General features: G+C 38.7%; 1 protein-coding gene across 1 annotated transcript; it reads left to right on the top strand.

The window, feature by feature from the left end:
• Positions 1-22399: 22399 nt before the first annotated feature.
• On the top strand, positions 22400-54928 carry FEM1C (fem-1 homolog C). The gene is made up of 3 exons (XM_066274098.1): positions 22400-22730; positions 23544-24278; positions 46089-54928. Exons 2-3 carry the CDS (start codon positions 23735-23737, stop codon positions 47396-47398), a joined length of 1854 nt encoding a protein of 617 aa, XP_066130195.1. The 5' UTR covers positions 22400-22730; positions 23544-23734; the 3' UTR covers positions 47399-54928.
• The last annotated feature ends 17161 nt before the right edge of the window (positions 54929-72089 follow it).

Here is a 72089-nt window from a genome sequence, read left to right as displayed (position 1 = left end):
CCCTAGGCTCTTGGTTTCTCTCCTGGCTTTTGGCTCTACCCTCTGGGTGAGGGTCACTATTAGAATAATGCTACTGGGGATGACATCAGAGTAATGGCGGAGTAGGAAGCGATACCGATAAATCTCCCCCAAAACTCAACAAGATCTTCAACCAGAAACAGAAAAACCTATACTTGGAGCTTCCAGATTCTTCGCAATACACCCAAAGGTATGATTGAGTGAAAAATTGGCTAAATATATAACCAAACCCCGAAGGAAATAGGGAGTAAGAAATGCTCCGCCTTCCTCACTAACCTAAACAGGGCGGCTCTCTCTGGTAACTGTGAATATAGAAACTGAGGCGGGCAAAGGGGGTGAATAGATCCAGGCCGCCGCAGCAAAAACGGCCGAACCAGGCTGTGGCTCAGAGATCCAAGCCGAGGAAAATCTGATCCTGTGGCAACCCGGGCAATACAAGCTAACACTCGCGCCAAACCCAAACAAAGAAAGACAAGCGGAGCGGCCATTTTACCCGGTCTCCTGGTCGGTGCGCAGTTAGTGGAAGAGAGATTTCTTCCTAAGCCGCGGAAGTGGGTGCCCGTGTTGCCCCACGGAGAGGCAGGGTCAGAGGCCTTTCTGTGGGCTGAGGGCAGAGTCTCTGGGCAGCCCCAGCGCCCTGGGAAAGCCACGCACGGGAGGGAGTGAGAACTAATCCCAACGGTGGAGATTTTCCGTGCTGGAGGCTGTTTCACTCAGAGGGAACTGCGGCCGGCCTCATATCCTGGTTTGCGCGCGCAGATAAGGAGTGAGCGATTCCTCCGAGTGCCTCGGCAGTGCGCGCCCGTGTTATCGCACAGAGGGGCAGAGTCAGGGGCCTTTGTGTGGGCCAAAGCGGAATCTCGGGCCGCCCCAGCGCCTTGCAAAAGCCGCGCACGGGGACGGAGCGAGACTCAATTCCAACGCTGCAACTTTTCCCTGCGGTTGGGGGTTTCACTCAGAGCGTGAGACTGCTGGCCGGATATCCTGGTTGCAGACAGTGAGTGAGAGTTTCCTCCAAGCGCCCCGGAAGTGGGCGCCCGCTTGTGTTACCGGATAGAGTGGCAGAGCCAGAGGTCTTCGAGTGGGCGGAAAGCCCGCCTGATTATGCTAGCAGCTCTGACTGACTGAGCCTTACCCAGAGCCCTGTGCTGAGTGGAAATAGAGTGGGGAGTTGCCAGCAATTTGAGCCTCTTACTATCCAGGCAGAGGCAGCAGCAACCCCATACCTGGACTATCAGGCTACTAATTGAGGAAGGAAAGACTAGGAGAAAGGCTCCAGGAACACGGACTCTCTCACTGTCGGAGCCTATAAATGCTAATGAGACTCGACTCCCAACGAGAATAAAGCACAATACATGACATTGCCATAGAGACTTATCAACTGCACACCTCTACCTGAGCGTGCCAAAGGGGCAGAACCCGGGGTACAGAGTCACCGACCAGGAAGAGGGAGAGAAAAGAAAAAGCAAGAAGATAACCTCTCAAAATCAAGAATAATCTGCAGACTTTATAACCTATCCCATTTTATTATATTTGTTCGTTTGTTTCTCTTATCTTCATTCTTGAGACTTTTTTTTCCTCCTCCAATTTGGCCGATTAACTCTCTACCGGTCTTACTCTCTCCTCTCCTTGAACTACACTACCCATAAGTGTTACATCTCCCATTATCATTTCTCTTCTCTTCCTTTCTCTCTATGAGGGTTGCACTCCAAAACCCTTAACTCTCTCTCTCTCTCTCCTTTCTTTTTTCTTCTTTTAGTGGTTCCCTCTTTTTTTCTCTCTCTCTCTTTCTTTTCTCCCTCTATATTAGTTTCTTCCTTTCTCCTTTACATCTCCTCTCATTCAAACCTCAATAACAAACAAATTATCTTATCTGGGACTCAAACCTATGTTTGTGGCATTGTGGGGGGTTTTTACTTCACCTTTTTAACTCACTAGCAGTGCTCCCATCCCTGGCTCTCCATATTATCTAGTTCTTGTTCCACTAAATACAATAGTAAGTTTTTAATTTGTCCCCCCATTTTTCCATTTTCCTCTTATTCCTCTCATCATAACTCTTAGAAAACCAACACCTAAAAGCAAATCATTTTATTCTTGACCCAAATTTTTTCCTTATTTGCTTTTTGTGGGTCCATACACTCTATTTTTTTTCTTTTTTCTTTTTTTTTTTTTCCTTTTTTTTTTTTTTTTTTCTCTCTCTCTTTTTTGCCCCTTTATTACTTTTCCCCAATTCAGGCCCTCCATCACAGGCATTGTTTGTTATAACTCACAGTCCACCACAAGATTTTCTCAAGAAAGAGGGGAGAGGAGAGGAGAGGAAAAAAAGAGGGGGGGAATAATTTCCTTTTTTAAAAAATTTTTATTTTATTTTATTTTTCTTTATTTCATTATTAATTTTTTTTAAAAAAAAAAAACAACTCTTTTCGATTTGTTATTTTTTTATTTTTTTTTAACTTTTTATTCTTTATTAAATCTCATTAATACTATCAACAAAACCACCCTCAGATGCCATTAAGGAAGAGAAAATCGAATATCATGGATACAAAAGAAAGAGAGGTAACACAGCTAGATGAGGAAAAATCTATGGAGAAAAAATTTAATATATTGGAAACCTTGGAGCTAAATGACAGAGAATTCAAGATAGAAATCCTAAAAATCCTCCGAGATATACAAGAAAACACAGAAAGGCAATATAGGGAGCTCAGAAAACAACTCCATGAACACAAAGAATATATGTCCAAGGAAATTGAAACTATAAAAACAAATCAAACAGAGATGAAAAACTCAATTCACGAGCTGAAAAACGAAGTAACAAGCTTAGCTAATAGAACAGGTCAGATAGAAGAGAGGATTAGTGAAATAGAAGACAAGCAACTTGAGGCACAACAGAGAGAAGAAGAAAGAGACTCAAAAATTAAAAAAAATGAGATAGCCCTACAAGAATTATCTGACTCCATCAAAAAGAATAACATAAGAATAATAGGTATATCAGAGGGAGAAGAGAGAGAAAATGGAATGGAGAACATACTTAAACAAATAATTGATGAGAACTTCCCAAGCCTGTGGAAAGAACTAAAGCCTCAAGTTCAAGAAGCAAACAGAACTCCAAGTTTTCTTAACCCCAACAAACCTACTCCAAGGCATATCATAGTGAAATTGACACAAACCAACAGCAAAGAAAAAATTCTCAAGGCAGCCAGGGAAAAGAAGAATACAACATATAAAGGAAGGCCCATTAGATTATCATCAGATTTCTCAGCAGAAACTCTACAAGCTAGAAGAGAGTGGACCCCAATATTTAAAGTCCTGAAAGAGAGGAACTTTCAGCCACGAATACTATACCCATCAAAGCTATCCTTCAAATACGAAGGAGAAATAAAAACATTCACAGATACAGAAAAGATGAGGGAATTTATCATCAGAAAACCCCCACTCCAGGAATTACTAAAGGGGGTTCTCCAATCAGATACAAAGAACAAAAAAAAAACCAGAGCCACAAGTAAAAGCTCCAAGAAGAACACAATAAAACCAAATTTAAACTGTGACAACAACAAAAAGAAAGAGGGGGAGAAGACGGAGTTTAACAGTAGCAAAGGACGATGGAGTGCAAAAGTACTCACAAAATAGTTCGCTACAATGAACAGGGTAGGGACCCTTTTCATTACTCAAAGGTAACCACCATTGAAAAAACCACCACAGAAGCACATGAGATAAAAAAGATAGCAACAGAGGAAAGATGTATGGAATACAACCAAATAAAAACAAAAGATAGAAAAACGAAAGAGAAGGATCAAACAAAACACAAAACTAACAGAAAGCAAGATATAAAATGGCAATAGGGAACTCACAAGTATCAATAATTACACTAAATGTAAATGGATTAAACTCACCAATAAAAAGGCACAGAGTAGCAGAATGGATTAAAAAAGAAAATCCAACTATATGCTGCCTACAGGAAACTCATCTAAGTAACAAGGATAAAAACAAATTCAAAGTGAAAGGCTGGAAAACAATACTTCAAGCAAATAACATCCAAAAAAAAGCAGGTGTAGCAATACTCATATCGGATAATGCTGACTACAAGACAGAAAAAGTACTTAGAGACAAAAATGGCCATTTCATAATGGCTAAGGGGACACTGAATCAAGAAGACATAACAATTCTTAATATATATGCACCAAACCAAGGAGCACCAAAATATATAAGACAGCTACTTATTGATCTTAAAACAAAAACTGACAAAAATACAATCATACTTGGAGACCTCAATACACCGCTGACGGCTCTAGATCGGTCATCCAAACAGAGAATCAACAAAGACATAGTGGCCTTAAACAAAACACTAGAGCACCTGGATATGATAGACATCTACAGGACATTTCATCCCAAAGTGACTGAGTATACATTTTTCTCCAGTGTACATGGATCATTCTCAAGAATTGACCATATGTTGGGCCACAAAAACAATATCAGCAAATTCAGAAAAATTGAAGTTGTACCAAGCATATTTTCTGATCATAAAGCCTTGAAACTAGAATTCAACTGCAAAAAAGAGGAAAAAAATCCCACAAAAATATGGAAACTAAACAACATACTTTTAAAAAATGAATGGGTCAAAGAAGAAATAAGTGCAGAGATCAAAAGATATATACAGACTAATGAAAATGACAATACGACATATCAGAATCTATGGGATGCAGCAAAAGCAGTGATAAGAGGGAAGTTCATATCGCTTCAGGCATATATGAACAAACAAGAGAGAGCCCAAGTGAACCACTTAACTTCCCACCTTAAGGAACTAGAAAAAGAAGAACAAAGACAACCCAAAACCAGCCGAAGAAAGGAGATAATAAAAATCAGAGCAGAAATAAATGAATTAGAGAACAGAAAAACTATAGAAAAAATTAATAGAACAAGGAGCTGGTTCTTTGAAAAGATCAACAAAATTGACAAACCCTTGGCAAGACTTACCAAGGGAAAAAGAGAAAGAACTCATATAAACAAAATCCAAAATGAAAGAGGAGAAATCACCACGGACACCGTAGATATACAAAGAATTATTGTAGAATACTATGAAAAACTTTATGCCACTAAATTCAACAACCTAGAAGAAATGGATAAATTTCTAGAACAATACAACCTTCCTAGACTGAGTCAAGAAGAAGCAGAAAGCCTAAACAGACCTATCAGTAGAGAAGAAATAGAAAAAACCATTAAAAGCCTCCCCAAAAATAAAAGTCCAGGCCCTGACGGCTATACCAGCGAATTTTATCAAACATTCAAAGAAGACTTGGTTCCTATTCTACTCAAAGTCTTCCAAAAAATTGAAGAAGAAGCAATACTTCCAAACACATTTTATGAGGCCAACATAACCCTCATACCAAAACCAGGCAAGGATGGCACAAAAAAGAAAACTACAGACCAATATCTCTAATGAATACAGATGCTAAAATACTAAACAAAATACTAGCAAATCGAATACAACAACATATTAAAAAAATAATACATCATGATCAAGTGGGATTCATCCCAGAATCTCAAGGATGGTTCAACATACGTAAAACGGTTAATGTAATACACCATATCAACAAAACAAAGAACAAAAACCACATGATCTTATCAATAGACGCAGAAAAGGCTTTCGATAAAATACAACACAATTTTATGTTTAAGACTCTCAACAAAATGGGTATAGAAGGAAAATATCTCAACATGATAAAGGCCATATATGATAAACCATCAGCTAACATCATATTAAATGGCACTAAACTGAAGGCTTTCCCCCTTAAATCAGGAACAAGACAGGGTTGTCCACTCTCTCCACTCTTATTTAATGTGGTACTAGAGGTTCTAGCCAGAGCAATCAGACAAGACAAAGAAATAAAAGGCATCCATATCGGAAAAGAAGAAGTAAAGGTATCACTTTTTGCAGATGATATGATCCTATACATCGAAAACCCCAAAGAATCCACAAAAAGACTACTAGAAACAATAAGCCAATACAGTAAGGTCGCAGGATACAAAATTAACATACAGAAGTCAATAGCCTTTCTATATGCCAACAATGAAACAACTGAGAAGGAACTCAAAAGAATAATCCCCTTCACGATTGCAACAAAAAAAATAAAATACTTAGGAATAAACATAACAAAGAATGTAAAGGACTTATATAATGAAAACTATAAACCATTGTTAAGGGAAATCGAAAAAGATATAATGAGATGGAAGAATATACCTTGTTCTTGTCTAGGAAGAATAAATATAATCAAGATGGCTATATTACCCAAAGCAATATACAAATTTAATGCAATTCCCATCAAAATTCCAATGACATTTTTTAAAGAAATAGAGCAAAAAATCATCAGATTTATATGGAACTATAAAAAACCCCGAATAGCCAAAGCAATCCTAAAGAAAAAGAATGAAGCTGGGGGCATAACAATACCTGACTTCAAACTCTATTATAGGGCCACGACAATCAAAACAGCATGGTATTGGCAGAAAAATAGACACTCAGACCAATGGAACAGAATAGAAAGTCCAGAAATAAAACCACATATATATAGTCAAATAATTTTTGATAAAGGGGCCAACAACACACAATGGAGAAAAGAAAGCCTCTTCAATAAATGGTGCTGGGAAAACTGGAAAGCCACATGCAAAAGAATGAAACTGGACTACAGTCTCTCCCCCTGTACAAAAATTAACTCAAAATGGATCAAAGATCTAAACATAAGACCTGAAACAATTAAGTACATAGAAGAAGACATAGGTACTCAACTCATGGACCTGGGTTTTAAAGAGCATTTTATGAATTTGACTCCAATGGCAAGAGAAGTGAAGGCAAAAATTAATGAATGGGACTACATCAGACTAAGAAGTTTTTGCTCAGCAAGGGAAACTGATAACAAAATAAACAGAAAGCCAACTAAATGGGAAATGATATTTTCAAACAACAGCTCAGATAAGGGCCTAATATCCAAAATATACAAAGAACTCATAAAACTCAACAACAAACAAACAAACAATCCAATAAAAAAATGGGAAGAGGATATGAATAGACACTTCTCCCAGGAAGAAATACAAATGGCCAACAGATATATGAAAAGATGCTCATCTTCTTTAGCTATTAGAGAAATGCAAATCAAAACGGCAATGAGATACCACCTCACACCTGTTCGATTAGCTGTTATTAGCAAGTCAGGTAATAGCAAATGTTGGAGAGGCTGTGGAGAAAAAGGAACCCTCATACACTGTTGGTGGGAATGTAAAGTAGTACAACCATTATGGAAGAAAGTATGGTGGCTCCTCAAAAAACTGAAAATAGAACTACCTTATGACCCAGCAATCCCTCTACTGGGTATATATCCCCAAAACTCAGAAACATTGATACGTAAAGACACATGCAGCCCCATGTTTATTGCAGCATTGTTCACAGTGGCCAGGACATGGAAACAACCAAAAAGCCCATCAATAGATGACTGGATAAAGAAGATGTGGCACATATACACTATGGAATACTACTCAGCCATAAGAAATGATGACATCGGAACATTTATAGCAAAATGGTGGGATCTTGATAACATGATACGAAGCGAAATAAGTAAATCAGAAAAAAACAGGAACTGTATTATTCCATACGTAGGTGGGACATAATAGTGAAACTAAGAGACATTGATAAGAGTGTGGTGGTTACGGGGGGGAGGGGGGAATGGGAGAGGGATAGGGAGTGGGAGGGGAACAAAGAAAACAAGATAGAAGGTGACAGAGGACAATCTGACTTTGGGTGGTGGGTATGCAACATAATTGAACGACAAGATAACCTGGACTTGTTATCTTTGAATATATGTATCCTGATTTATTGATGTCACCCCATTAAAAAAATAAAATTAAAAAAAATAAAAAATAAATAAAAAAAAAAAAAGAAATAAAAAAAAAAAAAGAATAATGCTACTGTAGCAATTATTTGATTTTTTTTGTGTAGGCCACTTTTTAGGTATTTTGAGGAACTCATGACTGGTATATCAGAATCTGTAGATACACATCTTGTGATAAGCATAAGCCCAATGTTTATAAAGGTAATAAAATGGCACTCCAATTTTAAGGCACAATGATACTAACTGCCATATACCAGATTATGGGTCATTCCCCTGGCTCATACTTATAAGATGATGACTTCTGAATGAAAGAGGTATCTACTGGAAATGGTTATCTGGTAGATAATTATCTCAATAATACAATATGATGAAATTAAAGAACTGAGAAAAAAAGCTCACAATAAATGCTTTAAACAAGGTCCACTAATATTTCTTTAAACCAAGGTTGCTCTAGAATAGTCAAATCTCATCAAAAGGAAAATCCAACCAAATTGCATTTACATTTGGGTAGTCCCCAGTGATTTGCAATTGCAATCATTTGCATTTGGGTAGTCCCCAAAACCTAATCTCAAGCACAGTGACTAACGTATGGAAGACTCTTTGGGGGCAATTTTGGCAGTGGCATTTCAAGCACACAACCTTGGAGACCACTTTCATACAAGGCTGTCCTTAGTGGGACCCTTAGACAAAGTCATGAGACGGTTGATATGGGCAAACGACAGAGAAGAACTTTAAATGTTTAATGCTTTGCATAGACAGGGGCACATTAAGGACCACCTAGAAGAGGAAGCTTGGACCACAGTTATGAGTCTGGTTCGGATTTAGCGGGAATCTTTGGTATTTCTAAATAGAGGGAATGGGGTTAATGTTTTGGAATAGCAGGACAGAGATAGCACTGTCAATAGAGTAAAAATGGGACTAGTGGACAGAAGTGAGAAGAGGATGGGGGGGAAATTACAGTGATAATGTGGACCTTTTGTTCTTCACATTAAAACAACGGTTCAGGCCATCAGCACAGGATGTTCTCTGAGGGGTATTTTGAGTAGCAATCATAAATGTGTGCTAATATAGTTATCATTTCTTGTCCAGACTCTCCTGTAAGCAAGGATAAGTATTACAGTGTGTTATTGTTAGCATTACTACAGTGCATAGGGTTAAGCGAAAACTCCGTTTGTGGTGGGAGAATTATACAAATTTAGCCAGCACAGATAGAAGAAGAATTCTGGGTTCTAGCCTTAATATATAATTAATGGATACAATTTGTTGAGTGTCTCCTGTGTGTTGAACACTGTGCTATGTGCTTCACAAATGTTATCTCATTTAGTTCTCAAAGCAATCCTTTGGCAGTAGGGAAAGTGGGCCCATTTTATAGTTGGGGAAACTGGGACTTGGAGAGAGGTTGTTATTTGCCCAAGGACACAATTATAAGCGGTGGTTGCTTCTGAAGCACTCTGCAATAGTTCTCTCATAGCTTGTCCATTAAATTGAAATGACTTGCTTATGGGTCTTTTGCCTATACCAGACTATAAGGTCACCAGGAGAGGAACTCTTGTCTTATTTTGAACTTAGTGCAGGTAAATTAGGGGATATTTCGCCTGACCAGACGGAAGTGTAGTGGATAGAGCATCGGACTGGGACGCAGAGGACCCAGGTTCGAGACCCCAAGGTCGCCAGCTTGAGCGCAGGCTCACCTGGTTTGAACAAGGCTCACCAGCTTGAGCCCAAGGTCACTGGATCAAGCAAGGGGTCACTTGGTCTGCTGTAGCCCTCCAGTTAAGGCACATATGAGAAAATAATCAATGAACAACTAAGGTGCAACAATGAAGAATTGATGCTTCTCATTTCTCTCCCTTCCTGTCTGTCTGTCCCTATCTGTTCCTCTCTCTGTCACACAAAAAAAGAAAAGAAACTAGGGGATATTTCAAAATGAATATGAAGCAATAAATATTCCCTAATTTTTGTGAGCAGTAGAATCAAGTTGTCAGCCGCTAAAGACTATGCTCTTATCATCTGGCATAATGTACTAACTGCCTAAGCTTCACAGCTGTGAGAACATTATAAAAATGTGGCATGACAGTGCAGAGTTTTAGAATTAGAAGGCCTTCTGGAAATGACCTATGTCTTTTTCTTTAGAAGAATTCATTCTCAAAATTCTTCATTCATGAGAAAATTCTTATTGATGATGAGAAACTGGACTCCATGACAACAAATAGAAAACTGCTGCAGAAATTCTTTCCTCCTCTAATTTCCTCTCCACCCCCACCCCCAGCCCCACCCTACTTCTCAGAGCACACAGATATGGAACAGATAATTACTGCATGTTTTCTGTGTTCCTGGTACTACTGCTTGGCACTAGGTAACAGAAAAGGATGGGGCACAGGTCTATGGGAGCTCACAGATTAGCAGACAGCAACCAAGGCCTGACAATAGTGAGGAGCAAGGACCTATGGGAACAAATATCAACCCAAGTTAGTCTTCAGGGTTTGAGAATGTGTGAAGGATATTTAAGCGGAGGCCTAAGGCAGCGTGGTCAAGTGAGCATTAGCTGGAAAAGGATTGTGTGTTAGGCCAGAAGCTAAGTGATGAGCAAGAGTGTGACACAGAGACAGAAGAGACAGAACCATAATACCAAGATGGCAGATGAGAGGGCAGGGGGAGAATGGTAGGAATGAGGACGTAGAGCAGGTTCAGGCCGGGTCCTGGAGGACCTTAAAACCACACTACAATTTGTAGACATGTACATAAGAGCAGTGAGAAGCCACTCAATTTAGAGGGGTAGCATGCCATGGTATGTATGCTTTTCTGTCTGGGTTGCTGAGTGGAAAAATAGTTGGAGGTGGCAAGAGCAATTGTTAGGAGGTGAATGCTTCAATCTAGGAGGGTTAATGGGACAGTCTTTACACTATTCTTCCCCCTGGCAACACCACCACTGCATCCACCACCAAGTTCTTTCTCTGCCAGGTGAAACGACTCTGCCTCCATCGTGAGTCTGGAGACTCCAAGAGAGCAGAGTTCTGTGGCTGCTGGGGCTGGTCCCTGCCTACCTCTGCAGTGTCTCTCATCTACTATATTAACATAAAACATATGCATGTTTTGACTTTCTTTCACTTTCACAAGTGCACTGAGTTATTTTATTTTTATTTTTTTGCCTCACACCTATATTTACTTCCACCTGGACCACTCCCTCTCCCTGCTCTAATCATTTCCACTAGTTAACTACTTCTCTAGCTTTCTTATTAACTGTCATTTCTTCGGAGCAGCCTACCCTGACCCCTAAGAAAGGTCAGGTCCCCTCTCATGCTCCTAAAAACATCCCGTGTTTCTCCTGACTAGGGCTCTTCTCAGTTTGTATATATTGTTTATTTGTTACTATTTTTCAGAAATCTTTTAGTAGCAAATAAATAAAACCCTACTCAAATTGACGGAGGCAAAAACTGAGAGAAGTAGAAGGAGAGACGCACTGGCTCGCACAGCTGAGCAGCCGGGGCAGGATTAGCATGTTGTCTAACTCCAGGGAGCACCGTGGTACTGGCTGGGGGCATCTGCCCAAGGTCCAGCTAGACACCTGACATAGAAATAGACTCAGACTCAGAGAGCAGTTATGTTATTATAGATAAAAGACCCAGGTTGATGGTTTAAGACAAACAAACAAAAACAACCTGAATATTGCTTATTCCGAGGGCAGACAAGTCAGAAATTTAACAGGTCGGGCTGGTCTGGGCAGAGAAAATACGGGATTCTTGTGCCAGAACCTACTGGCTCGATGCACTGAGTTAGAGTTTGGGTGTGTGCTGTGTTTTGTTTGTTTTACTGCTGTTGTTGTAATTGTTGTTGTTGTTGTTTGAAGGGTAATAGAACACAGAAATATTGCTTTTCTGCTCACTGATCCAGAAGTCAGAGCCAGAGATCTAAGTAAAGACTTGTTCTCGGGAAAGCCAGTCAGCTGCGGAGCCAGTGACTTAGCCGTGTTCGGCATCATGCCAGCTTGCTCTCGGTAAAAGCAGAAGGTGGCTTTTTCTTGGCACCCTTTGGCCTAGCAGAAGCCACAAATGGCCCTGCCCGATTTGTTCAGGTTTGAATTCAACTGGAGGACAGTTGTATAACATCAAGTTGAAATTATTTTACATGGCTTCCTACAATGCTCCATGATCTGACGCCTTCAAAACTTTGTTTTTATTTCTCACCACTTCTTGTTGCAGATTGTTTCTCAGCCTTATGGAGCTTTCAATTATTTTTAATGCTTACTTTATTGATTTTAGAGAGAGGAAGGGAGAGAGCAAGAGAGACAGGAACATCAATCTGTTCCTGTATGTGCCCTGACCAGGGTCTGAACCAGCAACCTCTGCATTTCGGAATGATGCTCTAACCAACTGAGCTACCCGGCTAGGACTGGAACTTTTCATTCTTTAGCTGCCAGGCACTCTCCTGCCTCCCAGTCTTCCCACCTGGCTAGAACTTTCTTCATATTCCCTCTTCATCTGTGCAGACTTCGGCATAATCATCACTGACTCCAGAGCCCCCCTCCCCCCCCCCCCCCCCACTGCCCAGCCCAGATGAGCTGCTTCAGATACTTGAGGAGGACACATTCAACATGACCTTGCTCATGCACACTGTATTCCCAAGCCTCATCACAGTGCATAGCACAGAGTCACGAAAAAATATGTGTGGAAAGAATGAATGATTGAATGAATCAGTAAATGAATGGATGGATGAAATATGCCTGTCCTCCACAAATGACCAATCAGAGGTTTACTTTGAACCAGAGCTGGGAAGGTGAGGGTTTTTTTGTTTTGTTTTGTTTTGTTTTTTGGTGTTCTTGGACTGGTTGTCCTAGACTGAGGAATTGAAACCTATCCAGAAGGCATGGAAAACACTTAGGTAAGATAATAAACAAATATGTATACTGATATAGCGAAAATAAAATAAGTCACGGTAAATGGATTATGCTGAGCCTAAATAGGATTGTACTGAGCACAGCAGTACTCGGCTTCAAGGATACACCTGCCAGTCTGTGCCTGAGGATTTGGTCTACCCTTCTCAAGGGGAGAACCTTGCTCTTGTAACACAAATCTGCCACCAGTGTAAGTCTTCAGAAGGTTCCTCGGGGCACTCCACAAGGGCACTATCACAAAATTCACACTTATGGGCCTTATCCCCTTCTGACTGGTAATCCTAAATCAAGATTGGATTGCAAATATGGTGGGCTACTCTGGCCATGTAGGGCAGGGACAGAGGCTGAGATTAGCATGAGACCTACCTACTAGCATGGGACAAGCTTTAAAGGACTAACGTAGTTGCAGAGAATAATTCCAGTTGAAGAGCCAGACAAGGTCCACTACTATGAAGAAATAGAGCAGCCTCAGTCACGTCTGAGGCTACAACTGGCAAATGTGTTTCCAGTCAGAAGTATTTGGAGGTTGAAGGTGTGTCCATGGTGGCTCCAGCAGGAAAGGTCAATGTGACAGGATCCTCACCACTATGGTTGAATGCAGAGCTAGAGTAGACATAGGGCATATTGGAGCTGCCAGTTTGTGACAGGAAGAAAAAGACAGAAACAAAATAAAAAGATTTTAAAAAACAGAAGAAGCCAGAAACAAGTGCAGTTAGGGTCAGGGAAAGTGACTCTGCTGGGGCACTGGCCTTTTCAGAGGGGGGCCGGCAGCAAAACACACTGGGGCTATGTAGAAATGACCGAAAGAAGGAGTGGGAGGCACACAATCAGTGGACACAGTCACTAGACGCTCAGGAAGTCAGAGGATAGGAAATGGGTGAAGCTGAGTAACTGTGCAGAATTCCTCAGAGGACAAAGAGGATTTCACCGGGAGGACAATGACATGAGGTTCCTAGGACTGTGAGCACCAGGAGGCCTTGAAGAAGCTCTGGAATGCGGGGCAGTCACTTGGCAGGGATAGAATCATCAATGATGATTCATCCCTGTGCATGAAGAAGAGGGCCTCCAAGATGCGTGTCCAAGGTGGTGGCTGGGAGCTTTGTGTGGGGATATAAAGGTGGGTGTGAGAGCAGGCAGCTTTATAGAGAGCCTAGAGCTGAGACAGGGTGTGAAAACACAGAAGGAGTAAAGGTTGTGAGAGTAAAATTTATTTCCTGGGCTCTGTAAAAAGTAAGGCACCAGAAGATCATTTGGGTGTTTAGAGCCTGGTGAATAGATTCTTCTGAGTGGTGTCAGGCATTGTCCCCAGGGCTGAAGATGGGGTAGGAGTGCTCTAGACCCAGGTTGGGGTGGCAGTATGAGACTTAGATGGACCACTGGATTAGAAGCATTCTGACTCCTAATAAAGTTTGGCTCCTAAGACTTTGGGTTGGGTCTCATGTGTTTGTAACTGACAAGAGCCTGCCCCATCTCACATTAGTCTGGGTGGTGTAGGAGAACTCAGCATCACAGTTCTTCACTTGGAGTGTGAATCATCAGGCTGTCAACCAGGTTGGTAAATCCCCAGTAGGCAAACCTCACACTTCAGTAGGATAATCAATCAGCAGTCTTGAGTTTTCTGCCCAAAGTATCCTACTAGGCAGACACTAACATAACTAGAGGAAATATGGCTGGGATCCACACCCATGATGTCACCTTCTCTTAGAAAGTTGGAGGACAAGGACCTATAAGACTGCAGTTCTCATGGGCATAAGAATTATGTCTAAAATTTATTAAAAATGCAGATTCGTGTTTCACATTAAAACTAGTAAATCTTAATTTCTGAGAGCATGTCCCAGAAATTTTCATTTTAAACAAGTTTCCGCCTGACCTGTGGTGGCGCAGTGGATAAAGCGTTGACCTGGAAATGCTGAGGTTGCCAGTTCGAAACCCTGGGCTTGCCTGGTCAAGGCACATATGGGAGTTGATGCTTCCTGCTCCTCCCCCTTCTCTCTCTCTGTCTCTCTCTCTCTCTCTCTTCTCTCTCTCTCTCTCCCTCTCTCTCTCCTTTCTAAAATTAAAAAAACAAACAAACAAGTTTCCTAGGTGGTGGTTCTGTTTGATATCTGTGGACCATATTTGAAGAAACATTAATAAGAGACCCACCCATTAATAAGAGACTCTACTTGCTACAGCAAGTAGAGATGGATTTTTCATTTTATGGGAATTGGATAAAAACTGTCCTGATTTGGCTTATTCATGAATGGCCTAGATCCTTGATTTGGAAGAGATGTTGTCATCAGACTGTGCACTATTTGATTAAAAATTATATAAGATAGATAGATGTTGAGGCTGGATAATTTTTGGACTCATCAAGCTGACTGTAGCTGAGGCCAAGCAGTTACTGGTAAGGTTGGAGCTATTCCTTGGCGACTAGATGGATACCCACACAAGCATGGTCAGCCACTCAGGGTGATAGAGGCCTGGTCAGGAAGAACAACTGAGACCAAAACTGTAGCCAAGGTCATCAACACATACGGGTCATCATTACCAGCTGTTCTTGATATTCTGTCAGGAGTGTACTGCAGATAGTGGTCTCATATCTAAAGTGACTCTGGTTTCTTTCATCTGTCCCACACCTAAGAGGCTATTTTTTTAAAAGGTTTTATTTATTCATTTTAGAGAGGAGAGAGAGAGAAGGGGGGTGGAACAAGAAACATCAACTTCAATATGTGCCCTGACCAGGCAAATCCAAGGTTTTGAACCAGTGACCTCAGCGTTCCAGGTCAACACTTTAATCACTGCGCCACCGTGGGCCAGGCCATAACAGGCTCTTTTAAGCTATAAAAATTTCCTCAGAACAGATTCTCTGCTCTGAACTACAAAGTATATCCACATGTCTTCAAGAAACTTGGGCTTCTATTGTGGAATTGCTATACAAAATTGGGTGGGCTGGATTGGGATATGAGGAAAGAGGCTACCAATGAGTGGAAGCTGATCCTTAAGACTATTCAGAATCTTCCTCATCCATTGTTCCTGCAGAGCTAGAGTCAGGGCCCTGAAAATTTCAGGAAATGAGATAACAACGGAAAGAAGCAGATACTTTCGTGACAAAAAATTTCTAGCTTGTGATAATGTGATAACTAAAATGATAGAACCATACCACTTTACACAGTGGGAGATTGTGTCAAGGGAAAATGATCAGAATTTGATGACCAGGTGGCTGCCTCCTCATCTTGTATTATTCAGGAAAATAAAGAGAGGCTACACCAAAGTACCCAATGGGAATCTGGAAATCTCCCTGCTAAAAGAATTCTGCCCTGCATACTTCTACAAGTTTAAGATTCATTTGAGCTCACAAGTTTACTTTTTTTTAATGCTAGTACTCCAAGGATATATTCTTAATTTAAGTAGATTACTTTCACTGGGTCACATTTATTCCAAAACCTCTTAAGAGAGCAGATGCCCTGAGAAAATGTGAATTCTGGTTGAGCTGCAGAAATGGGAGGTGGTGAATTATGATGCAATTTGAGGTAAGAGAGTGGGAAGTTGTGTATCTTCAGAAGGTCACCTCGGGTACAACCCTGTACCTGGGGGGTAAGTGGAGAAAGGGGGAGAGGACAGCTCCTATATTCTCTCAGCCCTGGCTTTCTCCATAGGGCTCCCTCCCTTTCCCCCCAGCCGGTTAGCTGGGCCCTACTCCCACTCAGCCTTTAAGATGCAGTTTAAGCATCATTTCCTTCCCAGATTTATCCAAGGAGAGTTTGAGACTCCATCCTTGGAGCACTAACAGTTGTTTATATACACATTTCACTCTGATCTGTTTATAGTTACATTTCTCTCTCAGACCATAAATTCCTTATAAGAGGGATCATATTCATTTAGTACCTAATATAGTACTCAGCAGGATTCAATAGCTATTGACATGATGAATAAAATTATAACAATTAAAATATTTCACCTGGGCTGAACAAATTATCAGTGTTAATTAAAGATTCCTTACATAAGAAAAGCATTTTTTGCCTGACCAGGCAGTGGTGCAGTGGATAGAGCATTGGACTGGGATGCAGAGGACCCAGGTCTGAAACCCTGAGGTCATTGGCTTGACCATGAACTCATCTGGCTTGAGCATGGGCTTACCAGCTTGAGGATAGGGTCACTGGCTTGAGTGTGGGATCGCTGACCTGAGCGTGGGATCATAGACATGACCCCTTGGTCACTGGCTTGAGCCCAAAGGTCGCTGGCTTGAGCCCAAGGTCGCTGGCTTGAGCAAAGAGTCACTTGTTCTGCTGTAGCCCCCCAGGCAAGGCACATATGAGAAAGCAGTCAATGAACAACTAAGAAGCCGCAATGAGAATTGATGCTTCGTATCTCTCTCTCTTCCTGTCTGTCTGTCACTCTGACTCTCTCTCTCTGTTTCTGTAAAGAAAAAAAAAAAAGAAAAAGAAAAGAAAAAAAAAGAAAAAGAAAAAGAAAAGAAGAAAAAGAAAAGATAAAAGAAAGAAAAGCATTTTTAGATTTTTAGTAGTGTGGGGAGCACACACATTGCTTTGCTATTTTTATTTAACTTTTATATTCATTTTAAAGTATGTTCCTTTCATACTTTTAAAAGCTAAGCCATTGTTCAGTTATTTTACTAAAACCAAAAGATATTTTTTTCATTCATCCTGGCCTTTCCCCAATTTAGACCAACTTACAAAGTTTACCGAAACCGTGAAAGCTGTTTCATTGAGGTTTCTGGTTTAAACAGACTAACAAGAACTAAACATTTGAAAATCCCAGAAGGAACACTGTGGAAGGAATACTTTACTAATTATATGAGATTATACGGACCAAAAAAATCACAAGAGTGGCTGGGCAAATTTGAAAAAATTGATGCATCATTTTACACATACTGCTAGATTAGCAAGAATTTAAAAAATATCCAGTAGAGGCAAGGTTCAGTGACTTTAACAGTCTTTTACCTCTAGTATAGCAAATCGGCATCTGCAGGAAAACAGTATGACGATATGTATGAGAAACCAGAAAGATGTTCCACAATCCAACTCTTGGAAATTTATCCCAAAGCAAAACATAAAAAGAAGAAAATAACTTACACACTTGAAATTGTTCATTATTCTAGTAATAAGGGTGCCTCTTCTCTGCTAGTCCAATTCCTCCCCACCACCTTTTCAGGTATGGTGTAGTGTCCCCTCTTGGGCTTACAAGTCCTCTCTAGGGACCTTGCTGGCAGGTACCCTCCCAGCTACTTGTGAAGCCTTGGGTGTCAGGTAAGGCAGATGAATCAGAGCTGTGGACGCAGTGACACAGGGCTCTCCCTCAAGGGTAAATGGGCTATTATGCCTTGGCTCCTTGCCATGGTTCTTCTGTTTGTCTGCCAACCCTGGGCATTGACTAGAATGGGCCATTCAGAAGCTCCATCTGCTCCCTTTCCCCTTTCCCAGTCCTCTAGTTCTCACCTGGACCATCAGTAGACTCCTTATAGAGTCCACTGTTCTTCCTGTTACACCCCAAAAGTATTCTGAGGCTTTCTGGAAGTCTGTAATTGCTGATTAAACCCGAGTCCAAAGCTTTAGTGACCAAATCAATGCAAATAAAACCAACCATGCCAAACAAAAAACTTTTCCTTCCCATTCATAAAGGGTAGGGGGGCAGTGGGTGTTTAGAAAAACAATGTAACATCTTTCAGTAAAAAAGAGAAAGGAATTTTTGTTGTTTATTTAAGGAAACAAAACAACTGAAAAGGTTAGAAAAACAAATATTGCCAGAATCTTTAGAAATGGAAACAACCTCCAACAGGGGGTTGATGAGTAAGTCAGTGGTATTTAAACTTTTTTGCTCATATACATTAAATACTCTACCCTCTTACATTATTTCTAGGTTAACATCTAACATTTTTCACTAGTGTAAGTAGGTTCAAAGGATGCAATTTTCTGCATACTGTAAACCTTGACATTTTAAAATAGAATAGTCTCTCTTTTAAATGAATCCAATGAAATTTAAATATCATAGCAATTATGCCTTCTACCACCCATTTAAAAACTATATGAACAAACTTTCTTACCTACAGTATATTTTACATAACTTATTTTTCTCTTTACACTTATAATTCCATTCCATGTCCCCACCCCTCAGGAGTATATCTTAATTTATTGTATATTTACGTTTGAATGTGTTTTATTGATCACCCTATTATATTTCTCTGCAATAAAACAATATATACATTTGAATTAAAAATTTAAATTTCCTATGATTGAAATACTGTAAGTGCTGAAATATTTTCTTCTACATTAAGACATCATTAGTAATAATCAAGTATTCAAAATGATACAAAATATTTTACAAACTCTTATAACTATTAATTGTAATTGTTTACAATTAATGCATGCATTTATTGTTAAATACTACTTCTTAAAAGAATGAAATAGTTTAGCATTAATGTTTTCTCAATTTTGACAAATTCTTTTTTTTCTTCTCTTCCAAGTGAGAGGAGGGGAGATAGAGAGACAGACTCTTGCATGCGCCCTGACCTCCACTCGGCAACCCACATCTGGGGCACTGCTCTGCCCATTTGGGACCATGGCTTGCAACCGAGCTATATTTTTAGCACCTGAGGCAGAGACTCCATGAAGTCATCCTCAGCACTCAGGGCCAATGCACTCAAACGAATCAGCAATGGCTGCAGGAGAAGGGAGAGAAAGAGAGAAAATGAGGAGAGGGAAGGGTGGAGAAGCAGATGGTTGCTTCTCCTGTATGCCCTGACCGGGAATTGAACCTGGGACATACACATGCTGGCAGATGCTCTCCCACTGAGCCAACTGCCCAGGGCCTAATTTTTATAAATTTAAAGAAAATGTCTTCACATTAATATGTAGATGGGGCTGTAAGAAGCTTTGTCATATCACTGTCATTTAATTCTTTGAACTCCTTCCAATTTATAAACTCATTGATTTTAAGATTATACTTTGTTGAAAGCAATTACGTGCAAATTATCTGGCTTGTTAAAGTATTTGTTACCTAGTCATTATAATATGCACTTTGTCAGTACAATCCAGTGTTTTATATTGATAAAGAACTGATATGAGATGTCTGAGGTTGTTACAACCTATATCAGTGCACCATTTAAAGATTCTCAATGAGTGAGAGTTTTACCCTTTCTTTTTTGCAATTTGGCAAATATACGGCTATTGTGAAGGAGTTGTAAAATGAAACAGGAAGACACCTTAACTGCATTCCTTTACCAGCAAATCAGTTTTAGAAAATATTATACACTGGTGCAAGTCGAAGATTCAGAAACTGGTAACCTTCCTGGGGATGCCCATTTCAGTTTGAAGACCACTGACATAAATGAGGTCAGCTCAGATTAGGCCTCGGCTGGGACACTGTACACTGATGTCTATACCTTGGAGGTATAGAACTGTGACTGGTACACTAGGGATAAAACAGCCAGTCATCTTGGTTGTTTCATTTTTATAGATGGCTGCTCTCCACCTTTATATTCTGTTCTATAGTTTCCTGTCAGTGGTAGTTTCCTTCAATTTTGGAGTACTTATGTTGAGCCTATATACTGGTTACCTAAGGGAAATATTATGCTCCACTTAAAAATGATTATGTCAACCCAGGGTCAGGCACCAATTCAATGACAACAAGAATCCTCAATTTGGGGTGTGATGAAGAAGAAAACTTTATTCAGTGAAAACTTCTGTGAAAACAGCACAGATGTAGAACAGCTCTGGGGCCACACCCTTCTCTAGCTAGACAGCTCTGCTCCCCTCCACTCTATTTTACACTGCAGAGGCAAGACATCCACAGTATTTCAACTCTGCCAGTGCTCACAGGAAAGAGAGCCAGAGGGAATCTGACCTTTTTAATTAATTAATTAATTTATTTTTTACAGAGACAGAGAATGAGTCAGAGAGAGGGACAGACAGGGACGGAGAGAGATGAGAAGCATCAATCATTAGTTTTTCATTGCGCATTGCAATACCTTAGTTGTTCATTGATTGCTTTCTCATATGTGCCTTGACCACAGGTCTTCAGCAGACTGAGTAACCCCAGCGACCTTGGGTTCAAGCTGGTGAGTTTTTCCTCAAACCAGATGAGCCCGCACTCAAGCTGGTGACCTCGGGGTCTTGAACCCGGGTCTTCTGCATCCCAGTCCGACACTCTATCCACTGCGCCACCGCCTGATCAGGTGATCTGACCTTTTTAAATAGGTTCCTACCCCTGGTCCCTTTTTGGTTTGTTGTCATGCAAATAAAGACTCCAAATCCTTGCAGTTTGGCCCCAAAGGCACTGTTCTGATTGGTCAGAATAGAGTAGCTCTGATTGGTTGGGGTTTCACTGCTTTGATTGGATGAGGAAAGCCTGTAGAAATAGGATTCTAGGAACTCCCTTCTATGGTAGCTCAGATGGCAGAAATACAGTGCAGCTAGGGCAGTTCATAACCATGGAGGTATGGGCACAGCCCTGGCATATCCGTGAAGTTTGCATGCGAGGCCCCTGCCCAGAAATGGCAGCTAAGCTCTGTTTTATAAAATTTGAACCCTTCTTAAGTAGTTGTCTTTTTTCCCCCGCAGGGTTCACAATTACTACCATTAAAAAAGAGAAATCTTTCAAGTATATAAGGGATATAAGCAAAATACATAGTTGTGTGAAAATTATGATTTCAATTATGCAAAACTACATAAACTTCTGGGCAACATTGTAAGTAAATATGAAAAACTGAAGTAACTTTTTTTGGGGGGGGTAAGATGTCCTTAATGTTGCTTGACTTTATGATTAACTTTATGATGTTGGGGGTCAGATAAACCATCATATCTCATATTCTCTTTTTCCAAATCATACTAAGAAACTGTGTGAGTTTAAGTTCCCGAAAATAAAGTGTTCAAGAGATGAAAGATCCTTGTTTCAAAAACTAGTATCTCATCATGATTCATTATGGGTGTTAATACCCAAATATATTTAAACTCTTCTTCAATCTGGTTTAATACATCCCATGTCTTAACATAATGAATTCCAGAAGTTTATTTCCTGATGTATATTATTCTCCTTCATGTTAACTTTTTACCTTTCTTTGACTTCCTGGTTGTTCCAGAGTTCAAAAACTCGACCTTGCTGACTAGTACTGCTCTTAAATTTTACCATTCCTCATAGCCTTTATATTTTTTAAAGAATTAGTCATGTTTGACAGTCTCCAAAAGTAATCCGTTTCTTAAATTTGTTTGTGTTTTTCTAGTTTTGTTTTCCAGATCTAAACTATGAGCTCGGTATAGTCCAGGGTCCACCAAAGGAAGGAGCAAAGAGGCTGGTCCGAGAGCTTATGTGCGAAGGTAATAACGTTTACAGCCCGCGGTTCACAGCAGTGAGACCAAACGGTTTCCGGAAGCAAGCCTCCGAAAACAAGACTCGAAAAGCCCACAGCTCCGCGAAGCCTCTCCACCGACTCCCGGCTGCCGCGACACTGCGTGGCCCGACCCCCTCCTGGCACTCAGTTCCCGGCGCGCCGCACGCAGGCGCGTTCTTCGCGGGGCCCGTGGCCCCGCCCCTCCCCGCTGCCCCGCCCCGGCCGGCCGCCCCGCCCCACCCCGCCCCTAGGCGGTTGCTCGTGGCGGCCGCCGCCCTCCCTCGGCCCAATGGCGCGGCTGCCGCGTCAGTGATGTGAAGCGGTGCCGAGGATCTTCGGGCCCCAGGTCCGCAGCCCATTACACCACCCTCCGCGGCAGTGGCTGCAACTGCGGCAGCCCGCGCAGACTTGGAGGGCGGGAGGCAGCTCGGCGTGGCGGGGCGGGGCGAGCGGCGCGGCGGGACTCATTCCTGTGGGGCGCGGAGCATGGAGGGACTGTGCGGCCGCGGGCGGAGCGGGGCGACCCGGGAGGCGGCGGCGAGGACAACGGTTTCCATTTGAAGGGGGCGGCCGGAGCCCGAGCGACCGGCGGCGGCTGGAAGGACTAGCCCACGGGCAGGTAGTGGCGGAGGCGGCGGCGTGCCCGGGCCGCGGCCTGAGGCGCCCGCGGGGAGGCCTGGGCGGGAAGGGGAAGGAGGGCGCCCCGGGCCGCTGGAGGTGGCAGCTGGAGGGCCACAGGCTCGTCTGCTCGCCGGGACGGGGTGGTGGTCGATGAGGACCTTGGGGAGGGGCTGCCCGTTTCTTAAGAAGGTGGAGGTGAAGGTTCTGTAGGGGCGGCTGAGGTCTGGGCACCTTCGGATCCCTTGGGGGCCGGGGGATCAAAATGGGGCGGGCGAAGTTAGCTAAAAGGCAGCCGGATTTCCTGAGAGCCTCGAATAGTTTGCAAGACAAGAACCGTTCCGATGACCATTTGGCGTTAGCTGGCCCGGTTTGTTGTGTCTGACTTTTTTGTTCTCCCACGAAACCCATTCTGGCCACGGTGAGGCCTTCCAGCCTCGCGCCCTTGGTCCGCTCCCTTCTGCCGCCGGGAGCGAGAGCAGCAGTTCCGACCCCGCGGCTGCTCTCTTTCGGTTGCACCCTCCCCGGCCGTGTGCACAACGAAACTAGAGCTAAGCTTGGGAGGCTGGGCGAGAAAACTGGTTGCCTGTACTGCTTATATTTACAGTATGTAGAAGAGAGACCACCTCTCACCGAAACATTTGGGTCTGTGTGTATTTCTTTGTATTCTCCTTTTTTCACCTTTTTTTTTGGGGGGGGTGAGGGCGGAGGTTCCCTTCCTACAGGAGTAGAAATTGAGAAAACCAAAATAATGTTTTTGTCTTTACCCGTGGGAAATTCACAATCACTACTATTTTTTTCCCCCTTTCTCTAGTTTGGTGCCCTGGTTGTCAGATGTTGGAAGGCAACAGGACCAAACAATCTACGTGGTTTTATCTCCGTCCTGGAGTGTAGTGATTAACAGTGAACTTTGGTTCTTGTAACTCTCGCCTGGGTGGATAAGAGAGTTTAGCCGAAGTTTTGCTTTAAAGGATAAATAAAGCAGAGCCTCTCAACTGGACATAAATGGATCTAAAGACAGCAGTATTTAACGCAGCTCGAGATGGCAAACTCCGGCTTCTCACCAAGTTGTTGGCAAGCAAATCCAAAGAGGAGATTTCCTCCTTGATCTCTGAAAAAACAAATGGGGCCACGCCACTCTTGATGGCAGCCAGGTATGGGCACCTTGACATGGTGGAATTCCTTCTAGAGCAGTGCAGTGCCTCCATAGAAATCGGGGGCTCGGTCAATTTTGATGGTGAAACCATTGAGGGGGCTCCCCCTTTGTGGGCCGCTTCTGCAGCAGGACATCTGAAGGTGGTTCAGTCTTTGTTAAATCATGGAGCGTCTGTCAACAACACGACTTTAACCAATTCGACTCCTCTTAGAGCTGCCTGTTTTGATGGGCATTTGGAAATCGTCAAGTACCTTGTAGAACACAAAGCCGATTTGGAAGTGTCAAACCGACATGGGCATACCTGCTTGATGATTTCATGTTACAAAGGACACAAAGAAATTGCTCAGTATTTACTTGAAAAGGGGGCAGACGTTAATAGAAAAAGTGTTAAAGGTGAGTTCCGCTTCTTCATTTTAATTTTTTAATTGTTTACCATTTGTTTGCTGGAAGTTTGATACATAATTATAAGCAGTGGTGTTGAGTAAGCCAACACTGACAGAATTGTTTTGATTAGGCATCCCTTCCAGCATAACCTTGTTGATTGTTTCTCTAGTGTTTGATAACATTGAACAAGTGTGATGAAAAGATCTCCATCAGTGTCAAGCAGCATTTTCTGTCTCTTATTTGGAGTAACTTTTAATTGCTGGGAAATGGGATCTTCAGAGTTACAGAGTGCATGTTAGTGCAGTTGGATCTGAGCCCTTAGCTTGTATTTAATTTTCTTGAGAATATACTTCAATGTAATATATTTTTCTTACCTTTCATTATTTTAGAACACCCTTGGAGTGGAAAGTACTATATTTATAATGAGTCATTTTCTTGTTTTTCTTAGGTAGGCATCTCTTTTGTTACTGTCAGGGAAGGCTAGGCCAGACTAACCTGGAAAGATTAATATTGATGGAAAAGGAGAAAAATCTGTTCCCTTATTCCCTACCTATTGTGTGACCAATAGAAAATTTTTTATATGGAACATGTTTTAAATATAGCAAGAAAGAAAACAGATTTTTAAAAACTACTAACAATACTGAGAGCAAAACACGGATTAGGTTAAACAAATGTGGATTTGTTGGCTAGCAACAGTGTAAACAACCTTTGTCCAGAAGAGCTCACTCAGGTTTACAATTGTGTGTAATTTCCAGCGATTGTAATAACCTTAAAACAGCATATGATAGTTTATAATTTCTAAAAATTCTTTAAAAATAACTGTTTTGATACTGTGATTTTGATACTTGAAAACCTATTTTTATTTATACAGCAGCAAAATATTTCACTGCCTAATTTGAAAATATTAAAAGTAGCAAACATACATGATAAGAAAATATTCAGATGGTGCAGATTAATCTATACAGTGTTTATAAAGAAAAGTAAGCCTTATCACCCCTGATTTTTAGACCTCCAACCCATAGGCAACCACTGTTTATAGTTTTCTAGTGTGTGTCCTAGAGATAATCTATGCAAATACAAGCATACTTCTCTGTATCAATCTCATTAGTTGATACATACTGTTTTTTTTTTATCTTACTTTATCTTGGATGTCATTCAACTCCCAACACACAGAGCTACCTCAGCCTGTTTCAGGGCTACACAGTACTTCATTGTACATAATTTATCTGGTCTCTATTGATGGACAGTTTGGTCACAATCAATACAAACAATGCTGCTGTGAGTATTCTTGAACAAAAGTGTGTCTTTGCACACTTGTGTGAGAATAGCTATATTAGAAATACTGTAGGCGGAATTGCATTTATCGTTGTTATAGTGTCTGGTTGTCTTTCAGAGATGCCAAACCACATAGTTATGGGGCATGTAGTTACTGGATATGTTTATTAAAGTTAGTATTTTTTTAAAAACAGTTTGTTATAGAAATGACACAGGCGCATTGTGATTTTTCTGAAATATTTTCCCAGAGGAAATATAAAAATATCACAAAATCCAAACACTTAGAGATAGTTCTTCCAAAGATGTTTCTGAATTTTGCATATAGATATATATGTGTGCAATTTTATGTGCTCTCCTGTAACCTGTTTTTAGCTTAATAAATGTTGTCTTTAATGGCATTAATTATGGCTCTTTAATTTCAATAGCTGCATACTCTTCTAATGGAGTTTTATGTTGCTTCTGGCTTTTCATGATAAAAATGTTTCTGTAAGCATTTTTTCTTATAAATGTTTTTCAACTGTTCCTGATTATCTTCGAGATAGGTTGTTGGGTCCAAGAACAGCATTACATTTTTTTTTCTTTTAAATAATCATTGTTTTAAACAACACTTGTTTTAAGAGAAGAAATTACTGCTTAAGTGAACATGTTAATACTAGAAATACTTTGAAATCCTAACTAAAACGGAAAGAGTTAAATAGCATGGCAGCTTGTTTAGGCTTGTTGGATTTTTTATTTCTTTGTTTTGGTCTTATTTATCAGCTTAATGATGGACAGATTGTTGATAAATTCATATATTTAAGTCAAATTAAGGTATATTTTAAACTCTTTTTGTCATTGGAGAGATTAGTACTAGTACTATTTCCCTTGTATTTCTCAAAGCTGCTTTATATACATACTCCTGGAAATAAAGTATTTGAACTATACTGTAAATAGCTCATTATTTTGTGAGCATTTTCCCTAATAAACTGAACAGTAATTAACTTGATTACCTTTGCTACTTTAGAAGAATATTTCTTTTTAGTTATTATCATATAGCTGTGTTTGTGAGGATGTGTATACTCCCTCTTTTGGTCATTGGTTTACTTATTCTAGAGTCATTCCTCAATGTCAATATGAAATATTTATCTTTTAAAAATATACATAGCCTCAATTTTATGTACATATGTATATATATACACATATATGTGTATTTTATAGATATCTATAATATGTATCACTTTGTGTGAGATATTCTTACCTTTTCATTGTTGATGCATTTTAATTTCAACAATGACTTTTAATGATTGTAGGGGCAGATTACAGTACATTATACCCTCTCTCACTCTGATCCTGAATCTTCCCTTCTTTGATAATCACTCTCATTGATTCTTCAGATTTTTTTATGGGTTAGGGTAATAAAGCAGCAGGAACCAATTGAAACCAAGGCAGGAACACTGGAGAAGGATCTGATAGAGCAGCAAGAAGAATTTTTTCCCACATTTTATCCCCATCCAAAAAATGGAAAAGACTGAGAAGACTAGGGATAAAATGGAATGTCAGCTGTTGGAAACGATTCTGAAGAAAGAAAATGCCAATAGATTATGCTTGTTCTGCTTTATATAAAATGTATGTGACTTCTATATTCCATTACTTTTTAGCAGGCAGTTGGCGTTTGAATATATTATTTAATCTCTATACATTTCTTTTTAACAGGCTGTTGGCAATGCTCTCTCAATTAGTGAATGACTTCCACCTTAGGTTAAAACATGTTCAGAATGCTGTTAGACTTAGGATATACAAAGATGAGTAAGGCATGATATCCAGTCCTTGATTCTCTGCCCTTGAGGTGCTCATCGTGTGATCGTAGAGACAGGGTCATAAGCAGATACTTAAACCACAATATGGTATGTGCGACAGTAGTGCTTTCTTCTATTAGATAGTTGGAAATACTTTATCCCTGAACAAATTATTACCTGAGGGGACAGTGCATTTCTCTTTTTCCCATTCAAAAAGGGGAGAAAAACTTTGAGATATTTAGAGAAATACTTCTCCAGTTTAACACTTGATTTTTCAGACAGGAGAATTGGTTGCTATTTAAAACTATAGACCCTAGATCAGAAGAGATTACACAAGCCAATCTTAGAGATATCACATATTGATCTCAGCACTTTATAGCACTTTATAGTCATCTTTGACTGTCTTTTGTTCTTTATTATTTTTTAAAACTTAGAATAGGACTTTGAAGATCTTTGGTCAAGTTACTTAAGCCCTTCAATTCTGCTTTTTTACCAAAATTTAGCTGGTAATTTAGCAGATGGAAGTGATTGAGCACTGTAGACTAATGGGACAGCTATGAGGTTGGATTGGGTAGGCTGGACTTAGAGGACATACTGTCCTCTTGCATGGGTCAGTCATTTTAGATAACCCAGGATAATTACATAAATTGGCAATAAGATAATTCCTGTGCATTTTCTGTAGGCACAGCATTGTGTTGGTCATTGTGGAGGCTCTGAGAAGATACAGGACATCATGTTCATTGCTAAAGGGATGGTGTAAATCTGTTGTATTTATAAAAGTATACTGAATAGAAAGGCTTCATGAAAACGTTGAACTGGGCCTTGAAAGGACTGTTGGGGTTAAATTAAGATATGCAAAAGGGATTTGATATAGTTTTGTTTCTTTTTTTAAAAAGATTTTATTGATTTTACAGAGAGAGGAGGGGAGGGAACAAGAAGTATCAATTCATAGTTGCTTTACTTCAGTTGTTCATTGATTGCTTGTCCTATGTGCCTTGACTCGGCAAGGCCAGGGTTTTGAATTGGCAACCTCAGTGTTCCAGGTTGATGCTCTATCCACTGCGTCACCACAGACCAGGAATGATATAGTTTTTAACACTTAGGAAAGGCATGAGGAAAGACACACTGAGAAATGTACTTGGAAGGTCCAGGAATTGGAAAGTAGTTGTAATATTTGGACCAAAGCTCAGGGCTAAATTATAAAGGACACTGACTTCTAGGTAAACGGGTTTGATTTCATTCTTCATGCAGTGGTAAGCTAGTGAAAGTTTTCAGCAGAGGAATAAGTAGGTTTTGGGGGTTTTTTTGTTTGTTTTTTTATGCTGAAGTGGGAAGCAGGGAGGCAGAGAGACAGACTCCCATATGCGCCTGACCGGGATCCATCCAGCATGCCCACTGAGGGTGATGCTCTGTCTATTTGGTTTAGCGCCGAGGTGAGGCCATGGAGTCATCCTCAGTGCCCGGGCCAACTTTGCTCCAATGGAGCCTTGGCTGCAGGAGCAGAAGAGAGAGACAGAGAGGAAGGAGAGGGGGAAGGGTAGAGAAGCAGATGGGATGGGTGCTTCTCCTGTGTGCCCATGCTGGGAATCGAACCTGGGACTTGCACACGCCAGGCTGATGCTCTACCACTGAGCCAACCGGCCGGGGCTAAGTAGGGTTTTTTTTAGAGAAACTTGTCTACCTACATTCCAATGGGCTCTTTGAGGCTAGAGACCTGGTACAGGGGGTCCTCCGGTTACAATACGGTTCTGTTCCTACAACAGTGAGGTAACCCGAATTTAAGTCGAAACACATCATAGCCTAAGACACTTACCTATCCTACAGTTGTAAAAATCATAATCTAGATCATAAAAATACAACTAAGCTACACTGTGCTCAACCAAACTAGTTCGCCCATGTAATCCTTAAGTACGATGCTAATGGCCTAAGCCAAAACACTCATCCCTCAAGTTTTTAAAGTTTTATGGGCGTATGCGTCTTAAACTCGAAATGTCATATATTAAGACCGTCGTAATCTGAGGACCCCCTTTGTATCTATACATTAGAAGGAGTATCTGCCTCTTGGTGGGTATTTGGGAAATGGGCTTATTGAATGAATGTCTTGGATTTAAGAGGGGTTAAGATTATAAGCTCCTTGATAGCAAGGAGCTATCAACCAATCCTTTCAATACATAAATAAATACTAATGTGAAAAATCGACAATACTTGTGAAAAATGAGTGGTGCAGGTAGAACTCTGTAGGGGTTTAGAAAAGGGAGAAATCCATATAGATCATGTTAAGTATAGCTAGTATGTAAGGTTTTGAGAGAGCTTGTTCAACCAGTTTATTTGCCTTTTTATTATGGGAATTTTCTAACATAGACTACATCGAACCATTATGTGTTTATCACCTTGCTTCAACAATTATCTCTTTGTGAAAGTTTAAAAAAATCTCCCCTTCTTTTGTTGTGGAGTGATTTAAAGCAGATCCCAGGCATTACATTATTTCTCTTATAGTACAGGCATTTTAGGGTATAAATGTATTTTAGTCAAGCAAATGTAAAAAAGAAAGAAAGAAAGAAATTACATACATATTACTGTTAAGACAGGAATTTTAAAGAAGAAAATCTACCCTATAAATTAAGAACTGTTAGTATTAAAATAATGGACAAAGATAATGTTGTTGTCATATAGATTATTTATTTTCATGTACCACAGGACTATCTGAGTGTTGGAAGATGAGGTTTTCTTTTCCTTCTTGACTTCTCACTGTTGGTTACCTCAACACATCTACTTGCAGAGAGTAAAGGGAGGGACTTAAAATTTAATCTATTGGGTATCATATTTGTATTTATTTTGATTTAATAATGTTTAAATAACTGACTAGTTGAATTCATTAACATTTTGATTCCAGATTGTCAGGTTGCTCCTGCAAGCTGTTCCATGTTCATTTATACCTCTTATATCTCCTCTCATACTTTTCTGTATCCTCAGGGGACTTGGTATCCTAGTTGGAGAAGCTAAGCTGTAGGTCAGGGGTCCCCAAACTACGGCCCGCAGGCTGCATGCGGCCACCTGAGGCCATTTATCTGGCCCCCACCGCACTTCTGGAAGGGGCACCTCTTTCATTCGTGGTCAGTGAGAGGAGCATAGTTCCCATTGAAATACTGGTCAGTTTGTTGATTTAAATTTACTTGTTCTTTATTTTAAATATTGTATTTGTTCCCGTTTTATTTTTTTACTTTAAAATAAGATATGTGCAGTGTGCATAAGGATTTGTTCATAGTTTTTTTTATAGTCTGGCCCTCCAACAGTCTGAGGGACAGTGAACTGGCCCCCTGTGTAAAAAGTTTGGGGACCCCTGCTGTAGGTGATGTATAAATTGAGTTCAGTTGGGAAGTAAAGTACTCCTCTAGCCCTGGAGATTGTATTTTGAAATTCTTACAGAATTGAAGTTGAAGTTGCTGTTTCTTTTTTGTTGCTGTTTTGTTTTGTTTTTTTTTACAGACAGAGAGGATAGATAGATAGGGACAGACAGGAACAGAGAGAGATGAGAAGCATCCATCATTAGTTTTTCCTTGCGACACCTTAGTTGTTCATTGATTGCTTTCTCATATGTGCCTTGACAGTGGGGCTACAGCAGACTGAGTAACCCCGTGCTCAAGCCAGCGAGCTGGGGTCCAAGCTGGTGAGCTTTGCTCAAACCAGATGAGCCCGCGCTCAAGCTGGCGACCTCAGGGTCTCTAACCTGGGTCCTCCACATCCCATTCCGAAGCTCTGTCCACTGCACCACCTCCTGGTCAGGTTGAAGTTGCTGTTTCAAGAGCAGTAGGCAGCACCACAAATTTAAGGCAGCGATTTAGTTTTACTTAATGACCTGTGAGTACATGTGGTTTTCTCACTGAGTTCATCTGTATCAGTTTTACTTAGATTGATTAATTAAATTTGTTTGTTTAAAACACTATTGAGGAAATCCTTGGCATTCTAGGGAGTTATGCTAATGAGACATCAGAAACTATGTGATGGGAGATCGAAGTGGAAGTGATGGGGAGAGATCTAAGTAAAGAAGTCACAAAGATACAAATCTGACTAAAATATCTCTTTTTTTCTTCATCCTTTGAGAAGAGCTACAGTTGAATAGAGTAAACTAAAGAGGAAATTTTAGTGAAGTCTGAATTGTAAGGTTGAAGTTTTCATCAACTTTACATTGTGTAATTTTCATCAAATTATGCTATTGTTGTTTTAATTCCAATTCCTTAACTCTGGTGCTCTTAGCCTTGAAAATTCTACTTGAATGTCACCCATTTCAAAGGCAATTTTTTTATCAGTCTTGAGTCATAGAATGTATATATCTTACTTCTATGGATGTAGAGTTTTTTTTTTAGCATTTAACTTTGTCATGAGCTTCGTGACCTGAATTATTAAATTTTGTATGCTCCTGGCTCAGTGCCCTTATACATAAAATTAATGAAGAGAGGGCACATGGTAATCTTAGCACAATTAGTCTTTGATTCTATTTTTGATTCCTTTTCCCACCCAAACTGCAGTCCTTGAGTATCTTAGAATATACATGGGGAAAGGAAACATTCTGAGCATTCTAGTGTTCCTTTGATATCCTAACCTGTTTCTCTCTACACCTCCGCCTCCTTTTACATATACCAGTTAATTATTCCAGGAGTAAAATACTTGGCATCAGCATTGTTATGCAGTTGAGCTGCTTGCCCTTTCTGTATCTTTACAAATGGACCTCTTATGGACTCAGCTTAGTCCTAGTTACAAAGTTGAAAAAGAATGATGCCAAGCATAGTAGGCTAAAGAGGTCCTGTTGTCACAAATTTGGGCATTTCTAAGCAAATCCGTTACAGTAAAAGACCCTTTGGTTGCTGCTTCTATCAGTCAAAACTTACACTTTTACCAAAAACAGAAGAACTTTGATTTTAAAACAGCTTTCAGAAACCATTCACTGATTTAAAGTGTACAGTCAGTAGTTTTTATTATGTTCACAGAATTGTGCCACCAAACACCACAATCAACTTTTCATCACCACCTACAGCCCCACAAAAAAACTCCATATCCACTAATAATTATTCTCGTTGCCCCTCCTCCCTCAACCCCATGTGGACTCGTTTTAGACAACCTGTATCTTTCTGTGTCTATCAATTTGTTTGTCCCGGACATTTCATATACAGTAAATGGAATCACAATATGGATCTTTTGTGACTTGCTTCTTTCACTTAGCGTAATATTTTCAAGGCTCATTCATTTTGAAGCACATCAGTACTTTATTTTTTATATTGTTGAGTAATAGCCATACCACATTTATTCATTCATCAGGTGATGGACATTTGGGTTGTTTCTACTTTTATTTTGGCTATTAGGAATAATGCTGCTATGAATATTTGTGTAGAAGTTCTGAGGATGTATGTTTTCATTAGCATTAGGTCGGGGTGGAATTTCTGGGTCACATGGTAACTCTGTTTAACCTTCTGAAGAACTGCCAAACTGTTTTCCAGAGCAGCTACACCATTTTACATTCCTATTAGCAATGTAGGAGGGCTCTACTTTTTCCATACCCTTACCAACATTCTGTTATTACCTTTCTTTTTACGATAGCCATCTCAGTGAGTGTGAAGATGAATCTAATTGGGTTTTTTATTTTTATTTCTTCAGTAGCTAATGATGCTGAGAACCCTTTCATGTGCTTATTGACCATTTGTATATCTTTGAGGAAGTACATACCTTGCACTTTTAAAAATTGGGCTATTTATTTTTTTATTAAGTTGTAAGTAATTTATATATTCTGAATACAAGTCTTTTAATCAGATGTATGACTTGCAAATATTTTCTCACATTTTATGGATTGTTTTTCACTCTTGACGGTGGTGTTTACAGCAATTTGGATTATATTTCACAGACTAATTTTTAAAAATCCAACTGTGGATCGCAGGCTTAGAATTGACTTAAACAAGAAAGTTGTTAAGAATAGACTTCAGGATTCACTGATACCATTGACTACATAAGAACTTTTCTGTGGATCAGATGTGTAGTTTAAAATATACCCTCTTCCTGCTATGGCATATAAACATTTAAATTTAGAGTAAAGAGGAATAGTGAAATTTTGTTTCTGTATGGTGTAAAACATATCCGTATCACTTGATATAGCTATTAGACATGTTAGCTATATGGCAAATACCTATATATTAAATCCTCACCTAATGTCATTAATAGCGACTTTAAACAAAAAGACATGAAATGAAACCAGTTTTACTATAGGCTAATTGTTATAAACAAGAATTAAGTTCCTATAGCATTTCATCAATGTAATAATTAAAGGAATCTGCATGAAATGATGTTATTCAAGGAACTGCGGTATAGTAAACAAAAAAATAAGATTTCTCCTTTATTTCCTTGCTGCTCAAAATTATAAAGGTCAGCAACATATCTTCATTTTACTGTGATCTTCTGGTGATTTTGTATACTAAAGTTTGAGAAGCACAACTTTATTTGACTTACACTAAAAAAAAAATCTCAAACAAAGTTTGAACTATGTGAAGACTTTATAGTCAGTGGAATCTGTTGAATTGATATTGCTAGAAAAAGTAATTTAAATTATAAAAAACATTTTGTATTTGTTAACTATTTTAATACACTTATGAGAACATTTTTGTTTCATTAAAAAGATAATTCTGTTTACTGTTTGGGAATGGTTTAGAAACTGACTTAATTCTGGTCCTGCTGAGTTTTAAGTAATCTTAACCAAATTGAGAAATTTATAAATGCTCTGTTGAAGTTCTTAATGATTTAAGTGGTTGATTGGTAACATTCACTTATAAAGAATAATTTATTGTATATTCAAACCTGAACCATCTGATTTGGAGCCAGGAAACTCTTGCAGCTCAAAATAGTTTTTACTCAAAACACTAATATGTTTCAAATTGCTTATTTTAAAAAAATCTTGACCCCATTGTTGTGCACCTGAACTATCACAGTTGAGCATGAATTCCTATCTTTTATGTGTCTGGTATTAAAAGATTACAGAGCTCTTTGAAATTACAGCAACTAAAATTGGTACCTCAGGTCTTCTTAATGAATACTACCATGCTTTAAACACATGAGCACTTTCCATAATTTCCTTCCCTTAATAGCCATCCCAGAAGCATTCCAATGAATATGGCTACTTTTTATTCCTCTAAATTTTCTTAGCTTGCTAGCTTGCTTTCTCTTTTCTTTTCCCTCCCTCCCTCCCTCCCTCCCTCCCTCCCTCCCTCCCTCCCTCCCTCCCTTCCTTCCTTCCTTCCTTCCTTCCTTCCTTCCTTCCTTCCTTCCTTCCTCTCTTTCTTTTTTCCCTCCCTCCCTCCCTCTCTCTCTCTCTCTCTCTCTCTTTTCTTTCACAGGCAGAGAGAGAGACAGACAGGAAGGGAGAGAGATGAGAAGCATCAATTCTTTGTTGCAGCACCTTAGTTGTTCATTGATTACTTTCTCATATGAGCATTGACCAGGGGGGGCTACAGCAGAACAAGTGACCCCTTGCTCAAGCCAGTGACCTTTGGCTCAAACTGCTGAACCTTGCTCAAACCATATGAGCCCGCACACAAGCCGACGACCTCTTGGTTTCAAACCTGGGTCCTCTGCATCCCAGCTTGACACTTAATCCACTGCACCACCGCCTGGTCAGGCTCCTCACACTATAGTAAGTTATATAGTTGAAAATTAATTTATTTGTGTCATACCATTTTAACTTCTGTAACAACACTTGAAATAACAGGGTACTATTATCTTGAGTTGTTAGAATTGTACATTTAAAAGATAGTTCTTTTGAGAAATGATAAATATTTTCCATTATGAATTCAGTTTCAGAAATTTAATTTTTCTTCAGATTAACTTTTTCTTAATCAAGTATTGATAATTACATAATTTAGTACTTTTCATTTTTTTTTAGCTAAAGATAAATTAATTTTAATTTTGTTGCTCAGCATCCTTAATTTTATCTAAAATACCTGATAGTAGTTATTTTTTAACTTTGTGTTCTATTTTCATTGTCTTTTTCACTCTGAGGATACAAAAATAAGACATTAAGAGGTGGAGATAACAAAATTTTTGAAAGTGCAATTGTATTATGGAAACATTTTTAAGGAGCATGTAAACCAGAAAAAGTACCTGAATTGAATTTTCAAAAGTGCTTGGTAGATAAATATATATTTTTTTTTAGTGAGAGAGAGAGATGGGGGGGGGGGGACAGACAGGAAGGGAGAGAGGTAAGAAGCATCAACTTGTTATTGCAGCACTTTATTTGTTCATTGATTGCTTTCTCATATGTGCCTTGATGGGGGGGGGGGGGGCAACTCTCCTTGAGCCAGCAACCTTGGGCTTCAAGCCAGCAACCCCATGCTCAAGCTGGTGACCTTGGGATTTCAAACCTGAGTCCTCAGCATCCCAGGTCGATGTTCTATCCACTGTCCCACTGCCTGGTCAAGAAACTTGGTATATATTATTATGCACCAAAAGCTTAAATCAGTGAAGTTGCCTAGCAAAAATAAAATATTATTTTATTGGTCTTTGACATGTAATTTAGCATAGGCTAGTCACAACATAGTAAATCAGTTTTTAAGTTCATCTTGTCATATTTTTCACAAGAAGTTGCATTTGATGCAGCATATCTAACACTCTTGAATGTAACAACTGATAGAGCAAAAAATATAGCCTATCTTGTTGTATTGCATTTCATTTTATTACACTTTGTAGATACTGTGTTTTCTACAAATTGAAGGTTTGTGGCAAACCTGCATCAACCAAGTCTATTGGCACTATTTTTCCAACAGCATTTGCTCACTTTTGTGTTTCTGTGTCACATTTTGATAATTCTCTCAATATTTCAAACTTTTTCATTATTATGCTGATCTATGATCAGTGAGTTTTGATGTTACTATTATAATTGTTTTGGAGTGTCACAAACCATGCCTGTGTGATAATGAGTTTAATAAATGTGTGTGTTCTGACTACACCAACTGGCTGTTCCACCATTTCTTTCCTTCTTTTCGAGCCTCCCTGTTCCCTGAGATAAAGCATTACTGAAATTAGGGCAGGTATTAACCCTATAATGGCCTCTAAATGTTCAGTTGAAAGGATAGCCACGTGTCTCTCAATTTAAATCAAAAGCTAGAAATTATCAAGCTTACTGAGGAAGGTATGTCAAAAGCTGAGATAGGCCAAAAGCTAGACTGTGCCAAACAGTTAGCCAAGTTGTGAATGCAAAAGAAAAGTTCCTGAAGGAAATTAAAAAGTTTTACTCCAGTGAACAGGAATAATAATAAAGCAAGCAGCCATAATTGCCAATATGGAGAAGACTTTAGTGGTCTGGATAGATCAAACCAGCCACAATGTTCCTTTAGCCAAAGCTTAATCCAGAGCAAGGCCTTAACTCTCTTTAACTGAAGAGAGAGAGGGGTGAGGAAGCTGCAGAAGAAAAGTTTGAAGCTAACATCAGTTGGTTCATAAGGAAAGAAACTGTCTCCATAACATGAAATACAAGGTGAAGCAGCAAGTGCTGATGTAAAAGCTGCAAGTTATTCTAATTAGAGGACCTAGTTAAGATGATAAAAGTCGCCACACTAAACATCAGATTTTCACTGTAGACGAAACAGCCTTATATTGGAAGAAGATGCTATCTAGGACTTGCATAGCTAGAGAGAAGTCATCACCTGTTGTCTTATTTTAAGAAATTGCCCGGGTCATCCCAGCCTTCAGCCATCACCCTGATTAGTCAGCAGCCATCAGCATTGAGACAAGACCCTCTGCCAGCAAAAAGATTACAACTTGCTGAAGGCTCAGGTGATGATTAGCATTATTTAGCAAGAATGTATTTTTTTAATTTTTTTTTTATTATTATTTATTTATTTATTTATTTCAGAGACAGAGAGAGAGTCAGAGAGAGGGATAGATAGGGACAGACAGACAGGAACGGAAAGAGCTGAGAAGCATCAATCATTAGTTTTTCGTTGCAACACCTTAGTTGTTCATTGATTGCTTTCTCATATGTGCCTTGATTGCGGGCCCCCAGCAGACTGAACAACCCCCTGCTCGCGACCTTAGGTCCAAGTTGGTGAGCCTTTTGCTCACACCAGGCAAGCCCGCGCTCAAGCTGGCAACCTCGGGGTCTCGAACCCGGGTCCTTCTGCATCCCAGTCCGACACTCTATCCACTGCGCCACCACCTGGTCAGGCAAGAATGTAGTTTTAAATTAAGGTTTGTACATTGTTTTTATAGACATAATGCTAACGCACACTTAATAGATTACAGTGTAGTAAAAACATTACTTTTATATGCACTGGGAACCAAAAAAAAATTGTGTGACTCACTTTATTGTGGTATTCAGTTTATTGCAGTGGTCTGGAACCAAACCTGCAATATCTATGAAGTGTAACTGTTTACAGTAAATATAACTGACGGTTGGTTATCATTTTTAAAAGTACTCATGTGTAGAAAGTCAGATTAACCCCAGAAACTGTTCAGAACATAGTCGTGTCATAAAAAAAATAAAGTTTATGAACAAACTTGGAAAAGTACTGTGTATAACTAGGTATAAAAATAATATAAATTAAAATTCAAAGACAGGTTCCAGTACTAGAAAGGATACTGTAAAAGTAGAACTTTTGAAATATTTTATAATTCCTTTGAATGTGAATTAAAGATGTATGTTAAGCTATCACACATTTGTGATTCTGTTTTAAGGTAGCATTAATTTTTTGGGTATTGACATAATTTATATATAATATCCTTTTTAGTATACAGTTCTGTAACTTCTGACAATTATATACTGTAATTTAATTATCACTACAGTAAAGATAGAACAAAAGGTTCCTTCATAACCCTTTGTAGTCAACCCCTCTTTCAACACACACACCCTCACAATCACTGGTCTGTTATACTTAAGGTTTTTTAAGGCACTAATTCTAATAGTGAAAATTCTGATACCATGCAGATGTCCATTAACAGGGAGGTGTTGATGTATATTATGGTAAGTCTCCTTACTTGAACTTTTACCATAAAGACATTAAAGAATGATTAAGAAGTTTATGCAGACAGTGTAGTAACATAACATGACAAAATGACCAAGATGTAGATAAAAAAACAGGCAACAGTTGTATATGTACTGATTACAACTTTATCAAAACATACTATGTAAAAGAGACTGGGCGACATGACACAAAAATTATAGTTACTTGAAAATTGGGTTTTGTTTTTTTTTTTTCTAAATGAGAGGAGGGGAGATAAATACACTCCTACATGCGCACTGACCAGGATCCACCTAGCACCCCCTGTTGGGGGCCCACACACCAACTTCTCCAACCAATCTAGTCACTGGCTGGCAGAGGGGAAGAGGGTGAAAAGGGGGAGAAGGAAAGGGAGAGAGCAAATGGTTGTTGCTTCTCATGTGTGCTGACCGGTGATGGAACCTGGGATGTCTGCACGCTGGCCGGCCTCTATCCACCATGCCAACCAGCCAGGTCTTTTCTCCCCCCCCCCCCCCCCCCCCCCCCCCCGGCTCTATTTTCTCAACTTTTAAGTAATGCTCTGGGCTATAATTGAGAATATTTTTGTAGGGCAGGGCATGAAAGTTGTGGTTGGATAAGCTTAAGTTGTTACAGTACTAACAAGATTCCCTCAATTAAGAAGATCCCCTTCAAAGATTTTACTTTTCTTATGTATCTTTAGAGGTTGTTTGAATCACTTTTGTGATATCAAGTATTAAAATTTTAGTAATTTACCTCAGCTTTAACAGTGTGCTAACTGCTGTCTGGGATATAAAGGAAATATAGGATCTATATACTTTAGGAATATTGACAGTTTAGGTAAGAAAAGCTATTTCTGAAGCAGTATTATTATACTGTTGTAAGCTTTACATGGTATTATAATAGTAGATGCAATATGAATACCTACAAGGATGAGTGATAAATTTATTTACCAGGCATTCTCAAGATAGCAAATTGATATTGTATCACTAAGAAGGCCTCTTTGAGCAGCTGAAATCCCTGATGAAACTTGGACAAGTAGTTAAAAAGGTAAAGAAGAAAGTGTGTTACAGGAAAATTAAGAACAGAGGCTTGGAGATGGAAGTGAGCAGACTGTGCCTAGTGCTGGGAGAGACACTTAGGCTGGAGTGTCGTGAAGCATAAGTGGAGTATCTGCTATATGGCAGGTACTGATAATAATAATGTATTTTGGATTATGGTAGATGTTGGCTAACTGTGGCCCAGGGGTCAAATGCTCACTCCCTGTTTTTTGGATTGCCTAAGAGCTAAGAAATGTTATTTATTTATTTATTTTAAGTGAGAGGAGGTGATATAGAGAGACAGAGTCCTGCATACACCCTGACCGGAATCCACCCAGCAACTCCATCTGGGCCCATCTGAGGCCAATGCTCAAATCAACTGAGCTTTCCTCAGTGCCTGAGGCTGACACTCAAACCAACCAATACAGTGGCTGTGAGAGGGGGAAAAGAGAGAGGAGGAATAGGAGGGGAAGAGAAGCAGATGGTTGCTTCTCATGTAGGCCCTGACCAGTATAGAACCTGGGATGTCTGCACGCTGGGCCGACACTCTATTCACTATGCCAGCTGGCCAGTGCAGAAATGGTTTTTCTATTTTTTAATTAAAAAAAAATAATATTTCATGATGTGAAAATGATAGGAAAATGACATTTTGGTGTACATAAAGTTTCGTTAGAAAACAGCCATGTCCATTAATTTAACATAGAGTAGTTCCCCTCTTTTTCAGTTTCACTTTCCACGGTTTCAGTTATCCAAGGTCAATCATGGTCTGACAATATTAAGTGGAAAATTGCAAAAGAAACAATTCATAAATTTTAAATCACACACTGTTCTGAGCAGTGGGACAAAATCTCTTGCTGTCTCACCCTGAATATGAGTCATTCCTTTGTCCAGTGTGTCCCTATTGGATACACTACTCACCTGTTAGTCACTTAGTAGACCTTGACAAGCATATTAACTGTTGCTATATCACAATGCTTGTGTTCAAGTGACCTCAATTTTACTTAAATGGCCCCAAAGTGCAAGGGTAGGTTAAACTTTATCATAGTTGTATATATATGTATAGGAACAAACAGTATATGTATATAGGGTTTGATACTATCCTTGGTTTTAGAAATTTAAGGTCTTTGAATGTATGCCCCGGGATAATAATGACTACTGTATTGCCTGTGGATCCTTTTTGCTGTATGACAGTTGACATTATGGCCTGCAAAGCCTAAAATACTACCTAGCCCTTTACAGAAAACGTTTGCCAACTCCTGGGCTTGGTTCACACTGCACCATTAGTACTAAAGGAGATTAAGAAAAGTGAGGCTGGAGAAGAAGGGTAGGGAAATATTTCTCAGTCTTTGCTATCTCTTTCCCATAGTGTATCTTATGTGTATTCCCACTAGCCATGATTAAGCTTTACTTCACATACCTTGACTTCTAAAACTATAGATTTCTTCCTCATTGCCCTCTCACCCCCACAAAGATGGTGCTTTGAGAATCAATGCTGTAGAATTTCAAAAGCCATCTTAAAGATTTTCAGCTTTTTCCTTAGAGGAAGCATGAACACTTTTGAGTTGGAAAGTAATGTCATTGGTGAAAGTTTTATTATGATGTTTGGCTTATGTTAGGTATAACTTATTCATTGGAGTCCAGTATGACTAGCATTTAAAAATGACCAGTACTCAGAAATGAGTAGTAATCTAAAATGACAATTGGAGAACATGGATTTATATTTTACTTCTGTCTCTGTTTTCTATTTGTAGAGTAAGTTTATCTTCTCTACTTTGCATAATTATTAATATAAGATTACAAAGGGGCAGTAGTTAAATAAAATGTAGGAAAATAAAAAATGCTGTGCTAGTATACTGATAACTTCTTCATTAATTTCTGCTTTTTATCATTTGCTTTTACTTCCTCTGGTTTTAATTTACTGTTTTTCCCTATAACTTTCTGAGATAGAAACTTAGGTAGTTTTTTAAAGAGCCTTTCTTTTCTAATGTACATTTAAGCACAGTTTTAGCCATATTCCACAAGACTTATTACTTAATGTTTTTGTTATTCAGTGAAAAGTATTTTCTATTTTCCATTGGGATTTCTTCTTTGACCTGTGGGTTAAATAGAAGCATATTTTAAAATTTCATATATATGGGGGTTTTTCTAGTTTTTTGGTTTTTATTCTAACTTCCACTGTTAAAATATACTTGGTGATTTCAGTCTCTTGATATTTGTGAGAGATTCACTTTATGGTTCAGAATATATTTTCAATATTTATATATACTCTCTGTATCTTTGGGACAAAATGGTATTTTAGAGGTATTGATTTCAGGATTCATTTATATATGTCAGTTAAATCAAGTTGTGTTCAGAACTTCTATATCCTTACTGGTTTTGGTCTTTTATACTGAGAAAGGTGTGTTCAAATGTACTATGATTGTGAGTTTGTCTGATTTTCCTTGTAGTTCTGATGATTTTTGCTCTTCTGTACTTCAAGCCTATGTTTTTAGATGAAAACAAATTTAGAAGTTTATCTGTATGTTGTTTTTATCATAAAATATTTTATCTCTAATCACGCATTTAAAAAAATGTATTGATTTTAGTGAGAGAGAAGTAGAGAGAGAGAAAGAGAGAGAGAGAGAGAGAGAGAGAGAGAGAAACGGTCTGTTCCTGAATGTGCCCTGACCAGGGATCAAACCCACAAACTTCACCTTTTGGGATGATGCTGTAACCAACCAAGCTATCCAGCCAGGGCTCTGATCATGCATTTTATTTTAAAATCTACTTAGATAATTTAATGTCAGCTTTCTTATGGTTAGTTTTTGCATAGGATATACACATATTTGGATTTTAATCTAGCTACTTTGTTTCTGCTGGTAATAAATAGCTTAGTTTTTCCTCTTGCTTTTCTTTCTCACTTTAAATGGTCCTTTATTTCACATTTATTCTTGATGTGGGTATAGAATTCTAAATTGGCAATTATTCTTCTTTATTGCTTTTAAGATACCATTCTATTGATTCTTGGCTTCTCTTTTTCCCAATGAAAACTTTTCTGTCTGTTACTCTGTTGCAGGTCTTTTCCACATGTTCTCTGATTTTAAGAATTTTCTCTTTGTCTTTAGCTTTCAGCAGTTTCACTGTAGTGTGCCTCAAAAGTAATTTTTGGAATTTATCTTTCTTGGTGTTTTTAAAACTTACTGAATTTATAGTTTAATCTTTGATCAGCTTCAGAAAATTCTGACCTTATCTCTTTAGGTAATGCTTTGAACCAATTTTCTTTCACTAGGAATTCTGGTTTTAAGTATATTAACCCTCTGAGCACATTCCCTTTTTCTCTTGCGGTCTCCTGCTTTGCCTTCCCTTCACCTCCATTCTGCTTTTATTTTTTTAGTTCACTAGTTCAGCTGTATGTGGTCTACTTTTAAAGCCATCCACTGAGTTTTTCCAGCTCTAGAATGTATATTTGGGTTTTTTTTTGTAGTTCCCAATTTTCTGTCTCATTTCAAAATTTCTTTTTAATTTCTCTGAATGTGCTTAAGCGTAGTTATTATTTTGAAGTCTGTGTCTGATAAAATATATGGATCTTCTATTGGGCTTTTTTATCAGCTGTTGTTTTTTTGTTGTTGTTATGGTTCCTTGTTTTCTGTTCATTATTTTTTATTGGATACTTAACATTATATATGAAGAATATAAAAAATAATTTGAACCTTAGTGTACTATCTCTTTATAAATAGTATTTGTATTTGCTTCTGGCTTTTGACTATATATATCAGAAATCTTGGATTACTTAGTATTGAGATTATTGAGATGATTTTAAATTGGATTTTAGTTCCTGTGATGGCTGGTATGTTTGCAGTTTACCTTAGCTTCTAGAGTGTATAACTTCACAGTTGTAAGTAGGGAAATTTCAAAGTTCCCTTAGTGGCCTCTGGGCTCCAGGGTTTTTGTTTGTTTCGCTAGCCCTATGAAGTTGTCCGAAGCTCTGCCCAGTTTTTCATGTACCTCTTCCAGAATTGATAGGGGCCACTGCAGAAGCTTCCCCAAATTGTGGACTTCTCTAATTTTCTTTCTTCTCCTGGCTATTGTCCACTGTTAGCTCTTCCATGGTGTCAAACATATTTTTAAAAATACATTTTCAGCTTTTCTAGTTCTTTGTTGGAGAGTGATTATATTAACTCTGCCATTATTAATGTGAAAGTCTTCCTTATTCTTTTTTTAAACCATCTTTTTTTTTTCAGTATGTGGTGTATGCAATATAGATATATATACTGTATTTTTCCAATACATAAATTCAGTTAATTGGGGAAAAAAATACCTGGCTTTTGCTGTATTTTTATTCCTGATTTTGTTACTGTGAATAGAGAAGAATGCAGGCTAAGCATTCTCTTTATACAGAGAGCAAAAGTAGGCTTATAGTTGTGAGTAAACAAAACAGTTTATTCTTATATTATTAATTATTGTTTTATTTTCCATACAAATAACTGTAAACCTACCTTTGACCTCCCCTGCATTTATATTTCTTTTATATTGTCTATTTCTTAGAGAAAAAATGAGAATGTTGGGGTCTTAATTCAAAGTTTTAAAAAATATAATTAAGGTAGTTAATTATAATTTTTAAATATAATTATATTTAAAATATATAATTAAACAATAATGTTTAATTGAAATTATTTTGAGCAAATGAACATCAATAGTCCAAAGTTCTGGTCTCTCTCAGTGCTTGGTTACCATACACATTCCTAAAACATTCTCAGACACCATTCCATTGTAGACCACGGAAGTCCTGGGTCAGAATAAACATATCCAGATAATTATTTATTTAGATATTATGAAAGACTATACAGTATAAACTTGAGAGATTCAAGTCCAAGAATACTGTAGCTTTTACTATTTTGGAATTGTAGTTACAGATTTGTTATGTGAAATATTTAGGTTTAAACAACTTTCTAGTATATGTGCTTTGTCGGGTCCCCAAGGCTACACCCATTTTGGAGATGAGTCAGCATATAATTGTACGTACACCTAAGGTTTATTATAGTGTAATAAGGAGATGCAGATGAGTCACAATAAGAAAAGCTCAGGTAGGGTCTAGAGCAGGGGTCTCAAACTCGCGGCCCGCGGGCTGCATGCGGCCCGCCGAACAATTTTGTGCAGCCCGCAGACTAATCCACGAAGTTCAAAATATTTTGGATAAAATTAAGTAAGCCTAGGGGTCTACTTGTATTTTTCATTTCTCTAGCATCCTAGCTAGATATTAGCTTAGTTAACAGCAGTTGTGATGCGAACTACAGTTTCTGGTCGTTTTGTGACACTGAGTAAACTGCATGTACGATTGTGCTTGTACTGATTTTTTTTTGTTTTCAACTGCAGTGAGAAAAGTGTTGCGTAACAGTTGCCTTTTGTAGACCTAGTGCGGCCCCCCCCCCCCCGAATGGCTGTGATCTTGCTCTGCGGCCCACATGCTGAGTTGAGTTTGAGACCCCTGGTCTAGAGGAATCTGGGTGCAGGTCTTATGCTCTCTCCTTCTCATGAGAGGTCACACAGATCACAGTCTTCCCCTAGCAAACAAATGCATGTGTGAAATGTTTTTGCCCAGGGAAACCCACCAGAGGCTCAGTGCCCAAGATTTGTATTAGGTGCTGGTACAAAGGTACACTTTACTGATCACATATCCAAAATTCTAAACTCAGAAGGAATACAGGTAGGTATTCAGCATAAACTACATTGTTTGCACAGTGAGCCAGTCTTACCATTTAGGAAAAGTTTTATGTCTTGGAACCGTTTCCCAGATAAGTTCCCAGATGCTGGCCAATAGCCTTGCAGGCAGGCCTTTTTAAGGATAGCTGTCTTAGCCATCTATGTTCACTCTTTTCACACACATGCAAAATGAATCACTGTTGAAATTTTCTGTAAACATTGTATGTAAATAATTGTTTTGATAATTAGTAAAATGTTTATTAGTAAACTTAGGTAGCTAAAATATTTGGATAGTTATAATATCTTATTGTGTTCCATGCAGGTTTTTACTAATGTGCCAGTGCCTGTTGTCAGTTTTAATCCATATGTAGGAAGAACAAGACAGTGTTAGAACATTTAATACATCTAAAAAGATTGTTTGAAAATTAAATTACAATGGGAAATACTCTATTATGAAAGGACACTTCAGATGTCTCCTTTTAAAGTTCATATTGAACTACCCACATAATTTTCAGATTTCAGTGGACTTGTTTTTCTTATGGGAGATTTTTGAGGAAAGTACTTTGTTATCAAGAATTTTGACCAAAACAATTGAATTTTCCTTGGCAATCAGAAATAATAAAAAAATAATTTCTGACTACTGTTAGAATCAAATTGAAGAATCTTAGCTATTATAGACTATATTTCTCATTTCCAAATGTGGAAGCTGATCCAGAAAGTTAAGTAACTATCAGCAAAACTATAACTACTGTTAATTTCATTTCATTGGTTTTTATTTATATAATAAGATTTTGAAAACATTATTTAAAAATACCAAGAGGATTTTTTAAATTTCATTTTTGGATATCTTTCATTTCTAATTTGATTATTTAATTTATTCAACAAGTTAACAAGTGTTTCTTTAATTTCTGCTGTGTGTCAGACACTTAGTTTCAGGTGCTGAGGATAGATTTTTTTTCTTATTTGTAATCAAATTTAAGTATGTCCTGTTCAAAGTATGTACATGTATTGCACTATTTCCTGGTCCCTCAAAATATTTTATCTTTTTTTCCTCCCCTTAAGGTAATACTGCTTTGCATGATTGTGCAGAATCTGGAAGTTTGGACATCATGAAGATGCTTCTTATGTACTGTGCCAAAATGGAAAAGGATGGTTATGGAATGACTCCCCTTCTCTCAGCAAGTGTAACCGGTCACACAAATATTGTGGATTTTCTGACTCACCATGCACAGACCAGCAAGACAGAGCGCATCAATGCATTAGAGCTTCTGGGAGCTACATTTGTAGACAAGAAAAGAGATTTACTTGGGGCTTTAAAATACTGGAAAAAGGCAATGAACATGAGGTACAGTGATAGGACTAATATAATTAGCAAACCAGTACCTCAGACACTAATAATGGCTTATGATTATGCCAAGGAGGTAAACAGTTCAGAAGAGCTAGAAGGTCTTATTGCTGATCCTGATGAGATGAGAATGCAGGCACTGTTAATTAGAGAACGTATTCTTGGTCCTTCTCATCCTGATACCTCTTACTATATTAGATATAGAGGCGCTGTCTATGCGGACTCTGGAAATTTCAAACGATGCATCAACCTATGGAAATATGCTTTGGATATGCAGCAGAACAATTTGGACCCTTTAAGCCCAATGACCGCCAGCAGCTTATTATCTTTTGCAGAACTGTTCTCTTTTATGCTACAGGATAGGGCGAAAGGCCTGTTGGGTACCACTGTTACATTTGATGATCTTATGGGCATACTGTGCAAAAGTGTCCTTGAAATAGAGCGAGCTATCAAACAGACTCAGTGTCCAGCTGACCCATTACAGTTAAATAAAGCTCTTTCCATCATTTTGCACTTAATTTGCTTGTTAGAAAAAGTTCCTTGCACTCTAGAACAGGACCATTTCAAAAAGCAGACTATATACAGATTTCTTAAACTGCATCCAAGGGGAAAGAATAACTTCAGCCCTCTTCATCTGGCTGTGGACAAGAATACTACATGTGTGGGGCGGTACCCTGTTTGTAAATTTCCATCTCTGCAAGTTACTGCGATACTGATAGAATGTGGTGCTGATGTGAATGTCAGAGACTCTGATGACAACAGTCCTCTACATATTGCTGCTCTAAACAACCATCCAGACATCATGAATATCCTTATTAAATCAGGTGCACATTTTGATGCCACAAACTTGCACAAACAAACTGCTAGTGACTTGCTGGACGAGAAGGAAATAGCTAAAAATTTGATTCAGCCCATAAATCATACCACATTGCAGTGTCTAGCTGCTCGTGTCATAGTGAATCATAGAATATATTATAAAGGGCATATCCCAGAAAAGCTAGAGACCTTTGTTTCACTTCATAGATGATAATTTGACTGTATTTTAGCACTGTTAAATCACGAATTGGTAACAGTTGTTTTATAAATGAGCACTGTTGTGATAACACCAGCATTCATTTAGCTTGATGTCATCGTGCTGTCATTGGCTAAAGCTTTATAAGCATCAAATTTACAGGATTGGTTTCCCAGTATTTAATATAAATATATACCATATAATATATTGTTTGTGAATTATTAAGAAATGTAATGTCATATTCAAATTTCTTAAATTGTCTGCCAAAGGCTTATTCATTCTGGTTTTGTTTGGTGTTGGATGTTTGGGACAGAGTTAACCATTCTTCAGTGGTGTCTTTATACTTTTCTGGTTTGTGAATTTTATACAATTGAAAGTCTTTGTTTTTTTGCTTCTTTCTTCTCTTCTCCAAGCTTCTCCAGTTTCCACTTTATTTTTTTCCTAACCATTTCTACTGATAACCCTCCCCTCTGCCCCCCCCCCCCCCCCCCGCCATGGACCCATGGTAGGTTGTACAAACTTTTATGGACTTACTACCATTTGCAGTTACCATAAGTGCTTTATCTTCTCTACGCACCGGCTTAAACTTGACTGTTGTATGTTAGCATATTTTCTATGCAGCAGTTGATCAGCTTCAACTCAAAACACTGTTGAGTTTGTTCAAAGTTCATTTTATGAAAGTACTCTTGTAGCATGACAATTTTTAGAGCTATTGATTAGCATCTGAGCTCAAGCTTTTTTTTTTCCCTTTTTTTCCCCCTACATCTGAGATTTCGTTCTGTGATCCACTGAAATTATTGTGTGCTAAATTTGGGAAACAATTCTATTCTAACTCATTAACCCAGTTGAAATTTAGGTCTGTCATCTTAATATATCATGCAGTAAAAGGAAAAATCTTTTTAAAGTGACCCACCTTTCATGCTGCGCCAGCATTGTCCTGCTTGTGCTGATGATGTGATTAGGTGTAGAGAATTTGCTTAAATTTAACCTAAAGTTTATCACACAGCTTAATGAGTCACATTGAAATATTCAGTAATTGAATTGCAAATCACTTTTAGTTACAAAAAGAGCTAAGCATGTCAGTGGCATGATGCTTGCCAAGCCAGATCTAGGCATCTAGGATAATTAAGGTATTTTAGTATGCAATGTACTGCCATAGTATCAGGTGAGTAACAGTGCTCTTTCTTTCTTAAAGCTTAAGTATATCTTTAAAGATAACTTGCATGAATTACTTTGATCTCAATTATTTGTCACCATAGTTACATACAAAAGGTTGCAGTGCTTCCTTTTCCCTTACTGAAAGTTAGCTTTTTTTTTTTTCTTTCCATTTTTTTCTTAACAGCTTTGCCAATGCCACAGAAAGGGCTCTTTTAACTTAAGTGTAAAGTACTAAAAAAGATTCAGGTAATTTTCATTCAGCACTTTATTGTTACTCAGAATAAAATTTATGATGGCATATTTGCCCTGAAAATGTCTTAATGGAATTGTTATGAATAAAGAAACTCCGTATTGGTTTGAGAAAACTCAGTTTACTTGTGAGTTTAGTGAGCTGGATCACTTGGATTTTTGTGTTACTATTTTATTCTGAGGGTTGATGTAATGGTATTTAAGGAGCCATCATTGCAAACAGTCACATTAGGTTTATTTCATCTTTATTCAGTAAAAAACTTGTAGATGAAGAGTAGTAAATAAACAAAACAGCATTAGACTTTCTGGTTAAATAATGGAGATTTAATTTTTTTAATATCCTTATTTTAGTCTACTGTAAATTTAATTTCACCATTTAAAAAGAATTAGATAAATGGTCAGTCCAACCTTTTGATGAAAAGATTTTAATATCTTATTTATTTACCATGGGCAAATCTAATGAAATATTTGAGCTGCCACATATGTTAATAATTTGTGGTTTTGACAAATATTCTAGAAATAACAGACATCAGTGTTTTGAAATCATTGACTCTAACCTTATGGCATAAGAATTATATCTGCATGAGCTACTTTTTTTGAAAAAGGAAACCTTTGCAAGTAGAATTTATATTAGTTGATGTCAATGATTTGGGGGTAAAATGATGAGCAATTGGATTTTTAAGTGGTTTAATATTTCCCCTTCTCTTTTGGGAGAGTGTAGGAGGGCCACTCTTTGAGTAAGGCACGACTCATACTGTTTTACAGGTGAACTTGAATTGTACAACTCTAGTATAAAATAAGGATTTCTTTACTTAGCATTTTTCCACCACTAAATATAGATAACTTAAAACTGTTTCTCAGTCTTGATAACTGAAATGCCTTATTTTACTTAGGATACAGTTCCCTCTTCACCATCGCCCCAAATGGTGTTAGGAGTGCTTGAAAAATCAGTTAGTTGAATAGCTAAATATTGTCCATGATTTTATTTTAGAGGAGGTTGGTTAATAAATGTGACCTCAAACACTGTTTAGGTCTTTGTCAGAAAGTATTCTCAAAATTGTTGTAAGACTGAATACAATAAAAATTTTGTGTTATATTTTTAACAACAGATAAGTAATTTAGTACTTAATGAGCTAATTGTACTCATTTGAGTCCATCTAAACTTTATACTGTAGCATGGTGATGTTGGTTGGAGTTAATATGTAAGTTTTAATTATATTTCTATAAAAATTCCCTGTTAAAGCCTGCTGAATTTTAGATGTTCCACTAGTGATCGTCTCTGTAAAAGAAATGGTCACTTTACTCAGATTTGATACCATTCTACTTTATAAAGACAGTGGATTATAGATTTAAAAGATCATTTTTTTGTCCATAACTATGATAAGTACATAAGCCCAAATCAGCAAAAGGTAATTTGGTGCCCAGTATGATTTTGAAGTTAAGTAAATGCTCACTCACAAAGTGACTACCTAATATATAATAGTTTAGAACCCCCATCTACTATGACTTGGGAAACTTGTTAGGCTATATTTGAAAAAGTAGCTCTTTAAAATTATATTGCCCACCAGAAACCTTAGGTTGAATTTTACAGGTATGAGAATCCTTATAAATTAATTTTCTCAGATTGTGGGGGCTGAATGAGATAATAATCATGTTCTTGTGCACTATAACAGCATTATTGCTCAGAACTTTAACCATTTAAGAGTAGGTACTAAGAGAATTAAAATTAATTGGTCGTCTTTTTTTTTTCTTTCCCCTATGTATCATTAAATAACTATAGTTTCTCTCCCTTTTGTCAGTTCCCATTGTGTATTTTTCAAAAGAAGTACTGTATTCAGGTGCCAGCCAGTAAATTGTCACAATGGAAAATGATATGCCACAGCATTCATTATAAGGTTTAATAAAATTAAAATTGTACCAAATACAAGTGTATTCTTATTAACAGTTAATACTTGATTGATGTTATCTTAATGCTTTTGATAGTGAATGCCTGCTTCAAAAACTAATTTATAGTCAGTTAGAACTTAAGAGATAGCAATTATTATTACTTCTATGGAAAAAAGTTGATAAAGTACAGTTCATCTAAATTTTTTTCCAGTCAAGACCACAGAATCTAAAGATGGGAAGACTTATGGTCAAAAGCTTGGGAGAAGGATTGCTTTTAACACTTGTTACTTTAACTGGTTTGATATTAAGTATCAGCAGTATGTCATAAATATATTAATATGAAGATAAGTTTTATAAATTTATTTCCATCACTTTTAAATTATAAAATCTAAGTGCTCCTTGTATTTTCCTTACATATATGTTTCCTAATACAAAAAGCTTTAATAGATCCAGATTATTCACTGGCTTTAATATCTAAACTCTAACCATAGATTGAAATATCCAGTTGAGTAGGCTTTCCCCTTTTGAATTGTTAACCTGTCATATCCATGACAAGTACAGTCTTTGTCATCCTTTTGATATGGCCTATCTAAACTATAGTCTTTTTACCCTTGGTTCTGGGGTTCTCCCCAAATATCACCAGTACTTAAAAGGAAATTTAAATGTATACAGATAAGAATATTATTAAGGTTTGAACAAGGGAAGATCTTCTTATATCCTCAAGATACTCCATTCTTAAAAGATTTTTAAATTCCCCCCCCCCCCCCCGCCTATTTCTGTACTATCAGCAGGTTCTTTCTTGAGTAATTTGGGTTATGGGAATTGTGAAATAATTGATACCTAGGTGCCATTTTACCTTACATTGTGTTTATTGTAAAGACTCTTAAATAAGATTTTCTCTAGTAAAATTATCTCAATTATATATTTTCTTAGTATTTGATATAAAAAAATTAAACAATACAGTTCTCTGCCTTAAAAAATTAAAAATTTAAATTTATTATAAACTTATAAAAGGAATACATTTAAGACACATATATTTACCTGACCAGTGGTAGCACAGTGGACAGAGTGTTCACCTGGGATGCTGAGGACCCAGGTTCAAAACCCTGAGGTTAGTGGCTTGAGCATGGGCTCGCCAGCTTGAGCACTCACCATCCCCCCTTGAGGCATGAATGAGTAGCAATGAACAACTAAAGTGATGCAACTACAAATTGATGCTTATCACCTCATTCTCGCCCTGTCTCTTTAAAAAAAAAAGGCATGTACATTTGCATTAAAGGGTTTGATGAGTGGTAAACTAAAATAATTTAAGTGCTTATTAATTACTGTATACTTTGGTCTAAGTCAAAATTGGAGTGGTTTGAAGTATTTAACATTATTACCAAAAATAAAAATGGAAAAACAGCTTCAGTCTAAAATTATTTCCAAAACTTGCCAGTAAACAAAAGTTTTGTAAAGTGATATCTACTCAATTTATTTTGATATATTTGAGCCTTATTTACTTTTATTCTTTTCTGAAAAATCAGAAGTAGATAATTGGTACTAATTGAGCATAGGGTTGATGTTTATTTTTGAAATTCTTTTACCCTTATAATTGAATGTCTGTAGATTATAAAATTATAAAGGATACTTGTGATAATATTTAGTTCTAAAATTTAGCAGGCACCACAATTATTTTTTTTAACAAAATGTATTTATTTAATGTACTCCTTACAAGTGCTCAACTGCAGACATTTAAAAAACAACAAAAATGACACCTCAGCTTCATATTACAGAGTTCTACACAGAATCAAAGAAAAGCAAGACCATCTGAGGAAAAAATAAAACAACACAGGAAGATAGGCTGGACATCCAGGTCAGAGTTCTAAGAGGGAGACCTCCTGTAAGGTAGGTTTCTTGCAGGTTCTTAAAGGTAGTGGGTGTTTCAGAACTAAGCAACATGTGTATTCAAAGAGCTATCCATGTAGGGTCCTCCCAGCGGGCACTGCATGGAGATCTGGATGGTTCTGATGTCACACACAGGTCTGACCACTTGTCTTCCAGGATGTCTAGGCTGAAATGACTCTGGTGTCCACATGGTGGTGAGGGTGGCAGGGCATGAGGAACTTCTCTGTGGGCGTGCTTTGATGGTAGGTGCTGTGACAGTAGCCAATGGGGAACTCTTGGAGAGAGACCTCAGGTCTTCCAGCTACTCTGTGGATGGTTCTTTCCCCTTCCCTGCCCAGGATTTGAAGAGGTGGTCCAAGTCAGGGAAGACAGAAATTCTCATCTCCAGAGGATTATCATGAGGAGCATCAGCTCCTATTGGAGCCTCTTGCCCACGACTACACCCCTCACACTCCCCACCACAGGCATGTCCCCCCACTGGGCCGGCTTCTTTACAGGTTGCTGGGAGACTATCCTCACCTTGATTCTTTAATAGTAGAAGTAATGCTAGTTGAGTATTCAGTCAATAATACTGAATTCCTGCAGTAGCAGGCCCTATGTCAAATAATGATGACTGTATTCACTTACTGTAGAAGACTGGAAAATACGCAAAAAGAAAACAACCAATCTCACCTCCCAGATATACACAATATATTGGGTATATTTTGTGTGTGTGTGTGTGTTCATTTTAAATCTTAAATTTTCTTTCTATATTACTTTGAAGAAGTCTTGGTATGTTTGAATTATGCAAATAATTTTTATTTTACAGATGAACTATACAAATTAGTAAGATTTGTAGAACATTCTTATTTCTTTGAATACTTCAATACTTTTTAAAATTTGGAGTAATTTCAGATACATAGAAAAGTCACAAAGGTAGTTACAGAGAGTTACTGTATACCTTCTATTGAGCTTCCCCTAATGTTAACATCTTACATGGTGATTTATGTCAATTTTAGTTTATGAAAACAAATTAACATTGGTACAATACAGTTAACCCAACTATAGACTTCATTTGGATTTCCCAGTTGTTCTATCAATGTAACATCCTTTTTCTGTTCCTAGACCCAGTCTAAGACACTGCAGTGGTTTCAATTCCATATGTTACTCTGGAAGTCAGCCACTAAGTCTATCCTTTGCTCATGGAGGGGGGGGAATTAAGTTCTATCTTAGAGGAGGTATTCACATATATTATTTGGAATTCTAATATAAGGGAGATTTGTTAATTCTCATCCATTCATGTTTCATATAGGCATATGGATGTGTATTTTATTTTTGCTATAATAAACTATGATTATTTCTTTTGATGCTCACATTATTCTACCTTTGGCCATTGGGAGTCAAGTCTTTGACATGATCCCCTTTTTGGCCCTTAGCCCTTGCTTTCTAGCACTACAAGATACTCAAGGCTTATTTTGAACATTTTCTGCCCCAGCCCTAGAATCAGCCATGTCTCTATAGAATCCTGTTCCTTTAAGTGCAGAATGGCATTTAGAATCCAAGACTTAATTGTTGGATGTTCTTGTTACATGTGTCCATACACAATCAATCTGTAATTACTTCTGTATGTATTTACAATAAACCTGACTTTACTGCTATCTCCAATACTGGATTTTTCCAGTTTTCTCCCTTTGTGTAGCTTCTTTGCCAGTGAGAAACTGAACTCCCATTATCTGAAATTTATTTACTTATTTAATGACTATTTTGTATAGGCATCAAAGTAACTTGTGTGATGTAAGCTTCTAAGCTATAGCTCACCATCAAAATAAGGAAATGTATTAAAGACAATATGTTAAAGTAGAAATGGTTTAACCATTTAGCCCAGTGGTTCTCAAAGTGCACCAGGGTGCACTGGTACACCCTAGAAGATTTCCAGATGTGCCCTATGGTATTCCAGAGAAATATGTGCCTGTTGGGGACCAGAAAAACCAACAGAGTTTTTGGAGTTTAGATTTTTGGGGGACAGAGGTGTGGGGAATTGGTTGTAAGCTGACAGTCTGCCCAACCCCCTACTTCACTTGCCTGATTAGGTCGAAAAAGGCTGTTAAGCTGAGGTGCTGGATTGTTTATGCTACTCCCCATGTTCCCCGGAAAGACTAGAGGCAAGTTTCTTTTATCCTTTGTTTTGTGTCAAGTTAAAATGATATGTATGGTGGGGGTTTTCTGCACTCAACACAAGAGTAAAAAGAGAGGAATTCTTCAATGTATTGATGAGGAAATGAGAGTTTGCCTTTCAAATATATGCCCAAACACTGAAGAAATTGCTAGGACACATCAGATTCATGTTTCTTATAAACACAAGAATGAAAAAACTTAACACATTTGTTCTGGGACCTGCCAAATTTACTAAATCTTACTAAGAATGTATAAATATAAATAGATAACTTTTTTGTCTTTTTTTTTTTAACCCCTCTTTTAGGAATTCTAAAAAGCATAACTCAAAATATGTAACAAAAATGTTTTTTAATGTCAGAATAAATTTAATTTTGTCATATTTATTTTATTTAATTACCATAAAAGCATGCTTGGATTTTATATTTTTTTCTTTAATATTTTACTTAATTATTATAACATATTTCTCAGAAATTTGTATATAGTGCACCTACAATTATTTGTAGGATTTTAAATGCACCCTGGCTTTAAAAAGTTTGAGAACCACTGATTTAACCTATTGTGAACTAAATAGCTGTCTTCTTCCTCCCTCACATGATGATTTATTAACTAGTATTTTTCTGCTTTTGTTGACTTTCTAGATTTTTATGTTAAATTTAGAAGTTGTGATTACTGGAATAGAATCAAAAGTTTCAGCTGGCGAAATTTGTCTTCCTACCATTTTGAATAGGCCTTAAAAAAATGAAAATTTTGAGGTTTGTTAGGAGTAGGTTGAAGCAAAGTTAGGGAAGAGTTTTAATTATCTTTTTAAGGGTATTTATTAAAAAAGTTATTTTCCATGTTGAAATACTGAAACAATTTGTGATAAAAGCCAAAATATAAGAATTGCTGGTAACCCTCATAAAACTGCATGGTGCTCTGTTGAATGCATTGGTTTTTCTTTAAGTTCCAAGTATTTTTTTAGTTTATATCATAACAGGAAAGGATATTTATTATTGGGTCAGACTATCAGAACTTAAACTCCTAAACTGTCAATGTACTAAAAGTTTAAGGAAAAGGGTCTTCTTCATGGTCATAGGGGAATAAACTTGGGGGAAAATTTATCATGTACATTCACACAGTCAATAAATTTATTGACTATCAAACACTGTGCAGTGAGTCAGGGATGTGAAGATTACTAACACAATTCTGCTATTGAAGAGAGCAATATTTTGGGAAAGACAAACCTAATTTTCAATCGTATTCTGAAGGACAGAGGTTTTTTTTCTGATTTTTAGGTTTAAAAAGAATTTAGATAGGTCTTGAATTAAAATTTCTTATATATCAGCCTGACCAGGCGATGGAGCAGTGGATAGAGCATCGGACTGAGAAGCGGGTTCGAAACCCCAAGGTCGCTAGTTTGAGTGCAGGCTCATCTGGTTTGAGCACGGCTCACCAGCTTAAACCCAAGGTCGCTGGCTGGAGCAGGGGGTCACTTGGTCTGCTGTAGCCCCTCCCCCCTCCCCAGTCAGGCCACATATGGGAAAGCAATCACTGAGAAACTAAGGTGCCGCAACAAAGAATTGATGCTTCTCATCTCTCTCCCTTCCAATCTGTCCTCTCTGTCTCTGTAAATAAATAAATAAATAAATAATGGATCTGGTGAAAAAAATTCTTATATATCACATTGTATACCTTTTTGAAAAAACAGTTCACATTATTAGGACTGGCTGGCTAGTTCATCTTCATCAAAATGAGAAAAAGTGCAGTCTATTGACTGAATTTTCTTCATCTTATGACATCATTATTGTGCCAAAATTTGTACTTTATATTTTATTTTAAAATAGCATTTCCTTACATAAATTATTGAAGCATGTGTGTGTTTGCAGGTGACAGTTTTTTTGTGTTCTGATTAAATCTGACCCATGTGGTGCATTCAGAATTCGTGCTCACCACGATTGAAAATCAGTCATGGTCTAGCCGGTTCAGTAACGACCATTTTCTGTAGTCTGGAATGGAAAAAAAATATTTTTAAGAGAATTGGCAGAAGAATAAAGTTGAGTGAGGGATCAAAAATAAATCTCACAACTTTGCCCTGGATGGATAGCTCTGTTGATTAGAGTTTCGTCCTAAAGCGCAGAGGTTGCTGGTTCAGTCCCCAGTTTGGGCACATACAGGAACAGATGTTTCTGTCTGTCTGCTTCTCTCTCCCTGTGTCTCCCTCTATCTACCTTCCTCTCTCTCTAAAATCAACAAAAATAAATTTAAAAAAAATCTCACAGTTTTAACCTTTTGTTAATCTTTTAAGCTATCTAAAACTACTTTTAAAAACTAGGGGAAGGGGGGAGCAGCGGGGAGATGAGCAAAGAGAGACAAATTATCTCCCACATAGGTGGGATATAAAACTGAATGTGGGCCCTGGCCGGTTGGGTCAGTGGTAAAGCGTCGGCCTGGCGTGCAGGAGTCCCAGGTTCAATTACCGGCCAGGGCACACAGGAGAAGCACCCATCTGCTTCTCCACCCCTCCCCCTCTCCTTCCTCTCTGTCTCTCTCTTCCCCTCCCGCAGCCAAGGCTCCATTGGAGCAAAGATGGCCCGGGCACTGAGGATGGCTCTGTGGCCTCTGCCTCAGGTGCTAGAATGGCTCTGGATGCAACAGAGCAATGCCCCAGAGGGGCAGAGCATCGCCCCCTAGTGGGCATGCCGGGTGGATCCTGTCGGGAGCATGCGGGAGTCTGTCTTGACTGCCTCCCTGTTTCCAGCTTTGGAAAAATGCAAAAAACTGATAATGTGGACATAAAAAAAAGTGGTTACCAGAGGAAGGGAGGTGTGGGGGAGGGGAGGAAGGAGGGACAAATATACAGTATCAGGAAATGATTTGACTTTGGGTTCAAATTGATCTGATTTTTAGTTCAGATGCTATAGAGGTGTTCACCTGAAACCTATGTACTCTTATTGATCAATGTCATCCCATTAAATTTAATTTCTAAATAAATAAATAAATCTTGAAACTGATCCAAAAAAATGATTAACTCAGCTACAATTAGAACGGAGAAATTTGGTTTGAAAGCATTTTTTTTCTTCCTTTTTTTCTATTCTGCAACCTCTGTTTAAAGTGTAGTCTTAATGTTGTCAAGGTGAAAATGAGTTCAGGACATTAATCAAGTAAGAGTGTACTTTTGCCTTGCTAAACTAAGGCACTGAGGAAAGTATTGAAGAAAATGGAAACTAAATCTGGATATTTTGATCAACAATGGTATATGTAGGTTTTGTTTTGTTTTTAATCTAATCTGAATTTTACTTCTAACTTATTTGCATTTAAAGTTATTTCTGCAGTGGTACCTTGAGATACGAACAGACCAATATACGATTTTCTTTTAAGATACGAGCTGTGACTCAGTCCGTATTTTTGTTCGAGATCCAAGTGATATTCGAGATACGAGCTGTGATTCGGAAGCTGCCGTGAGTGGGCGCGTTGGCACACGGGTCCAGTATTAGCAGTTTGATATACGAGTTGACTGACTTATGAGGTCGGTTACAGAACGAATTAAATTCATATCTCAAGGTACCACTGTAATTCATTTTGACTGAACTTCTACTATCTTATTTTACTATGCTTTTGCTTAATTATTGTTTCTCTTTTCCTACCTTCAGTGAGATTGTTTTCTGTATTTATTTGTCTATCTGTTTAGGATTTATATATATATCATTTTTAAAAAATTTTAGGGGCTACCCTTACATTTTTAACATACAGTACTGGGTATTGGGTTGAATTGTGGTCCCCAAAAGATAGGTCAACCCAGAACCTCCAAATGTGACCTTATTTGGAATAAGGGTCTTTGAAGATATAATTAAGGTAAGAATCTCAAGATTAGATCATCCTAGATTAAGATGGGCTCTAAATCTAATGAACAGTGTCCATATAAGAGACAGAACATAATAGAAGGCATGGAGGAGATGCGAGAAAGCCATGTTAAGACAGGCAACACAAATAGGAAGACTATAAAGATAGAGGCAGAGATTGGAGTGATATAGCTACAAATTAAAGAATGCTAAAGGTTGTTGACGTTCACTAAGAACTGAGAGAGAGGCATGGCTCTTCCTCAGAGCCTCCAGAGGAATTAATCCTGTTCACACTTTGAGCTGGGATTCTAGCTTCCACAGTTGTACGAGAATAAATGACTTGTTTCAAGCCAAATTGGTGGTAAGTTGTTATGGTGGCCCTGGTAAACTAACACAACATGCATATTGGCTTGCCAGAGCTATACATACTACAAGGATCTAGGAATGTTTTAACTCATCACTCATCTCTAATTTTCTAGGTTGTTACAAATCTAAGATGATGGTCCACCTTGGTTTTAATATTCCTCCCACCGAAATGAATCATTTTCTTGTTGTTTTAGTTTGTGCTCAACTGTACTTATTTACCAGTTTTGTTAATAGTACTATGTATTACTTACACTCCATTCCTTACTTTTGAGAAAAAATTTTCTTACCTCCATAGTAGGTTATATACTTCTATTAATCTATAAGAAAAAGGCAGTGAGATATTTCTCCAGCAAAATGTGTATATTTGGGAACGAAGACTAATTGCAATTTGGGACATGCCTGTAATTTAATGGTGAACCATGTGCAAGTCCGGAGAAACAAAGGAGAGGAAAATTCTTTTATGGACTTGGAAGGAGCTAATGTAAGTGAAGGATCTACTGGAGGAAACTGAAATTTTGAAGTATAGCTATGGCAGTCTCCTATTGGCTGAGCTGTTACTAGGCAAAGAGAAATCTTTTCTTCTGCTGAGGTTGTAGAATAATACCACTTCTTGTTGGAATGCAAAGTATGCCTCTTCCTGTTGGGGTTTAGCAGTGTGCATTGAGTGACATGAATAAAAGTTCTCTTTTCTAACCTCCCAACTCCATTTTAAATGAGGGTTCTGTTTATTACTTTTCAGACTTTAGAAAGTACCTTTAATATTCTTATGTTAAGGTGGGGCCGGAGGGTACTGTGTGTGTTAACCTATGTTTGTCTCACTCTCACAGCTTTTTCCTCAGCTTTTTTTGTTTTTGTTTTTTTTTGTATTTTTCTGAAGCTGGAAATGGGGAGGCAGTCAGACTCCCGCATGCGCCCGACCGGAATCCACCCGGCACGTCCACCAGGGGGCGATGCTCTGCCATCTGGGCGTCGCTCTGTTGTGACCAGAGCCATTCTAGCGCCTGAGGCAGAGGCCATGGAGCCATCCTCAGTGCCCAGGCCATCTTTGTTCCAATGGAGCCTTGGTTGTGGGAGGGGAAGAGAGAGACAGAGAGGAAGGAGAGGGGGAGGGGTGGAGAAGCAGATGGGCGCTTCTCCTGTGTGCCCTGGCCGAGAATCGAACCCGGGCCGACGCTCTACCACTGAGCCAACTGGCCAGGGCCATCCTCAGCTTTTTGAAGATACTGTTTCATTGTCTTTTGGCCTCTAATGTTGCTAAGTTCTGTCATTCTTTGTTCCATTGTGGGTACTCATTTTCTTTTCTCGCACTTACTTCTTTATCTTCCGCATTTTATATTTTCTTATGATGTGATTAGGAGGAATTTATTTATCTTGTGACTCAGTATGAGTTTTCAACTCTGTGGACTCATGTCTTTCTTTAGTTTGGGGAAATTATTACTCATGATCTCTTTGTCTGTTGACTCTTTCTCATTCTCTTTATTCTTTCCTTCTGGAACTCCTATCAGGGATATTGTTAGATGTTTCCAATCTCTTCTTTGTCTATGAACATTTCTTAATCTGTTTGCACTAGACTCTGTAATTTTTTTTATAACTTCCTTTTATTCACTAACTCTTTATCTCTTATCTAATCTGCTAAGACATCTGTGAAATTTTAAAATTTCAGTGCCTATTTTTTAGAAGCTCTGTTTTGTTCAAGTTCTCGTTGCTTTTTCAGTTTCTCGCCTGACCAGGCAGTGGCACAGTAGATAGAGCATCAAAACCTGGGACGCTGAAGAACCAGGTTTGAAACTCAGAGGTTTACAACTTGAGCACAAGTTCACCAGCTTGAGCATGGGATCATAGACATGACCTCATGGTCAATAGCTTGAGCCCAAGGTCGCTGGCTTGAGCAAGGGGTCATTGGCTCCACTGGAGCCCCCCACCCCCACTCCATCAAGGCACATAAGAGAAAGCAATCAGTGAATAACTAAAGCACCACAACTATGAGTTGATGGGATTTCCTATCTGTCTGTTCCTGTCCATCTATCCCTCTCTCTCTCTTTCTCTTTTCTCACTAAATAAAAAAAAATAAAAAACTTCTTTCTCATCTCTTTTTTTTTTAATTTTTTTAATTTATTCATTTTTTAGAGAGGAGAGGGAGAGGCAGAGAGAGAGAAGGGGGGGGAGGAGCTGGAAGCATCAACTCCCATATGTGCCTTGATCAGGCAAGCCCAGGGTTTCAAACTGGTGACCTCAGCATTTCCAGGTTGACACTTTATCCACTGTGCCACCACAGGTCAGGCTTTCTCATCTCTTTAAACATTCCTGCTTTATGCTTCCTTATAGTTATACTATCTCAGTTCCTAGATGCTAATCCTCTTGTTTATAGTGCTGCTTTTTTCATGATGGAGCCTTTTCTCCTGGAAGTTATAATTTTATTTTTGTAGCTATCCTCAGCAGGTGGTACATTTTTAAGTAGAAGACCTCTGTGTCCAGGGCTTGGAGAATAGCTCTCCAGAGCAACCAGGGCCCCAGGGTTTCAGAATCAGTATTTATATTAAAATTTCAGTTTGGAAATCCTATATAAAAAGGGTGAATTATGGGACCATATTGTTTTTAACCCAATTCATATAATGAATAGACAACAAAGGCTCTTTGCTGCCTTATTGGACTAGAAGGCTAAGGTTTCTTGGTCCTTTTACTAAAGGAATAGTCTTTCCCAGGTTCCTGACATTATACGTAGAATTTACTTTCAGCTTTCTGTATAATTGCGGCTCAAGGAGGTGCCTTCTGTAGGTGCCAAACCTTCAGTTCCTAGCCATTAGACACCCCACCACCATCAATGTTGGCATTAGTTTGTGCACTTAAACTTGGCTTTGAACTTTCTTCTTCGTTTCTATAACTTAAGGGTTTTCCTTTTCTTTCACACTCTGCTATATATTAAAACAAATTGAGGTGGGGAGGGAAAGTATATTTATCCACCATTTCCATGTGTTTGGAATGAGTAAGCTAGCTTACTACTAGTCTGTAGTAAGCTAGTACACCAGTCTCATCTCAAATTTTTCTGGGTAACAAGTACCAGACTTATCAAGGGATTTTCAGTTTTATAAATTAAAATTGAATCAAGGTCATTCTTATATTGATATTCTCCCTAGAATTCAGTTATGCTTTGTTAATCAATCAGGAAATCATAGAATTATAACTGCTGAGAGACCTATATATCTTTGGGTATGCCCCTGGAACTTAGTTCTGAATGTGAACATTGTTTTTCCTCTCCCACAATAGAAAGCAAAGTTGCTTAGAGCAACCTGTAATAAGGCCAAAATTTGGGGCTGAGAACCTTTCAAGCCACAGAGCAGCCTTCATTTTGTAGTCACTGTAGACCTAGCTCAAGTAAACCTTCCCTAATATCCAGGTCACAGGAAGGATAAAAGCTGTATATTGTATTTCCTCTAATTTACTAGAATTCACTTGGGTTATTTTGGTGTACAAAGTACAACTTTTATTTTTATTCTTACTTACATGTTTGTGAAGCATTTAGTATTTAATGCCTCTTAAATAGAATGTCATATATCTCTAGCAATGGACTAACATCTCAAGGTAGCTGAAATAAGAAATGTGTATTTAATATATCTTTTCATCATAAGTATTTCATTTACTATATATTATGTATTGACTCTCAAGATACTTCATTTAATATTACATTTATATATAAATATATACATGTCATGTCAATTTATATATAACATATATGTGATATATTTAAGTTTACATTTTATATATACACATTGAGAGAGAAAGAGAAAGAGAGAGCACGAATTTCTTCCAAGACACTAATACATAGCTAAATGGTAGTGCACTTTGTTGGATTGTGCCAATAGCATAATAGATAGTATGTTTGCTGGAGTACTTGTGTTAAAGTTAAGGAGTGGCCTATTAAGTTATAATGGCAAGAATGTTTTTAGTCATAGAAAATGATAGCCATTCCAATATCAGGTGTCTAAGAAAAAATTAGATCCATCAGATGGGAACACACTTTAAATAATTGTGACCACATTTGTTGTGCTTGCTAGTCTCCTAGTTACCAACAGGACGTGACAGAATTGCAGAGCTGTGGTTAAGTTACTCTGATTGTCAAACAGCTGAAAAAATAGTCTGGCTCTGGTGATGAAAAACTTATCTGTTCAGAAAACTAGTCAAAGCTTATGGAGCCTTCTTAATGCATTGAATTCATTCAACATACCTTCTTTGTTAATATACAATTATAGTGTTAATGGTTTAAGTATTAAGTATGAATGTGTTCAAGTTTCCTTAGATAACTACTGAGTACTACCTTTTCTAGAAATGTAAAATTCAAAGCCCATCAATAGATGACTGGATAAAGAAGATGTGGCACATATACACTATGGAATACTACTCAGCCATAAGAAATGGTGACATCGGAACATTTACAGCAAAATGGTGGGATCTTGATAACATGATACGAAGCGAAATAAGTAAATCAGAAAAAAACAGGAACTGTATTATTCCATACGTAGGTGGGACATAATACTGAAACTAAGAGACATTGACAAGAGTGTGGTGGTTACGGGTGGGAGGGGGGAATGGGAGAGGGATAGGGGGTGGGGAGGGGCACAAAGAAAACAAGATAGAAGGTGACAGAGGACAATCTGACTTTGGGTGGTGGGTATGCAACATAATTGAACGACAAGATAACCTGGACTTGTTATCTTTGAATATATATATCCTGATTTATTGATGTCACCCCATTAAAAAAATAAAATTATAAAAAAATAAATAAATAAATAAACAGACATCTGTGCTTTCAAAGAAAAAAAAAAAAGAAATGTAAAATTCCATGTGGTTTCATTTATTTATTTAATTAGAGTCAACAAAATAGGACAAAGGCAGTGATGAACAGAACAAAAAAGTAAAAAGAACTAATGAATAATTTATTAGTGTATAAAGATTAATATATTACTTAAGTGCATGGGTCTCTATTACTAGCTGTGTGACCTTGAGCTAGTTCCTTAACTTTTATAAGTCTCAGTTCTACAGTTAATGAGAATTAGTAATCCCTACCACATAAGGTTTTTTGTTTTGTTTTGTTTTGTTTTTTAACTTGAGAAGCATTTATTTACTTTCTCACTTCACCAATCACTGCTGAGTAGCTTAATCTTATACCTCCTCTGGAAAACAGAGCCCTGAGTGTCTTTTACATCCTATAGAGAACATCAATTGTAGGTCATCATACAAGGTTTTTATGAAGAGTAAATAAATCATTTAAAGTGCTAAGTAGAACACCTGGCACATAATCTCTTAATAAATATAGTAACTATTATTATTTAATGACAAAGTTGATGGTAAAATAAGATAAATATTGGACTTATTTGGATTTTAACCTTTAAATAAACTTTACATGTTCAATGAGCTTATTTTATACTTGATCAAAAATGTAAAACTTTTGTTTTCTGAAATCTAGACTATAAAACTGAGGAGTGTAGCTGGTGTTCAAAACTAGAAGTTGTTATGATTTCTTGAACAGTGAACTTGGTAGTAGGAGGGGAAGCTTAGAATTAGAAAATCTTGCCTGACCTGTGGTAGCACAATGGATAAAGTGTCAACTGAAATGTTGAGGTTGCTGGTTCAAAACCCCAGGCTTGCCACGTCAAGGCACATATGAGAAACAACTACTACGAGTTGATTCTTCCCACTCCTCTCCCTGCCTTTCTATCTTCTCTCTTAACAAAAAACAAACAAAAAAGAATTAGAAACTCTTAATTCTTTTTTTTCCCTTTTACTACATTACATATTACATGTCTTTAATTAATGCTATACTGGGTTAGCAGCAAGTAGTAATGGAGTTCTATGGACAGGTAAGTTGTTGTTACAACTTAGGAACTATGCACGGCAGGAATATGCAGATGAAGGAAAAATTGAACTACACACTAGAGCAAGGCAGGTACTGGGGAAGTGCCCCAAATTCAAAGATAAGCCCCAAACTTGGGGTTAGTTAGGTGTTGCGTCTATGAAGAGAAGTTGGGATGCAGTAAGATCCAGCAGACATCCAGTCATATGTACTAGTCAACATGGAAAGTGGATAAAAACTCTGGATCTTAAGGGAACATATGTCATCCAAGTCTCATCCCTGAAGGTCTCAGATCCTAGGTCTGATGCATTGTCAGCAAGGCCTCTCAAAAGCAGCTATGACTAAGACACTAGATTGTACAGCTCTTTTTTTTTGAATTTTTCCGAAATTGGAAACAGGGAGGCAGTCAGACAGACTCCCACATGCGCCCGACCGGAATCCACTCGGCATGCCCACCAGGGGGCAATGCTCTGCCCCTCTGGGGCATTGCTTTGTTGCAACCAGAGCCATTCTAGCACCTGAGGCAGAGGCCACAGAGCCATCCTCAGTGCCTGGGCCAACTTTGCTCCAATGGAGCCTTGGCTGCGGGAGGAGAAGAGAGAGACAGAGAGGAAGGAGAGGGGGAGGGGTGGAGAAGCAGATGGCGCTTCTCCTGTGTGCCCTGGCCGGGAATCAAACCTGGGACTCCTGCACGCCAGGCCGACACTCTACCACTGAGCAAACCAGCCAGGGCCTAGATTGTACAGTTCTTGAAAGAATAGAGAGGATTCATTCTTAGTTTTGGATTATGAAAAGCAATGCTATATGACCTGTTACATCAAAATTCTATAATATCTTTAAAAATAAGTCCTGAAATAGCAGACATTGGAATGAGAAATATTCCAAACTTTTCAAAAGCTTTACTTTGAAAGGTTTCAAATATATTGTCTCTCAGAGGTGGAAAACTGATTACTAATTCTGCATCTAAGAGAAATTGGCCACATTTTCAGTATTATGAGCAGACTGCTAATGCCCAAAGGGAATTATGCTCTGTCTTTTATCGCCTGTGGGAGGGGTGTTGCTAAGAAACAGAATTCCTGATACATCCTGAGGAATGCAGCTTGTCATTTTAGTGATGCACTGAGAATAAAATGCAGTGAAGGCAATGTAGTCTCAAAATCTGAAGCTGTTACTACCCAAAGAAGACTGCAGCTCTGGCTGATTAGACATAACTCATCTGATTACGTGGGCTCAGAAAACAAACCTTAAAAACCTATATATTGATGCTCTAAAAGTATATACGGCATGCCAAATCATTCTTTTGTGAGTGTTTAAAGGAAAAATGCTAGAGTTGGAAGGATGGAGGAAGCTAAAGGAAAAATGCTAGAGTTGGAACTAACATGCACGGAGCATTTCCATACAAGCACTGGGCCGGGCTCTGTCATGGCCATGTCTTGCTGACTTTCTCTGATCACCTGTGAAGTAGGTGGCAATGTTTCCACTTTATAGATAAGGGAAGAAGTGCATTTGAAACTTGACCAAAGTCACAGGCTGTTAAGTGTCAGTGCTTATTCTATAAGGTACTGTCCACTCAAGTGACTTTGCATTCTTGCTAGAGGTCTTTACAGTACAGAGAGTAGGAAATTACTGTGAATCTTTCTGTGACAATGCAATCTGGTACAATGTAGGAGACTGAAATGATTGGATCTCTAGGCTCCCTTCCATTTCGCTTCTGTTATACCACCACATTTTCAGACATCTCTTCTCAACCTTCTCATCACTAAGGTAAGTTTTCTCCATTATGACAACTGGGTTCATAAATAGCTCATGGGAGTAACCATTGTATCCAGAAGTAGGAGAATTCGTTCATCCAACAAGTATTGATTGAGAGCATATTGTATGATAGGCAGTATTGTAATTATTGCTGGAGAGTCAGCAATAATTAAGGCAAAGTTTCTTTTCTCATAGGGCTTATCTTTTAAAGAGAGACATATATAAAATAATTTCAGATAGTGATATGTTCTCTGCAGGAAAAACATATGAGCAACATAGAGGGTTAGAGAGTGAATAGGAATGGGACTGTGGTGGCAATTTAGAAAGGGGAATCACTTCAGGTTGCTCCAAGGATCTGCCATCTGCATTAAGACTTGAGAAATATGAAAGAGAGAGTTGTACAACCTTCAGGAGATACCAAGTATTCGAGACAGAGAGACTAGTTAATGTAAGGCTGTGAGGTGGGTTCTAGCTTGATTATTTAAGTAATGAAAAGGACAAAACCCATGAGTGGAAGAGGTTGACAGGTGCCTTACATCCGGACTTGGAGGCCATGTGGAGGAGGGTCATGGAAGCTGGGAAACTTTAGAAGGCTCTTACTAGATAGTCCCGTTGGAAGATGACAGTGGCTGGGCCTAGGGTTATAGTAATGAAAATAGAAGTGGAAGGATACAGACTAATGCTTGAAGGGAGCTCCTAAAGGCTTGTTGGTGGATTGAATGATGAGTGTGAGGGGAAGAAGGGGAATTAGGACTCTCAACAAATGCTTGGCAACTTGTCACTTAACAGTTATAAAACGAAAAGCAACCTGCTGATAATTATCCAGTCATTTCTGTCACTCCTCAAAACAGCAGCCGTGACTGGCAGTATGTATTTGCAGTTGTGAGTGATGATGGAATTTTAAAATAGAAGGTTTAAAATGTTTTCTTTGAAATGATTATTTTAATTTTGTCTCAAAAAGAAAAGAACAAATATTCCCTTACCTGTCAGATTCTTAAAAAAAGAATTAATCTATACACACACTTGACATACATGCACACATGCCACCACAAGTGATATTTGGTTTACACGAGCTACTGAAGAAGCTGTTCAAATTTTTAAAAAGAAAATAAAAGCCAAAGGTGTAAAGAAATGAAATGTACAAATGACTTTGGTTCACATAGAACATAAAAATAATATCCACAATGAAAAAGCCATTTAAAAAAATGTTTGCCTACTTAGAAATTTGTGGGAAGAAAAATTTTGTGGCGGTCTAACCATCCATGTTTGGAGGTTTTCTTTCCCAAATAACAATACTGCATATTTCTTTCCCAAATAACAATACTGCAAATGTAAAAAGAAAAGAAAAGTAATAATATTCAGCTTATAGGTCTCCAGGAAGTTCAGGAATTTAGATACATCCGAGTCACACAACGGAAAAAGAGAAGCACAAACTAAATATGTGGGATGCACACCACGAGAAATGGGTGAAAAATGCCTTCAGTGGAACATAGGATATTTCCTCTGGTGCAAATTCAAGACAGTCACCATGTAAAGTAGCTATCTCCGATTGCTAAGCCGAGGCATACATAAAGAGACTTTTCTATATTAAATTAGTCACTGTCATCACATTAATACTTGAAAGTACACATCTAAGATGAACATCTTTCATCAGTAAGTCATTGCTAGAGTGGGACCTCCACTATCTGAACCCCAACCCCACTCCCAGCACCATCCATTCTTGTCTTCTAGTAATAGCTTCCTGATTTTGTCTGACAAACTAACCCGTCTCCCAGTGATTACAGTTGTGGCGGGACTGCTGACATTGATCAAGTCAGGCAATCAGGTACACTATCTCTATGGATTTAATACAAACAAACAAATATGCAAGCAAAGGACTGGAACTTGTTAAACTCAACAATGGCATCTTGAAGATGATTTTAACTACCTGGATTCCAAAAGCAGCCTGATTCCTGACCCTGTTGATAGCTAATTTTTTAGCTTTTTCCTAGTGACTATCACCTACCATAGCCTCTCAATGAATTCCTTTTCTTGCTAAGTTAGCTGGTGTGAGTTTTTACTGCTTGCAATAGAAGAATCTTAGCTGAAACAGTTAATTTTATCTTAGTAACAAACTCTAGTTTTTTGTTTTTGTTTTTTGTTTGTTTGTTTGGGGGGGGGTTGTATTTTTTCTGAAGCTGAAAATGGGGAGAGACAGTCAGACAGACTCCCGCATGTGCCCAACTGGGATCCACCCGGCAGACCCACCAGGGGCGATGCTCTGCCCACCAGGGGGCGATGCTCTGCCCCTCCGGGGCGTTGTTCCGCCGTGACCAGAGCCACTCTAGCGCCTGAGGCAGAGGCCAAGGAGCCATCCCCAGTGCCCGGGCCATCTTTGCTCCAATGGAGCCTTGGCTGCGGGAGGGGAAGAGAGAGACAGAGAGGAAGGAGCGGGGGATGGAGAAGCAAATGGGTGCTTCTCCTATGTGCCCTGGCCGGCAATCGAACCCGGGTCCCCCACACGCCAGGCTGACGCTCTACCACTGAGCCAACCGGCCAGGGCCACAAACTCTAGTTTTAATAAAACATTTGCTTGGCTATTTTGCAAAAGAATGCTAGAAGGCAAGACTTATTTCCTTCACATAATTAGTAATAGCTCAGGTTTCAAAGATAATACTGTTAAAGAATCTGTGTATTTAGCCTGAGCAGGCGGTGGTAAATTGAATAGAACATTGGACTGGAACACGGAGGGTCCAGGTTTGAAACCCTAAGGGTGCCGGCTTGACCACAGGTTCATTCTGCTTGAGCGCGTGCTCACCAGCTTGAGTGCAGTGTCGCTGGCTTGAGTGTGGGATCATAGACATGACCCCATGGCCGCTGGCTTGAGCCCAAGGCTGCTGGCTTGAGCAAGGGGTCACTCACTCTGCTGCTGCAGCCCCTGGTCAAAGCACATATGAGAAAGCAATCAATGAACAACTAAAGAGACTAATGAGCCACAACAAAGAATTGATGCTTCTCTCTATCTCCCTTCCTGTCTGTCCCTCTCTCTGTCTCTGTCACAAAAAATAAATAAGTAAATAAAAAAGAAAGAATCTGTGTATTTAAAAATAGCTTTAGATGTCAATCAGTTCCCATGACTTTTTCAGGTTGACCCGTGGTGTGATACATATATTTATTTGAGCTAATGCTGCCCTTATGCCTATAAGTGTTCATATATATATATATATATATATATATTTTTTTTTTTTCATTTTTCTGAAGCTGGAAACGGGGAGAGACAGTCAGACAGACTCCCGCATGCGCCCGACCGGGATCCACCCGGCACGCCCACCAGGGGCGACGCTCTGCCCACCAGGGGGCGATGCTCTGCCCATCCTGGGCGTCACCATATTGCGACCAGAGCCACTCTAGCGCCTGAGGCAGAGGCCACAGAGCCATCCTCAGCACCCGGGCCATCTCTGCTCCAATGGAGCCTTAGCTGCGGGAGGGGAAGAGAGAGACAGAGAGGAAAGCGCGGCGGAGGGGTGGAGAAGCAAATGTGCGCTTCTCCTGTGTGCCCTGGCCGGGAATCGAACCCAGGTCCTCCGCACGCTAGGCCGACGCTCTACCGCTGAGCCAACCGGCCAGGGCCTTTGTATATATATTTTAAAACAACTACATGTCCACATTCAGTTTCTGTTGCTTTTTCTTTCTTCAAAAGTGTTCATAATTAATTAAAGTGCCACTCTTTTGCCTATGATTTACTGTCAACAGAAAAGGTAGACATCCAGATCAAACACAAGGCACAGACCAGGCCAGGGTGATCAGGCTTGCAGGGGCCTGGGATTGACAGGACAGGACCTAGCCTGGTATTCAGCACATGGATGAGGGTGCATTTGGGAGGATGGGAGAAAGAGAGGGTGTCTAATTTTTTCTTTTCTCTACTATTTTTTTTAAAGCACCTTCAACATGGTGTCATTCTGCACAGTAAGTCTGTTGCTTCTGTACTGCTACCTTGGTTGAAATAAAGAACCTATAATTTAGCATGATATTCACAGAGATACAGAAGGATAATAGAACCACCAAAGAGAAAGGTAACTTAATTTGCAAATGACATGAAAGACAGGAGAAGTAGGAAGATCATTAACTTATGTAATCAAGTTCATGTAGAAGAGGTGTTGGGAGTAGAGCAACATGAGCTTTAATTTGCCAAAAGTAAGGTATCAGTTAAGTGTGAGCAGCGTTCCATATAAAATCAGAAGGGGTTTAATGCTATCACTGAGACTGCCTTTCTTCCATCATTGAGTTGTGATTGGAGGCGAGTCTTCTAGAGATAAACTAGTCAACTTGCTTTTCAGCCCTTCACCTCAAACAATGAAGCCCAAAGGCAGTCTGCTGAAGAAGTCTCTCACTTGGGGGAGGGGTATTCTTTTTGTTCAAACTTTCAACTGATTGGATGATGCCCACCACATTTACTCTACTGATTAAAACATCCTCACAGAAACACCCAGAACACTGACCATCTGGGCATCCTGTGGGCCAGTCAAGTTGACACATGAAGTTGACCATCACAGCAGTACAGTGAGTAGGAAAGTTGGTTTCTTGCATTCTCTTAACAGTTTCTCGTGTATTTGCATGTGAACCAAACAAAAGTGACAAAGAAAAATGACACATTTGAGTCTACTTTTTAGCTAGAAGTATAGGAATCCTGGGAGGGGCTTTAAAGGCAGGCTAGCCCAGCTTTTCATCCAATGCTAATTTTTTTTTTTTTTTTTTTTTTTTTTTTGTATTTTTCTGAAGCTGGAAACGGGGAGAAACAGTCAGACGGACTCCCGCATGCGCCCGGCTGGGATCCACCCGGCACGCCCACCAGGGGACGACGCTCTGCCCTCCGGGGCGTCGCTCTTTTGCGACCAGAGCCACTCTAGCGCCTGGGGCAGAGGCCAAGGAGCCATCCCCAGCGCCCGGGCCATATTTGCTCCATTGGAGCCTCGCTGCAGGAGGGGAAGAGAGAGACAGAGAGGAAGGAGAGGGGGAGGGGTGGAGAAGCAGATGGGTGCTTCTCCTGTGTGCCCTGGCCGGGAATTGAACCCGGGACTTCTGCACGCCAGGCCGACGCTCTACCACTGAGCCAACCGGCCAGGGCCTCAATGCTAATTTTTAAATCTCTGCCTAAACACTTCCAGGGCTGGGAGCTCACTACTTTGTAAGATTAAAAAGTCATGTTAATGTGACTAGTTTTAAAAAGTTAACTTTATATCTAGCAAAAATCTCCCTCATGCAGCCTATCTGTCAGCTTCCGGGGTGGTGAGAGTGCTGACACACACACACACACACACACACACACACCCGCTCCCGGGGGAGGCTGCTTCAGTCCCAGCTATTGCAGAGGGTGTGGAGAGCTTGGCCAGGTCTGGAACACAACGCTTGTTCTCCCCAGGGGACAGACGTGCCACGAGGGAGGTGGGTCAGAATGGATTCAAGTACTGTTTATCTGAAGCCATTTGTCTCTGACACTCAGCCTTGTTGCTGAGTCAGCCAGGCTACTTCAGAATGGCCAACTTGCTCTTAGAAGCCCCTATGACCCTGCAAGGTGGCTTCTGTCAGAACCCAAAGGCTGTCAGCCCTG

This window comes from Saccopteryx bilineata, chromosome 4 (assembly GCF_036850765.1).
Source record: "Saccopteryx bilineata isolate mSacBil1 chromosome 4, mSacBil1_pri_phased_curated, whole genome shotgun sequence".
In the NCBI taxonomy this organism is placed as follows: domain Eukaryota; kingdom Metazoa; phylum Chordata; class Mammalia; order Chiroptera; family Emballonuridae; genus Saccopteryx; species Saccopteryx bilineata.
Note: the sequence above shows the minus strand (reverse complement) of the source record. Positions and strands in the feature narration are given on the sequence as shown.

Bases quoted from the DNA above. Each gene is read 5' to 3' on its own strand.
- FEM1C (XM_066274098.1), top strand. From the start codon at position 23,735: ATGGATCTAAAGACAGCAGTATTTAACGCAGCTCGAGATGGCAAACTC. The intron at 24,279-46,088 runs GTGAGTTCCGCT...CCTCCCCTTAAG, and splicing joins TAATAGAAAAAGTGTTAAAG to GTAATACTGCTTTGCATGAT.